The sequence below is a fragment of the Gorilla gorilla genome, chromosome 5 (genome assembly GCF_029281585.2).
Source record: "Gorilla gorilla gorilla isolate KB3781 chromosome 5, NHGRI_mGorGor1-v2.1_pri, whole genome shotgun sequence".
Lineage (NCBI taxonomy): Eukaryota > Metazoa > Chordata > Mammalia > Primates > Hominidae > Gorilla > Gorilla gorilla.
In genome coordinates this window covers 50,522,671-50,583,618 of record NC_073229.2, presented here as the reverse complement: position 1 = coordinate 50,583,618, position 60,948 = coordinate 50,522,671, and the positions used below count along the sequence as shown (strand labels likewise).

The following is a 60,948-nucleotide window of genomic DNA, read 5'->3' as shown; positions in this document are numbered from 1 at the left end:
ATTTTTTGTAGAGATGGGGTTTTGCCATGTTGCCCAGGCTGGTCTCAAACTCCTGGGCTCTAAGGATCTGCCCACCTTGACCTCCCAAAGTGTTGGGATTACAGGGGTGAGCCACTGCTCCTGGCCTAGAATATAGATAGTTTCTAAGATACTGATACTCTGGAATTTATTGGTGTTACCTTTATGGAATGATGCATGTCCTATTTGAGTAAATGTTCTGTGTGGCTTGAACTATTATATATAATTTGTGGTTTTTTGGCAACTTTTACAAAATGAATCTTATGAATCTTGTACCTCATTTTATTTCCTTCTTTGCTTTCACTATCCTATGGCCCGGAATCAATTCTTTTTTATCCATTTATAGTTGGCTGATAAATATGTGTCCTGTTAAACTGGCTCTCTGAAGAAAAACAATGCTTCTGACTTGTAGCATTGCTGATTTCTGTAGTATAAATACTTCCATCGTGGTCAATATGAAGTTACCAATAGTTAACAACTGTCTTCAAAAATCCTGAATATTTTACAGTCTACTCTTGCTAGCCAGTATAAGACAGCACACCACTTTTTTTTTTTTTAAGATATTAATGTTGTCCATTAGTTTCACTCCTTGGCTTCACTTATTTTTCTTAACCATATTTTCTCTTTGACTCAATGTTGTTTTCTTCTTTTAAAAATTGTTTTAAATTATCTCTGTAAGCTGCTGCAAACCTTTATTGGAATGAAGGGCATTAGAACAGTCATTTGGCCAATGCAGAAAAATGAAGTCTTCTAATTTTTTTTTTTTTTTTTTGAGATGGAGTTTCGCTCTTGTCGCCAAGGTGGAGTGCAGTGGTGCGATCTTGGCTCACTGCCACCTTTGCCTCCCGGGTTCAAGCGATTCTTCCTGCCTCAGCCTCCTGAGTAGCTGGGATTACAGGCACCACACCCAGCTAATTTTTGTATTTTTAGTAGAGATGGAGTTTCACCATGTTGGCCAGGCTGGTCACGAACTCCTGACCTCAGGTGAACCACCCGCCTTGGCCTCCCAAAGTGCTGGAATTACAGGCATGAGCCACCGCGCCTGGCCGAAGTCTTCTAATTTTAAAAGATCTAATCTTCATTCAGTTCTCAGTCTTTGCTGTGCCCTTAAGGCGTGTCACACGCATGTGCAGCTCAGGGGTAACCTGGTACTCCTGAGGGTTCAGACTCAGAATTAGGGAATTTCCGCCTGTACTCTCAGTTTGGAGATTCCCCTACACATTCCTGCCCGCAGGGGCCCTTTTTCTTCGTTCCTCTGGCCAGAAAGCCGGTATTTCTCTTGTTGACTCAGGGCTTGTGCTACCACGCAGTGCAGCTCTGCACCTGAGGCCTGATGTCAGGGCAGAGCTGGGAGAAAAAAGGGGAAAACATTGAAAACCCATTACCCAGGAGGGGCCCCTCTCCAAGTTTTGGCCTTCTTCACAATCCACCTGCTTTTGTTTACTTTTTGGAGTCCTTGAGTACTTGCTTTTTGTATACTGCCCAGAATTTCTACTTGTGATCAGTGGGAAAAATGGGCTATTTAAAATCTCAAATAAGTTAAATATCATGGCTAGGAACAACTCCAGGCATTTGTAATTTTAAATTTTTTTCTTTACACTCCAGGGGGATGTGATTGTTTTAGAGTTTTGAATTTGTATGTTTAGCCTGAGATCCTACTAGTATTTCTGTTGAATATGCCTGTTGACTGCCCACTTGTTAGCAAAATGGCATTGAATGTTGGAACTGTAAACTACCTTAGAAATCATTCAGCACCATCTTTTGACAGAAAAGGATATGAGAGTTCACTCCTGTCACTCAGGAAGTGCAAGGCAAAGATAGAAGCAGAATTAAATTTGTTTTAATACAGTTACTCAGCCATCTGGTAACAGTTTCCTAAGTGCCAACGAATGTATGGGGCTATTTATTGCAGATTTTAAGATGATATATGGGGATTGAGGGAATGGGAAGTTTTAGGGAGTGGTAGAGGAAGGGCATATAATAAAACTGAATCCCAGATCCCAGCCTCAGAACTTATTTTGTGACCTTGGTCAAGTGATTTAATCTTTCCAAACCTCTATGTGTCCTATAGAAGTAATAATAATATCTATATAGGGTTGGGTGCTTTTTTTGTTTGTTTTTTTCTTTTTCTTTTCTTTTTTTTTTTTCTTAAGATAGGGTCTTTCTCTGTCACCCAGGCTAGAGTGCAGTGGCACAATCACAGCTCACTGTGGCCTCAAACTCCCAGGCCTAAGTGATCCTCCCACTCAGCCTCCCAGGCAGCTGGGACTACAGGCATGCACCACCACACCCAACTAATTTTTAAATTTTTTTGTAGAGATGGGGTTCTCACTATGTAGAGATGGGGGGCTCACTTGAGCCCAGGCTGGTCACGAACTCCTGGGCTCAAGCAATCCTCTGCCTTGACCTCCCAAAGTGCTGGGATTACAGGTGTGAATACAGGGGGTTTTTTGGTTTGAATTTTAAGAGATAAAATTTATAAAACATTTAGCCAATGTCACAAATGTAGCTTCTTTTGGTTATTGTCATTATTCTTTGAAATGCACAAATGCCCCAAAATATTTAAGCATTTTTCATGTATTGCCCTTTAATATGAATGAATGCATTATGAAAGGAATTCTTTTACATGCGAGTTTGCTGATAGTCTTAGCTAATTCTCATGTGTGTAGGTGTCTTGCCTATCTGTCAGTCTTAGCCTTAAAGGAAAGAGTCCCATCACCTCACTTGCAGCCTCATGATCATGGACATAAGAATGAGAATTTTTATTGTTTGTACTACTTCAAAATCATTCAGTACATGATGACCTGTCATGTACAGAGCTCTTTATATTTCTAGTTTAGTCCCTTTTGTTTTCTCTAGGAAAGATGTTTTAGACCTGGGACAAAAGAAGAAAGAGTGTATGCTGACATCTAGGAGGGAAGCACCCACCTCCCCTAAGCTCCATCTCCCTGAGCACTCATTTCCCAATGACCATACCAGGTTTTGGTCCTAGAGAGTTTATTACAAAATAAGAAAGAGAAGTCTGGGGAAGGTTCACTCATCATAGAATTTTGGCAGTTCATTGCCCAAGATGACTCGATGGTCCACACCAGCAGCTGTAATAGTGACCAGGTAGATGACACCCCCACTTGAGCCATCCCGGCTCATGGCCAGAGCAATAGCTGCAGAGGGTTTCAAGTTGGAGAGAGGGAGAGAGAGAATGGCTTAGCTTCAAACATCTTTTTACTCCCCCTCCATCCATATGCCTACTACCGCTTTCACCTCAAAACTCATCTTCCAGAAAGGCATATTTAGTGGTGTGCTGGTAAATCAGTTTTTTTACAAAAAGGCTTCCATATGTGGCATCTGCTGATGTCCGTGGTGTAAATGCTCCCGCTATGATGAATTGCAAGTTACAAATAGCTTAACAAGCAGTTCACAAATCCTTGACTATTTAACAATCCGCTCTCATGAGTGGTCCCAAGCCAGCCTCAGCACACCTCAGCACACCACTGGTTCTTTTTTTTTTTTTTTTTTTCTCCAGACGGGGTCTCTCTCTGTCACCTAGGCTGCAGCGCAGTGGTGCAATCACCGCTCACTACAACCTTGATCTCCCCGGCTCAGATGATCTTTCCACCTCAGCCTCCTGAGTAGCTGGGACTACAGGTGTGCACCACTATGCCCAGTTCATTTTTTTTGTACTTTTTTTTATTGTTTTTTGTGGAGACAGGGTTTCACCATCTTGCCTAGGCTGGCCTCAAACTCCTGGGCTCAAGTAATCCTCCTGCCTCAGCCTCCCAAATTGTTGGCATTACAGGTGTGAGCCACTGTGCTTAACACACCACTGGTTCTCACAGTGACTGTGTATCCTCATTTGATTTACTCAGAACAGCCCTGGTTTATCCGTATTGCCCAAGAGCCCCATTGAGCTTTGCATTTGTCCTGCCTCTTTTCACTCTTAAAAGTGTACCAGGCCCGGCATTAACTTAAATGGTCACCCCTGTATTTCTTTTCCTGTTCCTCATAATCTACTTCCTTCCCATGTTTAAAAGCCCTCCCCAGGTACCCTTCCACTTGGCTGGTTACCGTCTGTGGTGAAGCGCCTGCACTCCTCGGGAGACATGCCTGGCTTATATGCTGCATCCACATAACCATAGATAAAGGTGCTGCCGGAGCCACCAATGGCAAAAGGCTGTCGAGTCAGCATTCCTCCCAGGGTTCCATATACCTGGGAGAGGGATCCTCAGGTTAAAGAATCATCAAGCCCTTCCTTCCCACTGAGACATTAAGTGGTCTCTGCACCCTGTAATGAAGCCCTGGTATCTCATATCCCCAAAGTACTATGCTTTCAGAGGTAGTGTCCTTGGAACTCATTGCTAGAATGACATAGGACTTCCATCTTCCTCTGCAGGAGAGTGGGGAAGCCCAGAGGAGAGAGTGCTTTGGGAGAAACTCACCTGACCCCCTTCACGTTGGTCCCAGCCAGCTACCATGAGATGTGCAGACAAGTCCTCTCGATATTTATAGCTGATATTTCTCACCACATTTGCAGCAGCCAAAACAAGTGGAGGTTCCTCCAGTTCTATCCTGAGGGAAATATTAGGAATAAAAGTTGATAGAATTTTAAGTCTCACTCTCCTATACTGTTACCATCATCCCTGCTAAACGACCCCTGAAAACTGTAACTGCAATAGCTCAAACTGCAGCCTCCCTCCCACATGTACAGGGGAACCAGAGTCCCACACCACCAACTGGTAAGAAGCTTTCAATTGCTCACTCTTTTGCTCAGCCCCACCCACATAACTTTCTTTTGGCTGCAAGGGCCCTGCCCTTATGGGGAAAAGCAGATAAGGTTACTTCCGTCCCAACGACCTTGATTTCTCATATGGTAACTGCCTGATATTATGGTGGGTCACAATATCACTTTCTTCCTGATTATTTATATCAGGATAGTGATTTACAGCTTTTAAACTGTGTTCACATATAGAACGTGATTCTCAAAATAACCGTCTCATGAGGTACTATATTATCTCCACTTTACAGATGCAGAAACTGACAGATTCAAGTGCCAGCAAGAGCCAAAACAAGACTCTTCCATTTCCCAGTGTCCAGCTCCTGGAACAGCACACTGTACAGGGATTCATGCAGGTTGGGGGAGCTCTAGTGGGTGGGGAGTCAGAACTCCAGAGCTTCATACCCATGGAGCTCCAGCTGGTAGGTGGCCATGTCGGCCACGGCTTGGGCATCAGCAGCTGAACCAGAGAGTGCACAGTAGATGCGCTCGTGCAGGGGGGACAGCTTGTCAAACACTCGGTTCACCACCGCCTCGCTGTCAGGAGGGAGTCAACAGTCACCAAGTTAAAACTCAGGTTTTTTTTTTTTTGAGACAGTCTCGCTCTGTCACCCAGGCTGGAGTGCAGTGGAGCAATCTTGGGCTCACTGCAAACTTCGCCTCCCTGGTTCAAGTGATTCTCCTGCCTCAGCCTCCCGAATAGCTGGGATTACAGGCACCCACCACCAAGCCCAGCTAAGGTTTGTATTTTCAGTAGAGACAAGGTCCCAACATGCTGGCCAGGCTGGTCTCGAACTCCTGACCTCAAATATCTGCCCACCTCGGCATCCCAAAGTGCTGAGATTATAGATGTGAGCCACTGCACCCAACCAGAACTCAGGAATTTTTGAGGGTGATCATTCAATGTCTCTCAAATTTATTTGACAAGAGAATAGCATGAAGTTTAATACTTGGATTAAAGCAGGAGGCAAATAATCATCTCAGATATTATTAATCACTGCAGATGTTAATCAAAATTAGGCTTATTTTTCAGGCTTAGATTTTATAACAAAGCAAAAAATGCTAAGGTAAGAAAAATATGCCTCATCAATTTTCTTTGCTATTAACAATCTTGAGAGAGTTATGTTCTATGGAACATAATGTAAGTAATATTGACCTAACCCCATATACTCATTTTGCATGTGAGGAAATTGGTTAGGAGTGGGAGAAGAGACAAAATAGTTCAATATATGGTAAATGAGAAACCAGATATCTGCTTGACAGAATCATCTTTTTGATCCCTAAGCACAGATGGAAAGAAGACCCTCAAAAATCTATCTCCTGTCCCCCTCTCAGACCCTATTCCTTTACTCATCCCTGTACACTACTGGGACAGGTCACATACACATTCAGACCCCAGATCCTCCTCCACAAATTCAGAGACCCAAGCACCCACCAAATAGCTTATCATAGTGGCTTTTGGGGAAGTTCAACTCCATTCCTCCAAAGCTCCAGTTCGCCAGTCTTCATGAATGGGTAAGGAAAGTGTGTATTTGAGGCCATTAGCTTCTTTCCAAACGCATACATCTTCACTTTTACTCACCCTGCAGACACTCGGGAATCAGAACCCATCACAACGCCCCCATCAAACTCCACTGCCATGATGGTGGTCTGCAGAGACACAGAATATGGAATGTCAGGCCAAGAACAGCCTTGATGCCCTCATGTTAGAGAAGAAGAAACATTCCCAGAGAGGCGAAGTGACTGGCTCAAAGATTACACAGTAACAGGCCAGAGCTGACTGTCAGTACAGGCTTTTATTCCCTTCATCTTTCCACTTTCTCTATTGCTTCATCCGGCTGCAGGGGAGTGCCACAGCCCAGCTGTGATACAACACAGAAAGAACTGTGTCCCTAAGTTCCAACTTGCCTAGTGGAATCCTCTCCACTGTAGAGAGGTGGAGATGAGGCTCCTACAGGTAGAAGTGAAGCAGCTCCGCAAGTGAAAATTATCTCCAACACAAGGGCTCATAGTATGTGCAGATGTGGTGTAGACCCAACACAGAGTAATTGACTGTGATCTTGGGAAACAAGGTCAGTCTATTTTTTTTTTTTTGGTCCACAATCCTCCACTCTAACCCCCCATTTCATCAGAAGTGAGCTCTTCCAATTTACTGAACATTGGAAAAAATCGAGGAGGGCAGTGGTTAGCATGGCCAGGGGCAAGGCAGGAGAGAAGCAGCAAGGAACACATATAGATGGTTGAAAATAAAAGTTTCAGTTATGGAATTTCTGATCAAGAGGTAAATACATATCTCAGCAGCCAGGGGGGTAAATTTGTACCAAGAGATAATTTGACTGAGAAGTTTAAGCTGACTTTTCCAGGTCAAGAAAAGAATCAAGAAGAAGTGAGGGAAGATAAAGCTACATTTATTCTACTATTGAGTTGGAAGGAGCCTTAAAGATCCTCGGTTCAAATGAGGAAACCAAGTCACAGAAAATGCAAACGACTTATGCAAAGTCACACAGAGTTAATAGTAGACCTGGGACTAAAATTCAGGTCTAACTCTTATCCCTTGTTTCCACTTCTACTTCCTACTTGCCACTGCTCATTTGGCAGTGAGGGGAGATTTCCCAAATTATAAGTGGTTTCACTGTGTCTTTCTTATCAGGCCGTAAGTTACTCTGGCCCCAAAGGACGCTCCTCTGAGTATGCTTTCCGATGGACCGACTTATCATGAATAGAGGGTCAAAGAACAGGGTTAACTTCAAGTTAGAGGCTATTCCTCTCTAACAAAGCCGCCCCCAAGCCACGAGTGGTGGCAGTAGTCCAGAGCAGAAGCCAGCCAGCCAGTCTTGGGGCTGCCATCTGCCCCAGGCGCCCATCCTAAGCAAAGTCCCCCCAGTGGGCACATGGGAGTGGGCAGGGAAGACACAGGGAAGGGAGTAAGGCAGCATCTGGGCCAAGGAGAGGCCTTCCTGGGTCAAGCTAGGGAAGGGCATCACTGGTTAACACCGAACCCCCATTATCAGTGCTTGGGCTAAGAGTTGCCCAGTGGCAAGTTTATCAAAAGTCTGTGTGATGAGTTGGTCCTTCTCAATAAGTGCCTATATTTCCTTCTCCCAAGTGCTGTTCTACTTCACCCAGGGCACCATTTCCTCATCTCTCTGCACCATCCCCAACCCCCCTTCTTGATTTAACCAGTCCCCACTGTCCGGGACCAGAGTGAAAGCGAAAGCTCTTTAGAGCAGCTTCCCCTTGACGCTTCCAGCTAAGAGTCAAAGCACCCCCTTTTCCACCAGCCTTGCGTGCCTGGTCCCTTCACGGACACTCTAGACGACCCCCCTCAGAAAAGAAATACTCTATGCTCATTGCGGGTTGCAAGCGCTGGCTGCTACAGGCGACCTCCCTGCGCTCCCGTTGGTCTCTGCATTCACTTCTCCGCGCGCGCTTCCAGGGTCCCCTGGCCGCCTCATCTCCTCCACCCCTCTGACAACCCTCAAGCCCAGACCCGTTACCCCGGTGTGGACTTCTGCCCGGGGTAAGTCCCCGGTTGGTGCTCCCGCCCGCAGCATCCCTGCCAGGCACCGCTCTCCTCGCCGCCTGGGGCACTGGTTTCGGACCTGGGACAGCGCGCAATGCGCAGCCGACAGCCCCGCCCCTTCGCGGCGCCGCCAGGAGGCGCCTGGGTGCTGCGGGGCTGCTTTGCGCGCGGCGCTGCTTTGCGCGCGGCGCTAACCTGTGTAGGGCAGATCTGCCCCGAGACAAGTGACGAGGCAGCCCCGCCCTGAGGCTGGGGTGGGAAAACTGGTGCAAGTGGAAAGGCAGGAGGCAGGGAGAGGCGAGAAGCGTGTGCGTGATGGAGAAAATTGGGCACCAGGGCTGCTCCCGAGATTCTCAGATCTGATTTCCACGCTTGCTCCCAAAATAGTCTGGGCAGGCCACTTTTGGAAGTAGGCGTTATCTAGTGAGCAGGCGGCCGCTTTCGATTTCGCTTTCCCCTAAATGGCTGAGCTTCTCGCCAGCGCAGCATCAGCCTGTTCCTGGGACTTTCCGAGAGCCCCGCCCTCGTTCCCTCCCTCAGCCGCCAGTAGGGGCGGACTCGGCGGTACCCAGAGCTTCAGGCCCCACCGGGGCGCGGGGAGTCCCAGGCCCGGCCGGGACCGGGACGGCGTCCGAGTGCCAATGGCTAGCTCTAGGTGCCCCGCTCCCCGCGGGTGCCGCTGCCTCCCCGGAGCTTCTCTCGCATGGCTGGGGACAGTACTGCTATTTCTCGCCGACTGGGTGCTGCTCCGGACCGCGCTGCCCCGCATATTCTCCCTGCTGGTGCCCACCGCGCTGCCGCTGCTCCGGGTCTGGGCGGTGGGCCTGAGCCGCTGGGCCGTGCTCTGGCTGGGGGCCTGCGGGGTCCTCAGGGCAACGGTTGGCTCCAAGAGCGAAAACGCAGGTGCCCAGGGCTGGCTGGCTGCTTTGGAGCCATTAGCTGCGGCACTGGGCTTGGCCCTGCCGGGACTTGCCTTGTTCCGAGAGCTGATCTCATGGGGAGCCCCCGGGTCCGCGGATAGCACCAGGCTACTGCACTGGGGAAGTCACCCTAGCGCCTTCGTCGTCAGTTATGCAGCGGCACTGCCCGCAGCAGCCCTGTGGCACAAACTCGGGAGCCTCTGGGTGCCCGGCGGTCAGGGCGGCTCTGGAAACCCTGTGCGTCGGCTTCTAGGCTGCCTGGGCTCGGAGACGCGCCGCCTCTCGCTGTTCCTGGTCCTGGTGGTCCTCTCCTCTCTTGGTAAGGGGAACGCAGGGCAAGAGGGGAGGACACAAGGGGACTGGGACAGGAATCAAAGGTAATTGTCAGTGAGGTAGAGTAGCGTGGATTCTGGGAAATGTGGAGCAGGAGAAGGACTCCTAGCGTGGGTCTTGGAACACCACTTCGGTGTAGAAGAAACGGCACTGGACTGGCGGGGGCCAGAGGTTCTGGGCTCCATTGCTGGCCGGGTCTTGATTCTTTGGGCCACGCCGGAAGCGGGGAAATCCTTTTCTCTGGGGCCGAAGGGCGGGGCATCCTCACCTCTAACAGGAGGCTTTTCTACTTCATGATCTCCAGCCTTCCTAATAAAATCCTGAAAGTTCTGGTAGAGCAACCACAGGGTAGTGAGTTCCGGGGCAGCCTATTTAGGTTCGGGATTGAGACGTCAGTGTTTCCTTTCTGCTGATGCCCTCCAGGATAATGGTGAGGGGGAGGAGGCGTGGTGGGGCCAGTCTGACTGGAACTGACCTACTTAGACTTAATATTTGTGCGTGACCTCTCTTCTCTTTCTCCAGGGGAGATGGCCATTCCATTCTTTACGGGCCGCCTCACTGACTGGATTCTACAAGATGGCTCAGCCGATACCTTCACTCGAAACTTAACTCTCATGTCCATTCTCACCATAGCCAGGTCTGGGGGCTGAAAATGGGGCACCCTGCAAATGAGGGAGTTGGAAGTTGGGGCTGCTGTCCAAAATGCACTTATATGGGGATACCTGGGACCTTCAGTCTGTTCCCTGAACACACCCTGATCCCCTTTTTTTCCGGGTTCTTTATAGTGCAGTGCTGGAGTTCGTGGGTGACGGGATCTATAACAACACCATGGGCCACGTGCACAGCCACTTGCAGGGAGAGGTGTTTGGGGCTGTCCTGCGCCAGGAGACGGAGTTTTTCCAACAGAACCAAACAGGTTTCTCCTGAAACTCTTTCATTATACGCCATGTACTGTTCATATCCTCATACATCTGCTTTGATCTCCCCCCTCCCCGCTCTCTCTCTCTCTCTCACACACATACACACATTGTTCCTTCTCATTCTTGATATACCCTCTCTCTCTGTCTCTCTCTCTGTGTCTCTGTCTCTCTGTCTCTCTCTCTCTCTCTCTCTCACACACACACACACACAATTGTTTTTCTTATTCTTGATATACCTCAGGAGCAAAATATTGTCCTCCTTACCTTAAGAAAAACCTAGAGTTTTCATCTAGCATTTTCTTATAAATCTATTCTTATGTATCCTTAGATAGAAACCATAGAATTTCAAACCTGGAAATTTTGAGCTCATAGAGACCAACTGCCTCATCTGACAGAGAAGGAAACTGAGGCCAAGACCCTAAATGCTGAAACTGCACAGTTACATATGGCTAGAGACACACTTGGGGTTAGAACCCTGGTCTCTTGAGTGCTCCACAGACTTTGGCATGCTTTCTAGCAGCACTAGAAGCTGTACAGTTACATATGGCTAGAGATAGACCTGGGGTTAGAACCCTAGTCCCAGTGAGTGCTCCACAGACTTTGGCATCTTCCTAGCAGCACCCTCCTCCTCCATCTCTGTTATGTGACCAGTTTAAGCTCTTCCTGCCTGTGTGTATAGCATGGGACATACAGGTTCTCTAGGGAACAGAAAGCTTTCAGGAAAATGGAAATTCACATGTGCATTAATGACTTTATAATTAAAATGAAGGCCAGGCCTTTCCTCTTTAACACTCATCTTCCCTGCACTGAGATTCGCAGACCTCTGCAGAACCCTAACCTTGTTTCCTGCAGCCTCCTTAGAACCCTATGTTGACACCCCTGACCCTGGCATCCTGGCTCATTGTTAGTTCCTCTCATCACTTGGAACCTGTCTGATTCACCTCACTCTCTTCTCCCCAACCCTGCAGGTAACATCACGTCTCGGGTAACAGAGGACACGTCCACCCTGAGTGATTCTCTGAGTGAGAATCTGAGCTTATTTCTGTGGTACCTGGTGCGAGGCCTATGTCTCTTGGGGATCATGCTCTGGGGATCAGTGTCCCTCACCATGGTCACCCTGGTCACCCTGCCTCTGCTTTTCCTTCTGCCCAAGAAGGTGGGAAAATGGTACCAGGTATGTTCATGGAGTTGGCCCGCTCTACACAGACCCTCATCTCCCAGACTTGGCAGACTCAGTTCCTCTCACATTGCTTTCAGTCCAACTTTCCTGGCACCCTTACTGATTCTCCATCTTCATGGAACACCCTGTCCCTGTGGTCCATGTTCCCAGGTTGCTCAACATTAACCTCCATACTCTCTGGGTCTTCTTTTCTAGCTTCTCCCCACAATCTGTCTTTAAGAATTTGATCCCCAACCCGTTCTGAGTCATTTTCCTCTTCCTCGTATTTCTTTAGCATCCAAGGGGCATAGCTGTGTCTCTTTCTCTTTTCTCCTTTTCCTCTGTCTCTTCTCACCTTTAATTTCCAAATAGGTAACTCAGGTATTAGTGTCCCTGATGGTTTGCCAACCCGTGTGACATCTCTTGTCCATGTATCCACAGTTGCTGGAAGTGCAGGTGCGGGAATCTCTGGCAAAGTCCAGCCAGGTGGCCATTGAGGCTCTGTCGGCCATGCCTACAGTTCGAAGCTTTGCCAACGAGGAGGGTGAAGCCCAGAAGTTTAGGGAAAAGCTGCAAGAAATAAAGACACTCAACCAGAAGGAGGCTGTGGCCTATGCAGTCAACTCCTGGACCACTAGTGTGAGCACCTGAAGATGAATACCCATTCCCTTGTCCTTAAGATGCCGTGACTCCATTCCCATTCCTATGACCCTGCTCCCACTCCTCCTTTACTGGGAAATGGTTGGTTCAGTATTTTCGTCCTAGCAACCTGAGGCTCAATGACTCTACTCAGTGTCCCTAGCCCCCTCCCTCTCTTTAAAGATGCTAGGTGGCTTCCTTTCAGTATGGTACATAAAATCCACCCAACCATGTGGATTGGAGAGATGCGTGTCTTCCAGTCCTAGGGCCTTCCTTTGCCTCTCAGGGGAAGTGCAGGGAGCCATAAATTCTTGCACCTGGGCCTGCTTCATGCTGGTACCTTGTAGATTTGTTAGTGAGAGTGATGGGAATAGTGGAAGCCAGGGATGAGGGACATCTGTGATGAACTGGAAAGAGAGCTACGCCAGTGATCCAAAGATCCTGGCTTGATGATGCAATTTACTTGTCTTGTGATCATGACAACAAATTTACCTTCTCTGAGACTGTTTCCTCTTTATTTATTTATTTGTTTGTTTGTTTATTTTTACTTATTATTATTATTTTTGAGCTGGAGTCTCGCTTTGTCGCCCAGGCTGGAGTGCAGTGGCGCGATCTGGGCTCACTGCAAGCTCCGCCTCCCGGGTTCACGCCATTCTCCCGCCTCAGCCTCCTGAGTAGCTGGGACTACAGGCACCCGCCAGCACGCCCGGCTAATTTTTTTTTTTTTTTTTTTTGTATTTTTAGTAGAGACGAGGTTTCTCCGTGTTAGCCAGGATGCTCTCAATCTCCTGACCTTGTGATCCGCCCACTTCGGCCTCCCAAAGTGCTGGGATTGCAGGCATGAGCCACTGCGCCCGACTGGTTGTTTCCTCATTTTTCAAAAATGGAGTGATATAACCTTCTTTATAAGGCTCTTCATGTATTAGCTGACATCACATGAATGAAAGCCTTTTGTGAAGAGTAAAACGCTCCCCAGACAAGGTGATAGTGGTGATGGTGGTGAAGATAACTGTGACTTGCATGATGTGCATTGAGTCAGACTCCATGGGGTCTCTGGTTCATTCTCCTGTCTGCCTATTGAGCCTGCCGATGTCACTTGGGAGACGGGGACTTGATATTTCCTTTAGGTTAATGACTGTGGTTCTTTGTATCCCCTCCAGATTTCTCTACCTCGGTCCCTTTTTTTGTGGTCTCTTTATAGATTTCAGGTATGCTGCTGAAAGTGGGAATCCTCTACATTGGTGGGCAGCTGGTGACCAGTGGGGCTGTAAGCAGTGGGAACCTTGTCACATTTGTTCTCTACCAGATGCAGTTCACCCAGGCTGTGGAGGTGAGGTCCCTCCACCTTCACTCCCCAGTGTGATTCCTTCCTCTGGCCCAGCACCATCTGTGTGATTTCCTTCCATTCTTTACCCTTCTTGCTTCACATAATGCTGGCAAGCAGACTACCTCACTTTCACTATTCTTACCTCCCTCTAGGTACTGCTCTCCATCTACCCCAGAGTACAGAAGGCTGTGGGCTCCTCAGAGAAAATATTTGAGTACCTGGACCGCACCCCTCGCTGCCCACCCAGTGGTCTGTTGACTCCCTTACACTTGGAGGGCCTTGTCCAGTTCCAAGATGTCTCCTTTGCCTACCCAAACCGCCCAGATGTCTTAGTGCTACAGGTACAACCTACCACTCCCTGTATTCCACTGGCCCCAACTGCAATTCTGCCATCCTAAATTTTCTTCCTGCCTTCAGCCTGCTTACTGCCAAGCATATATCCTCCCTAACCCTTTAAAGACAATGGTAGGCATCATCTGTTCCATAAATCTTCCCCAAACTCAAGAACCCAGTTTGGGCTTCCAAAGAGAATGAGAGAAGAGGTTTCGAAGAGAGTGCTCTCACGTTCCAAGGAATCGCTGCAGCAAAATCTGTCTTCGGTCTTCCATCTTTCCTTTTCCTTTGTAATTTGGAATGTGATTTTTCCCTTTCCTGGTGGTATCTGACATCAAGTGTGTGGCATAGTGGTGCTGGGTCTCTGCCCTTGTCTTTGCCACATCTTCTATCTCTACTCCTTGGGGAGACATCACCCAGAAATCTGTGCATGCGGGAGGGTAGGAGTTTCTATATTTCCCTGTTTTTCTTCTGGGGTAAGACATCATGCTATGTAACAAGGCAATGACACTGTCAAGGTTAGAGGCCTTGGTAGCCTCTTATCGTGTGCTTCTCTGGCCTCTAGGGGCTGACATTCACCCTACACCCTGGCGAGGTGACGGCGCTGGTGGGACCCAATGGGTCTGGGAAGAGCACAGTGGCTGCCCTGCTGCAGAATCTGTACCAGCCCACCGGGGGACAGCTGCTGTTGGATGGGAAGCCCCTTCCCCAATATGAGCACCGCTACCTGCACAGGCAGGTATGGAAGCAGGTGGCTTGAAGGAGGGCAGGGAGCATCAAATACGAAGAGCATTCTTACTGAGCACTCTGAAAGAGGGGTTAGGGAATGATAAGAGACCTTGGGTGGAGATGGTGGTGTAGTCAGGAGGGAGGTAGTATGATTTTGTGACATGTTCTCAATAAAGATTTTGAGTCTTCGATCTCTAGATAACCATACTCCCATGTGCCTTGTTCTATGACTCTTCATCATATTTCATCTCAGGTGGCTGCAGTGGGACAAGAGCCACAGGTATTTGGAAGAAGTCTTCAAGAAAATATTGCCTATGGCCTGACCCAGAAGCCAACTATGGAGGAAATCACGGCTGCTGCAGTAAAGTGTGGGGCCCATAGCTTCATCTCTGGACTCCCTCAGGGCTATGACACAGGTACTCTCTCCACTCATCTCACCACCCAGCCATCTTTACCTTTGCTGAAACCCCAGTAGTCCTGCCTTTATCCTTCAGTTTCTCCTTACTCATGGACATCAATTTGAAGTTGTAAGATCATGCTCCTATGGCTTCTTCATCCTGACATCCTCAGGATTCTGTTCATCTTCCCAGAATCTCCCCTATCCAGCTACAACCGTCAGATCTTGGTGTGTGTGAGTGCGTGAATGCATGAGTGTGTCTGTGTGCATGTGTGTGTATGTACATGCGTGCACACATGTGGCTATACAGTTCTCATCTTGGCCCTTTGCTCTGCAGAGGTAGGCGAGGCTGGGAGCCAGCTGTCAGGGGGTCAGCGACAGGCAGTGGCGTTGGCCCGAGCATTGATCCGGAAACCATGTGTACTTATCCTGGATGATGCCACCAGTGCCCTGGATGCAAACAGCCAGTTACAGGTGAGGCAGTCATCTTCTTAATGGCTATATCCCACCCAATCTTGCTTCTTTTATGCATCTTCTGTTAGTTTTACTAACATCATAATTATACAAACCACTCCTTGCAGTTCTCAGTTCCCAAATCCAGTTCCATTGGATGCCTCCCCAAGGAGTAGAGATAGAAGACGAGGCAAAGACACCTAGAACCAGTTAAAAGAGACTATCTACAAACTACAGACTGAATTTCTTTCTTTCTTTCCTTTTTTTAAGACAGTGTCTCACTCAGTTGCCCAGGCTGGAGCGCAGTGGCACAATCTTGGCTCACTGCAGCTTCAACCTGCTGGGCTCAAGCGACTCTCCTCTCAGCCTCCCGAGTAGCTGGGACTACAGGTGTACACCACTATGCCTGGTTGACTTTTATATTTTTAGTAGAGATGGGTTTCACCATGTTGCCCAGGCTGGCCTTGAATTCCTGAGCTCAGGTAATCTGCCCCCCTCAGCCTCCCAAAGGGCTGGGGTTATAGGTGTGAGCCACTGCGCCCAGTCCTATAGACTGAATTTCTAAAGCGAAACATAAGGAAAAGACCATCCTCATAATATTGTTTATTAAAAAAAAATTTTTTTTGTACACACAGCATCCCACTATGTTGCCCAGGCTGGCCTTGAACTCCTGGGCCCAAGTGATCCTCCCTCCTTGACCTCCTAAAGTGCTAGGATTATAGGCATGAGCCACTGGGCCCAGCCCATCCTAATCATATTAATATTAATTAAACTAGTCTGTTTACATGCACTGTCACTCATTTATTCATTAGGAATCCTTCTGAGCTAGGCATTTATCATCATTTTACAGATGACAAAATGGAGGTTAAAAGAGGTTGAATAGGCTGCTCATATAGAGGTCATATAGCTTTTGAGTGGCGCAGCCTTGACCCAAATTCAGGTCTGCCTGACTTGAATGCTCATCTCTTTACTACTAAGTTATATTTCCTTAAAATCGAATATAAAAATTCCAAGTCCATGGGTAGAGAAGAGGACTATTCAATAGTCTTTATTCTTCTGTCACGTGTTTCACCCTAGGGTTCTCATTTTTATCCTACTTTTGCACCCTTCATGTAAAACAGTCCTTAATGAAACAAAGGGTTTGCGGAGAAGTACTCAGAATGGGAAACGTTGGTGTCCTTGGGGTTGTTAGCAGAGCCAGCAGTGATCCTGTGAGGTCAGTCCCAGCCCTGGAAACACAAGTATCTCCCTGGGCTGAGGGTAGTCCCCAGCTCTGACGGTCCGATGTCTTTCCTCAGGTGGAGCAGCTCCTGTACGAAAGCCCTGAGCGGTACTCCCGCTCAGTGCTTCTCATCACCCAGCACCTCAGCCTGGTGGAGCAGGCTGACCACATCCTCTTTCTGGAAGGAGGCGCTATCCGGGAGGGGGGAACCCACCAGCAGCTCATGGAGAAAAAGGGGTGCTACTGGGCCATGGTGCAGGCTCCTGCAGATGCTCCAGAATGAAAGCCTTCTCAGACCTGCGCACTCCATCTCCCTCCCTTTTCTTCTGTCTGTGGTGGAGAACCACAGTTGCAGAGTAGGCAGCTGCCTCCAGGATGAGTTACTTGAAATTTGCCTTGAGTGTGTTACCTCCTTTCCAAGCTCCTCGTGATAATGCAGACTTCCTGGAGTACAAGCGCAGGATTTGTAATTCCTTAGTGTAACGGAGTTTAGAGCCAGGGTTGATGCTTTGGTGTGGCCAGCACTCTGAAACTGAGAAATGTTCAGAATGTACGGAAAGATGATCAGCTATTTGCAACATAACTGAAGGCATATGCTGGCCCATAAACACCCTGTAGGTTCTTGATATTTATAATAAAATTGGTGTTTTGTACTGTGGTTTCTTATGTTTCCGGCACACCAAACGGCCCACTGCCTTTTGCAGCGCACTTTTCAGCAGCGGGTGTCTCCTCTTTTATCATCCTCAATGTTTTACCCCCTAACTGCATCATCTTTTCCCTTAAGCTTTTTAATTCCTATGAGGCCCCTTCCACTTCCCCTATCCCCTTAGGCCCACCCCCAAGAATGTGCAAGACCCCAGCCACAGGGCCCATCAGGGCACTAGCGGCCGCAGCTCAGAGCCGTGGCCTCTCCGAAGTGGCAGATGGGGCGGGCGCGGCCAGAGCAAGTGCCAGGCGGGAACAGAGGGACTGGGCGCACCTCACAACTCACCACCTCGCCCGCTGGTCCTTCCTGGCTCGCCTGGCTCTGAAGCGGCACCTGGAGGGGAAACCTCAGAACAGTAGGCGGGATTGCCTAGTAAATATCTCCCATTCAAGGAGGCCCAGGTCGTGTGACGTCGACAGTTGCTGGGTAGATGAGGCCAACACAGGTTGCAAGAAGAGGCGGGGTTTAGAGGCGTGAAACTCTGCAGTGCTCAGCCAAGCAGGGAGCAACGCTAGGAAGGGCGGGCAGAAAGGGCACGCTCTTGTGGGTGACTACAGGTTAGGAGACCGTTGAACCTGGAGGGGCCCTAGGATGGACCCCGTGGAAAGATTCAGAGACCGCGCCCTCTCCCTGGCGCCGCCTTCCCCTACACGCGGCGGGTATGTTCTGTTGCAGTTGGCCCAGGACCTGTTTCCAAGACTCTGCCCCCTCGCACTTCCGTCCCTCCCGGTTTTGTAAAGTGATGCTCATAGGAACCCCCACCCCGCGTGACACTACTCCCAGCTCCTGGCTGACTTCTAGTCTTCTGGTTGAGGCTGCGCCTTTAGATGACACGACCCTACCCACCCCTGTTTCCAGCCGATGCCCGGGCCTGGAGGTACCTCTTACTGTAACCCATCGCCAAGTGGGCTTTTGAAGGCGCCTGTTCCTTTCTCGCTTTCTTCGGAAGACCCTTGACCCATCATTCCCCCGACCCCCATAAAGGGAGAGCAGAGAAGCCGGTCCCCAGTGTGATGGTCCTGGTCCAGGCACTAACTGTCCTTTTCTCGGAAAAGGCAGAAGGATGTGGAAAAGAGTCTTGTTCCCTCCCCTTCGATCTGTGGCTTTCGCTTTCACTTCCTCCTCCGAGAGCGGACAGATCTCTGGGTGCTGGGCGGTCATGGCGCTACTGGATGTATGCGGAGCCCCCGGAGGGCAGCGGCCGGAATGGGCTCTCCCGGTTGCGGGAAGCGGGCGTCGCTCGGACCCAGGACACTACAGTTTCTCTATGCGATCTCCAGAGCTCGCCTTACCCCGGGGAATGCAGGTCGGGGCAGTAGGGAAGCCCCCAGGGATGCAGGGAGGCGGGCGCTGAGGAGTGGAGGGTCGCCTGAGAGGAGGAGGCGAGAGCGGGAGCGCGGGTTACAGAGTGGGGGGCAGCCTTCAGTCCCGGAGAGCGCCAGACCCAAAGAAGAGGCCACATGGGGATGGGGCCTGAGAGGAGGAAGTGCAAGTTAGGACAAAGAGTTACAGGTGAGGTGGGGGCTCCCAAAGGAAGACAAGAGAACTTTCCTGCCCTTGTCCACACACAAATGGTGGAGCCTTTTTCATGGGGTTATCACATGATATAGGAGGTGTGTGGTGTCTTGGGAAACCTATGAAATTTGCCTGCTGGCCTCGTCTCAGCAACTCACTGTTGCGCTACTTAGAACAAGTCACTTAGTCTAGGTCCCAAGCCCCTCTTCTGTAAAGTGAGGATACTGTTACTAAACGTGTTTTGTGAGGGTTGAATGCTTTATGCATGGAAGAAACCCTTTAAGTCACTCTCAAAATTTTTTAGTAATGGTAATATGTGCTTGCTTTCATTTCTGTTGTGCTGGAAAATGGAAAAGGTTGATACTGGCATGCCTCTTCTTTTCCTTCTCCCAAGCCATTTCCTTCTAGAGATTGGTTATTAACTGTTTCATTTATTGATGGTTAGATCATTTCTGCATATCTCCTCACCCTCATACTCCCTAAAACCTTTTCCTGGAGCCTCTTACTACAGAATTTTTCATTGCCTTTCTCAACCTCTTTTCTCTTATCAGCCCACAGAATTCTTCCAGTCCCTGGGTGGGGACGGAGAAAGGAACGTTCAGATTGAGATGGCCCATGGCACCACCACGCTCGCCTTCAAGTTCCAGCATGGAGTGATTGCAGCAGTGGATTCTCGGGCCTCAGCTGGGTCCTACATTAGTGAGTGTATACGCTCCAGCAGGCAGAATCTGGGGAGCTGGGCTCTCCTTTCCACAGGAGGCCAACTCTGCAGCAAAGTGGAAGTGGATATTGATTTAGGACACACTGGGGGATCTATGGGGTCATCCCTTCTCTCCCAAAGCTCCATCTTCTTCCAGGTGCCTTACGGGTGAACAAGGTGATTGAGATTAACCCTTACCTGCTTGGCACCATGTCTGGCTGTGCAGCAGACTGTCAGTACTGGGAGCGCCTGCTGGCCAAGGAATGCAGGTAAGTGAGGCCTCTCATCTTCCTTTCTTAGCCTAGTGGTTAATCCCTGGATCTCTCAGATCATTGCTCCTTACTCTTGTCCTATGTGGTCCATCTTAGTGCTAATAGCATATTTCACAAAACAGCTTTTTGGTGATAAGACCCTTCTCCCAAATCTCAGCCTGTGCTCCACTCATAAGCCAGATAGTACGTCAGGTATTTAGCACTGACACATCCACCCTGGCGGGACAGTATCATTTACTAGGCTGCCTTTGTATGTTTCAGATACTTTAAATTCCAAATCTTTCTCTGATCTTTAGATCCTACAAAATAATTCCTTTCCAATGCTTATCTTTTTAATCATTTCCTGCCCCATCAAGTTGGAAAGAGCTAACCTCTCTTTCCTCACTCCACCTTGTCCTCACCCAGGCTGTACTATCTGCGAAATGGAGAACGTATTTCAGTGTCGGCAGCCTCCAAGCTGCTGTCCAACATGATGTGCCAGTACCGGGGCATGGGCCTCTCTATGGGCAGTATGATCTGTGGCTGGGATAAGAAGGTGGGTGCTCTCCATTCTTCATGTTCCCCCACCATGTTCCCTATGGATGACAGATCTGTTTCCCGTCATATACTCCTACTCCCTCCCTGACAAGATGCATGGCATATAGAGTGCTTGGTTATAGAACTGTTCCAGTATATCCATGGTCTATTTATTGGCCCAGATATGAATCATTGCATGTGTTTTGTAAGCTTGTCCCTTTTGTTAAACAGTTGATTTCAAGTTTGTTTTTCCTTTCTTATTTCTAAAGTTCGATGACTTTACCAAAGTGGTTTCCTAATTCCAATGTTCTTGTGGTAATATTAATTCTTTTGTTCACTTTTTATGTCTCATATTTGAACCCCCATGTTACCAACATCTTCCTCTCCAATTTCAGCCTGAAATCTTTCATCTTATAGGGTCCTGGACTCTACTACGTGGATGAACATGGGACTCGGCTCTCAGGAAATATGTTCTCCACGGGTAGTGGGAACACTTATGCCTACGGTGTCATGGACAGTGGCTATCGGCCTAATCTTAGCCCTGAAGAGGCCTATGACCTTGGCCGCAGGGCTATTGCTTATGCCACTCACAGAGACAGCTACTCTGGAGGCGTTGTCAATAGTAAGAGACCAATGCTCCCACCACCATGCCTGGGAGGAGTCGGCGGGCAGTGAGGGGGTGATTTAAGATTGAGAAACCAGCCTGGCCAACATGGCGAAACCCCGTCTCTACTAAAACTACAAAAATTAGCCGGACGTGGTGACGGGTGCCTGTAGTCCCAGCTACTTGGGAGGCTGAGGCAGGAGAATCACTTGAACCTGGGAGGTGGAGCTTGCAGTGAGCCAAGATCGCGCCACTGCATTCCAGTCTGGGCCACAGAGTGAGACTCCTTCTCAAAAGAAAAAAAAAAGAAAATGATTGAGAGACTCAAAGGAGGGAGAGTGGTAGGGAGGAAATTTTCAGAGTCAGAAGAAGGGCATTAAAGGCCCAGTCATATGGTTTTAAGCCTGCGCATGTGTCTTGTTGCTGCCTTCAACATAACATCAGTGACAGGAACTTGCTGAGGTGAAAGATGACTCCGTGTTCTTTTCTCATTTGTCCACAGTGTACCACATGAAGGAAGATGGTTGGGTGAAAGTAGAAAGTACAGATGTCAGTGACCTGCTGCACCAGTACCGGGAAGCCAATCAATAATGGTGGTGGTGGCAGCTGGGCAGGTCTCCTATGGGAGGGCTTGGCCGACTCAGGGACCTGAGCCACGTTAAGTCCCAGGAGAAGAAGAAACCTAGCCTCAGCCAAAGAGAGAGTATGGGCTCAGCAGCCAGAGGAGGCTGGTGAAGTGCATCTTCTGCGTGTTCTCTATTTGAACAAGCATTTCCCCCAGGGAAGTTTCTGGGTGCCCCACTAAGTAGAATAAAGAAAAACGGTTATAAATGCCTCTGTCTTGTGGCTGAATGGGGTTGGGCCTGTGGTTGTTGGGTGGGGCAGAAAGTAAAGAGATGCTTTTTCTGGAGAAGGGACTCAGACCCCTATCTAAGAAAAATGTGGCCTCACCACATATTTCTTCCTGGGGTTTCCTTCCACACTCATCTCTCCAAGACCTCAGGAAGGCTGCTCATTGTTGTCCATGGACACTTGTTTGCAATTTCACATAGGTTAGGGTCCTTTCCATAGAGAGACACCTGGGGACTCCTGTGTGCTCCATTGTTAACGGTGTGAGGAATGGGGAGTAGGGCACCTAGGATAACTGTTTTTGACTTTATAGAGTAGGATGAAAAAGCTTCCACTTCACCTTAATACGGTAATCATATAAACACCATACCATTTATTCCAAATAACACTTTGGAGATACTGGATATTGAATATAAAGACAGACATTAAGGGTCTAATTTCATGATGTGTCATGCTGAATTGCAAGATGGCAGGACTATAATTTTAGAGGAAGAAGAGATCAGGAGGACTCCCCTAAGTGAGGAGTGTGGGGAAAATGTAAAAGACCCAGGTTAGAAGAAAGAGACACACATCATGAGATTTTCGGAATCATGCTGGAACTATGGACCATGTCACTTTCCAGAAAATAAAGGAAACAAATGCTTGAAAGTAGGAGCATGAGCTTGAGCATGGAGCTTTTTTCATTAGAGAGAGATTCTTAAAATGCCAGAATGAATAGAGTTGTAAAAACTTTAGCGAGCCCCTACTTAAAATCCCTCCTCCCCACCACCACTATTTTAAACTTTAAGTGACTCCTTGGTAGTCACACAGATAACATTTCAAAATGGCGATCTGGAATCCAAGCGACCCTTCCTTTGGGGAATTTGTTTGTTTGTTTGTTTTTAGTTTGGGAGGTGGTTTCAATCTGAAGAGTCCTTTCTGGAATAAACGAATCTTTCTGTTGCATAGGTAGGCTCTGGGTCAGGAAGGATATTTAAAAACCTAATTACTGTTCTAAACAGTGTTAAAATAGAACAAGAACCAAAGCCCAGTACCGGGCATTTTCCTCATAGGCTGAAGGTGCGCCCAACATAATTTGGAGTACAGACTCAGAGGCACCTGAACACGCGCCAGCTCAAGGTGCTCCGGCTGAGAAGGACGGATGAAGATGAACGCTCAGGGCCTACTAAATTCAAAGTCTGTACGTGAAAATCCCCTTTGGCCTGGTGAGATTGGTTGGAACCTTCTATTTAGGAGAGCCCGGCATATTTTTTGCTCGCCTAAAACTGGAGCTTGCATGGAAGAGGGCACTTTTTTTTTTATAGACGAAGTCTCGCTCTTGTCGCCCAGGCTGGAGTGCAATGACCCGATCTCGGCTCACTGAAACCTCTGCCTCCTGAGTTCAAGTGATTCTCCTGCCTCAGCCTCCCGAGTAGCTGGGATTACAGGCGTCCGCCACCACGCCCTGGCTAATTTTTGTATTTTTAGTAGAGACAGGGGTTCACCATGTTGGCCAGGCTGGTCTCGAACTCCTGACCTCAGGCGATCCGCCCGCCTCGGCCGGCCAAAGTGCTGTGATTACAGGCGTGAGCCACCGCGCCGGACCAGAAAGAGGGCACTTCTTAATAGTAGGCTCAGAGCTTGAAGTAGTAACTTTGAGAAAATTCAGTGATTCTCCAAATACAAAGCATTCTCCAATTACAAAGCAAGGACAACAGATAAAGTTGCCCTTGAGACAACTGTATTTTACTTAATGATAAAGAAACATTTTTGCAGTTTTATATCCCAGAGTAACCGCCACTAAAGGCGAGTGAGACTCATTGCAGGCCTGTGCCGTGCGAACCAGAGTTCGGGCTCCAGTTCCGCTGTCTGCGGGTCTCGCGCGCCCCCTCCCGGCGGCCCAGCCCAGAATGAAGGCCTTGGCTGGGGAAGCGAAAGCGAAAGCTGCCCGAGCCCTGACGCCCGCCCTGGCCGAGCGTAGCTGGCGGACCAGAGCCGGTAGCGAGGTTGGGAGAGACGGAGCGGACCTCAGCGCTGAAGCAGAAGCCCCCGGAGCTGCAGTCTCCCCGCCGCGGCTGGTGAGTTGGTGCGGAGGGGAACCTGGAGCACCAACAGGAACGCAGCCCAAGTGACTACCCGCTCCACGCTCCTGCTTCCCAGTCCCTCTGCACCCGGCGATAGGAGGGAGCGGAGCCCGGACCACTTAGCTCGCCGCGGCAGGCGGGGGTGGGGGTGGGGGTCCGGGGATTTTTTTTTTTTTTAAGCACGAGGCTCCTGATGGTCATGCTTCCAGCTCTCCAGAAGGCCGAAAGCTGTCTGTCGTAGGAGGGGTGTACGGATGAGCACCGGTTACTCAGGAGAGCTCTCAGGGTTGAATAGGATAAAATGAGAAGCCGATGGACGGGTTAGGCGGAGCCGGGCGGGTAGGAGGGCAGGGACAAGGATTGGGACTCCACCCCCATGATTTCTCATCTCGTATCCGTTGACAGAGCCATGCGGCTCCCTGACCTGAGACCCTGGACCTCCCTGCTGCTGGTGGACGCGGCTTTACTGTGGCTGCTTCAGGGCCCTCTGGGGACTTTGCTTCCTCAAGGGCTGCCAGGACTATGGCTGGAGGGGACCCTGCGGCTGGGAGGGCTGTGGGGGCTGCTAAAGCTAAGAGGGCTGCTGGGATTTGTGGGGACACTGCTGCTCCCGCTCTGTCTGGCCACCCCCCTGACTGTCTCCCTGAGAGCCCTGGTCGCGGGGGCCTCACGTGCTCCCCCAGCCAGAGTCGCTTCAGCCCCTTGGAGCTGGCTGCTGGTGGGGTACGGGGCTGCGGGGCTCAGCTGGTCACTGTGGGCTGTTCTGAGCCCTCCTGGAGCCCAGGAGAAGGAGCAGGACCAGGTGAACAACAAAGTCTTGATGTGGAGGCTGCTGAAGCTCTCCAGGCCGGACCTGCCTCTCCTCGTTGCCGCCTTCTTCTTCCTTGTCCTTGCTGTTTTGGGTGAGTCAGGAGAGGACGTTGTGAGTTGGAGGTGGTAAAAGGGCCTGGGCACCAGCACATTCTTGTGTTATTTTTCATGCCTCTTTCAGGTGAGACATTAATCCCTCGCTATTCTGGTCGTGTGATTGACATCCTGGGAGGTGATTTTGACCCCCATGCCTTTGCCAGTGCCATCTTCTTCATGTGCCTCTTCTCCTTTGGCAGGTAGGTGATGGGCAGCTGGGTCCATTTGCTAGCCCCAAATCTTTATAGGGGTCTTCACTTCCCTAACTCCATTTCTAGGCCCTTTCAGGCGCAAAACACAAAAATACTTAAACTAAAATATGGTGAATGTAGTCACCATTCTGTTTCATCTATCCATTCATTTCTTCCTTCGTTCATATTCATCCAATATCTTCAAAGTTTATCTGATCTTATTATAGGAACAAGTTATGAGTGAAGGTAGTACAAAAGGAATTTAGGTCTCAGATGGAATGTCTCTCAGTTGTCTCTCAACATTCCTAGGTCCATGAAATTCCATTTCTTTCTGCCTCCTACCTCCTACCCCTAAGTCTGTCTCCAAAGTATCTCTCCAGGGTCACTCTCTCAGGATGGGTATGCTTCTCCCTCTCACTCTTCTTTCCCAGCTCATCTTGCCAATCCCTGAAGATCTTACTCTGAGGCTTATCACCTTTCTTTCCAGAATCATTACTCTTTTCCCTTCACTTGCTTTCCTTTCTCTTTCTAGACATACTCAAACAAACAAACTGTTTGATAAGGCTGGGACTGGGATGAGGTGAGCGAGGCACCTGGGGTGCAAAGTTTAAGGAGGTGTGCACTCACCTTACCCAAATCCCAGCCGGCCTGATTGTCTCTATTTTTATGGTCATACTTAATTTAGAGTACCCTCGAAAACCAATTCATTGTGCCTTCATTCCATCCTGGCTGCTTTCTGCTGAAACTACAGTCGTGCACTGCATAATGATGTTTAGGTCAATGATGGGCCACATATAAGATGGTGGACCCACAAGATTATAATACCGTATTTTTACTGTACCTTTTCTATGTTTAGATACACAAATACTTACTTCTGTGTTACAGTCGCCCACAGTGTTAGGTGCAGTCATATGTTGTACAGATTTGTAGCCTAGGAGCAATAGGCTAAACTACATGGCTTAGGTGTGCAGTAGGCTATGACATCTAGGTTTGTGTAAGTACACTCTGTGATGTTCATACAACGATGAAACCATCTAACGACACATTTCTCAGAACACATCCCTGTCATTAAAGTACAAACCCTCATTATATCATGTCTGACTATTCCAAACGCCTCTTCAATATGGTAACTAAATTTGTATTAGAAACATATATTTTGTAAAATACATGCTTTTATGCTTTATATTTTTTCCTCTAAGTGTTACTGTAGCATGTCATTGGTCTAAGAGGGATTTTCCAACTCGAAGGATGAAAGATGGGAATCACATGACTCTGGGGCTCCAGAGAATTGTGGGGGCAGGGAATTTATTACTGCAGTTCCCATGATGAAGTATCTACGATGACAGAGAAGGGCTCTGGGTGTGGGGCAGGAAGGAGACCAAGGCGGAGGAGACGCACAGAGGGACAAGCCTGAGGGACGCCGGGACAGAAGCAAGCACTGGGATACTTGTTTTCACAATATCTTTTCCCTTCTATCGTAGTCTTCTATTGTGTCTAGTACAGAGTGCACTCCATAAATACTTGTAAATTTGTACATGTTATGATTTTGTTCTCACATCTAGCTCACCATGTCTCCTCTTCTTCCTCTGTGTATTCCTTACCTCTTCTCTCTCTGTGTGTCTGTCTCTCATTTCTTTCTCTTTTGCCCCTCCTGGCATGCTTTCCCCCGACTTTGCGCTTCTCTGCACTCCTGGCTTGCTCCTCTGTTTCACCCGCTGGCTTGCTCCTTCTCTGCATCTCCCTCCCCTCTTATTCTCCTACCCCGCAGCTCACTGTCTGCAGGCTGCCGAGGAGGCTGCTTCACCTACACCATGTCTAGAATCAACTTGCGGATCCGGGAGCAGCTTTTCTCCTCCCTGCTGCGCCAGGACCTCGGTTTCTTCCAGGAGACTAAGACAGGTGGGGCCTGGAGTCCAGGTCTGAGATTCCCATGGACATCCCTTGCCCCTCAGTGACCTTCCACCCACAGCCTCTCCTCCTGCCTTCACCCGTACGCCAGGGCCTGGGGATGCTTTTCTCTTGTTTGGGACAGGGTGGAGAAGCAGCCTCCACTGTCCCTCTGCAAGTGAAGGAGGATGTTCAGAGGAGGGGGCTGTGTCAGAGGGAACGGTCAGGAGGGAGTTTCTGGGGGCCCTGCAGTACACATGGTTTCCTCTTTCCTCACCTGCTCTGTCCTTCTTAGGGGAGCTGAACTCACGGCTGAGCTCGGATACCACCCTGATGAGTAACTGGCTTCCTTTAAATGCCAATGTGCTCTTGCGAAGCCTGGTGAAAGTGGTGGGGCTGTATGGCTTCATGCTCAGCATATCGCCTCGACTCACCCTCCTTTCTCTGCTGCACATGCCCTTCACAATAGCAGCGGAGAAGGTGTACAACACCCGCCATCAGGTGAGCGTGCATGTAAGGGAACCCCAAAGGGAGAATAAAACTGACAGGTGAGGAGGCTTCCACATTTGTGGCTAGAGGATCCCCTAGAGAGAGATGTTCTCTTCTCAGCCGTTAGGGGAGAAGGTATATTGTAGTATATACTATATTTTGTTTGTCCAGCCATCCAACAATGGATATTTGACTTCAGAATGTTCATGATTCTCCAGAACTGTAAACAAAAATGTAAAGTGTATGTGAAGGTGTGGGGGAGGGAATAGGAAGGGGAGATGATAGGCGATGATAACTTTTCATTAGCTTCTCAAAGGAGTCTGTACATCCCCCGCCCCCACTGCGAAGATTAAAAATGATTTCTTAGAGGCTTTTAGGCAGGGAGATTTTCCCTTTAAAATCAGCAGAAGAAGTCTGGATGCAGCATAGGGAAAGGAGGCGTCATCAGGAAGTCCTAAGTCTGAATGTCAGCTCCACCTTCTCTTTTTCTCTTATATTGTGGTAAAACATACATAACATAAAATTTACCATTTCAACCATTTGAAGTGTACAGTTCAGTGACATTTAGGAAACCCACATTGTTATTGGGCAACCATCATCACCATCCATCTCCAGAACTTTTTTCATCTTCCTAAAATGAAACTCTGTACCCACTAAATAGTAACTGCCTACTACCCCCAACCCCTGGCCCCTGGCAACCTCCATTGTACCTTCTGTCTCCATGAATTGTGATGACTCCAGGTGCGGTACATAAGTGGAACCATACAGTATTTGTCTTTTTGTGACGGGCTTCTTTTACTTAGCGTAATGTCTTCAGGCCTCATCCATATTGTAGCATGTGTTAGAATTTCCTCCCTTTTAAGGCTGCATAATATTCTGTTGTGTGCGTATATCACATTTTGATTATCCATTCATCTGTCAATGGACATTTGCGTTGTTTCCACCTTTTGGCTGTTGTGAATTATGCTGCTGTGGACATGAGTGTACACCTGTTTGAGACCCTGCTTTTGGTTCTTTTGGGTATATACTTAGAAGTGGAGCTGCTGGATCATATGGCAATTGTATTTAACAATTTTTTGAGGAACCATGTATTAGTCCATTTTTACGCTGCTGATAAAGACATACCCAAGATTGGGCAATTTACAAAAGAAAGAGATTTATTGGACTTACAGTTCCATGTGGCTGGGAAGACCTCACAATCATGGCGGAAGGTGAAAGACACATTTCACATGGCAGCAGACAAGAGAAAAGACAGCTTGTGCAGGGGAATTCCCCTTTTTAAAACCATTATATCTCGTGAGACTTATTCAATATCACAAGAACAGCATGGGAAAGACTTGCCCTCATGATTCAATTACCTCCTACCCAGTCCCTCCCACAACACATGGGAATTCAAGATCAGATATGGGTAGGGACACAGCCAGACCGTATCAAACCACCATACAGTTTTCCATAGCGGCAGCACCATTTTAAATTCCCACCAGCAGTGCATAAGGTTTCCAATTTTTCCACATCCTCATCAACACCACTTTCTGTTGTCTTTTTTTTTTAATAGCGATTCTAATGGTGATTAGGTGATTAGGATTATCTCATTGTGGTTTTGATTTGCATTTCCCTAATGATTAGTAAATATTGAGCATCTTTTCGTGTGATTTTGGCCACTTATGTTTCTTTCTTGAAAGAATGTCTGCAAGTTCTTTGCTCATTTTCTGATTTTTTTTTGAGTTGTGGGAGTTCACTATATGTTTTGCCTATTAATTTCCTGTCAGATATATGATTCACAAATATTTTCTTGTATTTCATGGTTGCTTTTTCACTCTGTTGCTAGAGTTCTTTGATGCACAAACGTTTTAAATTCTGATGAAGTCTGATTTATCTATTTTTCGTTGCCTGTGCGTTTGGTGTTATATCCAAGAAATCACTGCCAAATCTAGTGGCATGAGGCTTTTCTTCTACATTTTCCTAGGAGTTTTATAGTGTTAGCTCTTATGTTTAGGCCTCTGATCCATTTGGAATTACATCTCCACCTTTCTTAACTATCTGTGGCTCCTTGGGAAAACTACCCTTCCTTCCTGATTCAGACACTGGGGATGGGAAAATTACCTCAAATGAAGGTTAAAAAAATTGCATGTATCTCCTATACTACCTAACACTGAGAGCTCAATAATATTTTGTTCCCTTGCTCCTTCACTCTTATTCCTTCTGGAAAGAAGAGTAAGGAAGAGGGAAAGAAACAGTTTGGTATTTTTAGGTAGACTAGGGAGCATCTCACGGGCTGGAGTAAGATGTGGGGGCCTGCTGTCCTTGCACATCAGCCCTGGTGTTTGCTGGCCCTCTTTTCCAGGCAGTGCTTCGGGAGATCCAGGATGCAGTGGCCAGGGCGGGGCAGGTGGTGCGGGAAGCCGTTGGAGGGCTGCAGACCGTTCGCAGTTTTGGGGCCGAGGAGCATGAAGTCTGTCGCTATAAAGAGGCCCTTGAACAATGTCGGCAGCTGTATTGGCGGAGAGACCTGGAATGCGCCTTGTACGTGCTCGTAAGGAGGGTAAGATGCCAGAGTGGTTGTGAAAGGAGCCCAGGAAAGGGGGAGGGCAAGGGAAGAGGAAACTACAGCTGGTTCTAGAGGCCTTTGCAGCTCAATCTCATAGAGGCAGAGAGGGGGAAAGAATGGGAAGATTCCCAGCCTCATCTCTTTCTTCTCCTCTCCCAGGTGCTGCACTTGGGGGTGCAGATGCTGATGCTGAGCTGTGGGCTGCAGCAGATGCAGGATGGGGAGCTCACCCAGGGCAGCCTGCTTTCCTTTATGATCTACCAGGAAAGCGTGGGGAGCTATGTCCAGGTGAGCGAGAAGCCAAGCCTGCTCTCCTTTTTTCCCTCTCTTTTTCTTTGTGGACTTCTGGGCCTTGGGCTTTATTTGTTCCTTTTAACAATACAATACAAAATCAAAACCCACAAGTAATTTTGCTATGGAGAATTTTAAACATATGCCAAAAATGAGACAAAATAATATTACAAACTCACATGTATACATCCTGTGCTTTAACAATGATCAACTCATGCCCAATCTTGTTGGATCTGTATCCCCAACCACTTCCCCCCACCCATATTATTCTGAAGCAAATCCAAGATATTGTATAGTTTCATCTGTAAATATTTCAGTATGTTTCTTAAAAATACAAACATCTTTAAAAGTGTATAACAACAAAGCCACTATCACACCAAAAAATTAACAGTAATTCTTAAAATTTATCAAATAGTCAATTGTCAAATTTCCACTTGTGGTATCCATGTAGAATATGTGTATGAGTGTGTTTATTATACTTTGCTTAAATCAGGATCCAGAAATGGTCCACATATTGTGACTGGTTGATACATCTTTTAAGTCTGTCTGTCTATCTATCTATTTATCCATCCATCTATCCATCCATCCACCCATCAATGCATGTATCTGTCTAAAAGTTTCCCTTGCACAGTTTATTTGTTGAAGAAATAGGTTGTTTGTCCTGTGGAGTTTCTTAGGGTCTGGATTTTGTTGACTGAATCCCTGTGGTATTATATGCTCTTCTGCCTCCGTACTTCCTGTCTATTGATAGATAAACCTAGAAGCTTGTGAGATTGAGGGGGTTTTTTTTTTTGTCTTTTTCCAGCAACAGTACTTTTTAGGTGGTGATGCATTCTTCCTCCAAGAGGCACACAATGTCTGGTTCTCTATTTGTGGCAACATCAGCCACTGATGAGCAGTACCTACATCCATGACAGAATTAGGGCTGCAAAAGGGAGATACTCTATCATTCTTCATGTATTAGCTGAAGTAGTCTATGAAGGGAGACTTCCCCTCATCTACCATTTCATTACCTGGTGGTACAGTTTGATGAGGAAAGGCAGAGTGAGCATTTAGGTCTCTTCCTACATTTACCAGTTCTCAAAAACAGCTACTTCATCCAGGGCTTTATTTAAACATTTTCCTAGACACTTGATAAACATCTTTTTTGTGTAGAGAACTGCGCTAGGCACTCTGATGGCTACAAAGGTGAGTTGGGCACAGTGCCTGCATTTAAGGAGCTCCCCGTCTAATCAAGCAAGACAGAACTGGGCACAAGTAATAGGAAGGAGTAACTGAAAAGATCTGGGGCTAGAGGCAATGCTGTATGGTAGGAGAATGGACACTGTATATCCTTTACATTGCAAATTGGAACACTGGGGTATTGGTGCCACTTTTAAATTCCATCCAAATTGTACATCTAAAGGTGGAGAATCTCTTTTGAATACGGAGGAGGAGCAGTGCAGTTGAGTGGAGTGTGTGAGGAGTCGGGAGGGTGGTTTCTGGTAGAAGTGTGTTTAATTAGCCGGCTCTCCCATTCCTGTTTTGCAGACCCTGGTATACATATATGGGGATATGCTCAGCAACGTGGGAGCTGCGGAGAAGGTTTTCTCCTACATGGACCGACAGCCAAATCTGCCTTCACCTGGCACACTTGCCCCCACCACTCTGCAGGGGGTTGTGAAATTCCAAGACGTCTCCTTTGCATATCCCAATCGCCCTGACAGGCCTGTGCTCAAGGTGCCTGAAAGAGGGAGGAAACCTGGACCCTTGCTCTCTGCTGCTAATGCATAATTGGGCATCACAGCCTATAGTTCATTTGCCTCTGAGAACCTGGTCTTGCCTCTGCTAGGAAGAGAAATGGAGGGATTTTGAGGGAGAAGGGGCAGGCCCTTAACTCTTTTTCTGGTTTTCTAGGGGCTGACATTTACCCTACGTCGTGGTGAGGTGACGGCGCTGGTGGGACCCAATGGGTCTGGGAAGAGCACAGTGGCTGCCCTGCTGCAGAATCTGTACCAGCCCACAGGCGGACAGGTGCTGCTGGATGAAAAGCCCATCTCACAGTATGAACACTGCTACCTGCACAGCCAGGTGGGTGAGGAGGGAGAAGACGGGACAGGAGAGGGGAGCATGTACAGAGAGAGGATGGGAGATCCATGGGAAGGCGCACCAGGTGTTCATTCTGAGGGAGGTAGGTGGGGAGGACAAAAGGGCCCCTGCCTTGGGGGTTTACACATAGTCCTCTGCCCCTGTCCCCGCTGCACAGGTGGTTTCAGTTGGGCAGGAGCCTGTGCTGTTCTCCGGTTCTGTGAGGAACAACATTGCTTATGGGCTGCAGAGCTGCGAAGATGATAAGGTGATGGCGGCTGCCCAGGCTGCCCACGCAGATGACTTCATCCAGGAAATGGAGCATGGAATATACACAGGTATCTTCTACAAATTGTAAGCCTGCTCCTTCAGTAAAAAAGAGAAAATCAGACTTACTCTTAGTGGTGAAGGTTGTGTCCCTGTAACTTGATGTTTGCTGTTCCTCTGCCCTTTCCTCCATTCCTACGTCTCCTTCCCCACACACTGAATTCTTCAGCCTCCCTCTTGCTCAAGAATCTTTGTTTGCAGAGAGCAATGCAGCAGTGGTGCTCCCTCCATGGGCAGCCCCGTCAGGTCCCCACCCCATGGCCCTCCGCCCACTGGGCCCTCCCCGCACTGGGCCCTCCCACCTCCCGAGGTCCTACTGGAAGTACCTGCTGTGCACTTGTCCCTCCTTGTGTGTTGTCTGTGTCACTTGTATCTGAGGAAGGGAATTTCTCTGATTTCCTCAGATGTAGGGGAGAAGGGAAGCCAGCTGGCTGCGGGACAGAAACAACGTCTGGCCATTGCCCGGGCCCTTGTACGAGACCCGCGGGTCCTCATCCTGGATGAGGCTACTAGTGCCCTAGATGTGCAGTGCGAGCAGGCCGTGAGTACCGTGAGAGGGCAGGGGACAGTGGGGCCTGGGAGGGGCATGCTGGGAGGATCAGCCTGTGCAGAATTGGTCAGAGGGAGGACGAAGGACCTACTAGTGGAAACAGTCTGTGCCTTCTTGGGGTTGGGGAATGGAATCCGGTGGTGTGAGGGCAGCCCCAGTTCCCTCCTGGGCTTCCATTCCTCCAGCTGTGGCAGTACAGCTGGGAGAGAAGGGCAGTCCAGGCCTTTATCTACTGCCCTTTCCTACCTTCTTTTATTTCACACCTTCTTTACCCTAAATCATAAGAGATGGTGCCCAGGTGGATGTGGTGTCCATCTCATTCCTGTCTTTCTGAGGCACTGTGATCACCCCTTCAGCTGCAGGACTGGAATTCCCGTGGGGATCGCACAGTGCTGGTGATTGCTCACAGGCTGCAGACAGTTCAGCGCGCCCACCAGATCCTGGTGCTCCAGGAGGGCAAGCTGCAGAAGCTTGCCCAGCTCCAGGAGGGACAGGACCTCTATTCCCGCCTGGCGCAGCAGCGGCTGATGGACTGAGGCCCCAGGGATACTGGGCCCTCTTCTCAGGGGCGTCTCCAGGACCCAGAGCTGTTCCTGCTTTGAGTTTCCCTAGAGCTGTGCGGCCAGATAGCTGTTTCTGAGTTGCAGGCATGATGGAGATTTGGACACTGTGTGCTTTTGGTGGGGTGGAGAGGTGGGGTGGGGTGGGGTGTGGTGGGGTGGAGGCTGTCTGTGTCCAGGAAACTTAATTCCCTGGTGACTAGAGCTTTGCCTGGTGATGAGGAGTATTTTGTGGCATAATACATATATTTTAAAATATTTTCCTTCTTACATGAACTGTATACATTCATATAGAAAATTTAGACAATATAAAAAAGTACAAAGAAGAAAAGTAAAAGTACCCATTGTTTCACTTCCTGGAGATAACCATAGTTGCTATTTTGCTGCCTGTCCCATCAGTCGTTTATCTGTTGTTTGAGATAGAAATTAACCAAAAATGACATAAATATTCATGAGATTGACTTCCTATATCCTTCCTTGTTCCTACCAGTGTCTGCTATTTTGAAGAAGCTAGGGTCTGGAGGGACAGAGAACAGTTCCCTGATTAACAGTATTAATAACGACATTGGTAACAGCTACCATTTATAGAGTTTTAATGTGAGTAGGAGCTATGCTAAGTGTTTTTCATGTATTATCGTTTTTAATCATTATCCCCAACCCTATGAGGTTGGTTATTATCCCCATTTTACAGATGAGGAAACTGAAGCTCAAAGAGGCTCAATGACTTTCCCAAGGTGGTTGTAGTGGTGGAGTTGGAGTTTGAACACAGGCCTGACCCTAGAGTCCACACCCTGACCCAATCAATTATATTGCATCTTGGGTCCATAAACCCTAATCCATAATCCCATCAAGAAAAGCTCTGCTGCTTTTAGCTCTAAATAATTCTGAATCTATTCTCTTCTCTCCAGTCCCGTTGTTATAGTCTTCACTCATAGACTTAAGATGATCCCATCACCAGAGAGGTTTCTCTACCATTAGCTTCCCTCTTCCGGCCATTCTTCACAAAGTCATTTTTCTAAATTCTGTGTCACATACGATGATGGCATTTCTGGAAATTCCTTCAGGTGCTCTCAAGCCCTGCTGCAGAGATCCTTTTCAGAGCACACACTGTTCCAGCCCATCTGTCTCACCCTTTCCTGTTGTATCCAGCTCCACAACAAACTTCTGCCTTCCCCAACACCTTTGTGCCTTTGCATATGGTGTTTTCTTGCCCATTTTCTGCTCTACTCGCCCCTGATTTTCAAGTTCAAGACTTAACTCAGGGTTCAGGTCTTCCAGGAGGCCTTACTTATGTCGTCAGTCTGGGGAACTCTCCATGTGCTTCTATCACTGTGCGGTTACCTCTTTCACAGCCCTTTTAAAGTTCTATCTTCCCTTTCCCACCTTTTTTGACCTTCCGCTAGACCATGAGCACCTGGGCGGAAAGCCATATATCTTATTAAGCTTTATATCTGCTACCTGGCGGAGGGCCTAATTCATAGTGGAGAATAAATAAAAAGTCCATTGAATAAATGAATAAATATCTCCTCCATCGTGCTAATCTTAATCCTCCCTGCCCACTCCCACCACTGAAAATGCAACATTGTACACATCACTGGTTGTTGGGAGGGACTTACCTTGGAAAGTGCTATTCTAGGAAAGAGAAACCTTCATATTCCCGGAAACAGCAGGTACTTTCCAGTGCTGGCAGTGAATTCCCCAGAACTGCTGTTTTGGATGTTTTCTTGCCTGGCAGCTGTTGGGAGCAGGGTGCAGTGAGGATGGGGTGAGAGTGGGCAGTTTCTTGTGCAGATTTGCCTTTCTTTCATCCTGGGGCTGACTGGCAGCTCCACACCCATCCATCTCTCAAATTTCACAGAGGGTAAAATAGGCATTTGGAGAGAAAGAACTCTGGCCTGATTCCTTTCTCTCCCACAAATGTCCTTTATTCATAAAACAGGAATAATAATTCCTGTATCTCCCAACTACATGGAAGCTGAAGCCCTCACAGAAGAAGATGAATCTGAGAAATTCTTTGATTTCCTCAGTACAGTTACACCCATGCATCATAATACTTTAAGCCTGGAAGGCATCTTAAAAATAATGCAACAGTCAAATCTAATTTTATAGAGAAACTGACATGAAATCACGCAGCTAATCATGATAAAGCTGGGTGGAAAACTTATCTTGATGGGCAGCACAGGAAGATGCAGTAGACCTTAAGATGTCCTGAAAGTTTCTTATCTCAGGGGAAACTCCCAGGTAGGCTTTATGTCAGGGACACAGAAAAATGCTCCCTGAAAGTCAAAATATTCAGGCTAGACAGACAAATTCCTGTAAGTGTGGTTTGTCTGGGAACCACAGATGTCACTAATCCTGGTTTGCTCCAGAGTTCTTTTTGTTCACTCCTACCCCCCGTCACCATTTGATCGATCTCCTTACCCTGTAATTTCCCCTTCTTGTCGCTTACCTGCAGTATCTTTCCCACCCAGGCATGCCTTATTCTTTCTAAAGGAAAGTATGAATGGAGAGGGGAAAGCTTGGGAAACTGATAGATTTCCTTGGATGCCAAAACAACTCCATAGCCTGTCTGCCCGGCCCTATGTGGAAACAGCATTGAGTTTCAAGTCCTTTATGCCTCCACCCAGGGATAGCCACTTGGAATCCACATGGCAATTGTGAAACGAGCAGGGAATGTGTAATTGTCAGAATTTTGTGGGGAAAGGACTAGGGAATAAGGAAAACAAAGATCTTCCTTGTGTTTTAGAGCTGTCAGCTAGAGGAGCACCTGCTTGAGTCTGATGCCATCTAATGGTCCCAGAAGAAACTGGGTTTTGAACCTAGAGTTCCATGGACTCTTAGGAATTATACTACTACTACTAAGCATTCACTGGTGCTTACTATGTGCTATTGCTGTGCCAAGTATCTGAAACATGTCTTCTTACCTTATTTTTCAAGATAATTCTATGTGGCAGGTATTACTATCTCAATTCTAAGAGTGAGAAAATGGAGTTTTAGAAACATTTACTAACTTGCCTGGGTCACATAGCTAAGGAAGAGGTTGACTTGCCCAGCTTTGCATAAAACTCCTCAAAAGAGTTGCCCGTACTCCCTGATTCCACTTATCTTCCTACTATCCTCTTTTTAAAATATATTATTTATTTATTTAAATAAGCAATATATTAATGTGGTTTGAAATTCAAAAGACACAAAGAAATATACAGAGGAAAGCCTCACTCTCAATCCTTCTCAAGGTTTGCTAATTCCTCTTGCATAGGCAATCCGTGCTTCCAGCTTTGTGTTTATCTTTCCAGAGAAGTTTACTGTGTATTAAGCAAATATGTATATCTTTATTCTTGCTCAGTATTTTCGCAAACAGCAGCTCTCTAAGTTCACTGTTCTGAACTTTATTTTTTAAATTAAAAATATATGGCTATGTAGTATTCTATTTTATGGAAGTTCCATATTTCATTTATCCTGTTTCCTTCTACTGATGGCTAGTTAGGTTATTGGAAGTCTTTTGCTGTTGCTAGTTAGTCTTGTATAGACATTGTAATGCACATGTGCAAAAATACAAGTATGATACAATCTTAAAGGGGAGTTGCTGAGTCCAATATATACATTATAAATATTGATAGATATTGCAAAATTGCCTTCATAGAGGCTATATTAATTTATAGTTCCAGCAGCAGCATATGAGTTTATCTGTTTCTCCATATATATATATATATATATAACCAACAGACAGTGTTAATTTTTAAAATTTTGACAATCTTCTGGGTGAAAGTAGCATTGTATTGTAGTTATCATTTGCTTTTTAATATTATCATGTAAGTAACAGAGATACTAAACCCAGAAGGATAAGGGAGCAAAAATGAGAAAAACACACATACAAACAACAATAACAAATCTGTCTAAAATATTGGAAAATCAGAAGAGAAATGAAATATGACTGTAACGATAAAAATCAGTAATAAAAATGACTATTAAATTTAAAAATAAGGCAGAGCAACCACAAATGACATGAGAATGAGGCAGACAAAGTTAAAGCACCTAAAGTATTTGTCTTGTTTGAAAGGAGGGTAGAGATATTGATTACCTTCAGATGCTGCCACATTTGGTAAACATGTTAAAAATGTAAGACTGACTTTTAACTAATATAATTAGAATTTAAAATTCCTAAATCAGTAGGGGGAAATTAAATAATACTTTAAATAAAAATGTAATTGATTTAATATAAGTGATGCAAGGAAAACAAAAGAAGCAAAGTAAGACATAGCAAATACAGAGCACCATATATTGTAACAGAAACGAATGTAAATAGCACAGTGATTACAAGTATAAATAGCTTAAATATGGGAGTTAAAGGAAAGTTCTCAGATTAGATTAACAATATCGCAAACTCCAGTTATATGCCCTTCATAAGATCACAAGAAACCTAAAAACATGAAAATGTTAAATCAAAACCAGATATAAGATACACAAAGCAAACACTAACAGAAGACAGAAAGACAGCTTATGTAATTACAGAAATATCTAAACGTATAGTTTAAAACCAAAGGCATTAGTAAAAACAAAGACAGCCATTACATAGTGATAATGAAGTCACCAGAACATTATATTACAACTGAATCAGTTGGCACCTAGCAATAAAACTACAAAACATGTAAGAAATATAGGAGAATTATAAGAAGAAATTAATTGACAAATTGAAACATATTTCTCAATGATTATAGAATAAGTGGAAAAATGAATAAGGATATCAAATAAGCCTGTTGATGTTCTTGTCTGTAACATCTAGGAGTCAAAATATATTCTTTAAAACTAATAAATCAAGTGCTCGTATTTACACATTTAAGAGTACAAAGGTAGACACACACACACACACACACACAAAGAGGAAGGGAGAGGATATGAGCTAGTTTTGTGATTGTTCATTATTTAAAACTAATAGGAATTATCTAAAGAAAGAGGGAACTAAGTGTATTATATACAAATAAACTTATCAAAGCAACCTTGAAATATACACCTTCCTTAATATCTGAAAAGGTAAAATTTTAAAAATGCACAATAAAGACATAGTGAAAGATTTTTAAAAACAAATACTCATGTAAACATTATACTTAACAGAAGTTAATATCTCTGAATTAGACTGAATCTATTTGCTGTATGAGTAATTATAAATAGGCTTCTTAACTGAACTAAATAAATGAAAATATTTTTAAATTAGATTAAGATAAAAACTATTATTTGCAATATGCAAAAGACACCTAACATAAAGCCACTCAGAAAGATGTATTCATTATTTTCAACAAATAAGATGATGGGCAAAGGCATAACAAGAGAATGCAAACAAAAAGGAAGCAGAGGTCACATTCTTCTTACCAAACAAGATGAAATTCAGACACTCCTCACCAAAAAAAAAAAAAAAAAAAAATTGAGTGTGACAAGAAGGGCGCTTTATAATGTAAAGTATAAAATTCATATGAATATATGAGACATATATTTAAGTTCTAAATACCAAATAGGTAGCTCTTATAAAGCAGAAATTAAGGTAGATACAAGGAAAATATTCAGAAATGTACTACCAATAGAACACTTTAATTCCCTTTCCCGGGACTAGACCAGTTAAGTGGACAAAAAAATAGGCTGGGCCTGGTGGTTCATGCCTGTAATCTCAGCACTTTGGTAGGCCAAGGCGGGCGGATCACCTGAGGTCAGGAGTTCGAGGGCAGCCTGGCCAACATGGTGAAACCCTGTCTCTACCAAAAATACAAAAATTAGCTGGGTGTGGTGGTGGGCGCCTGTAATCCCAGCTACTCGGGAGGGCGAGGCAGGAGAATCGCTTGAATCTGGGAGGCAAAGGTTGTAGCGAGCCAAGATCGCACCACTGCACTCCAGCCTGGGCGGCAGAGTGAGACTCTGTCTCAAAAAAAAAAAAAAAAAAAAAAAAAGTATGAACACAGAAGATAGAAGATATTACTATCAATAAAAAAATAGATATGCTGCATCTATATTGAACTTTTAAAATTGAAAATAGAGGCCGGGTGCAGTGGCTCACTCCTATAATCCCAACACTTTGGGAGGCCTAAGCAGTCGGATTGCTTGAACTCAGGAGCTCAAGACCAGTGTGGGCAACAGCGAAAACCCGTCTCTACAAAAAATACAAAAATTAGCCAGGTGTGGTGGCTCGTGCCTGTGGTTTCAACTACTTGGCTGAGGTGGGAGGATCGCTTGGGCCCAGGAGTTCAAGGCTGCAGTGAGCTATGATTGTGCCACTGCACTCCAGCCTGGGCAACAGAGTGAGGCCTTGTCTCTAAAACAAACAAACAAACAAATAAAAATTAAATGGCTCAATGGCATAGAAGAAAATTTTTTAATGAAGCAAGTATAATATTGATGTTAAACTATGACAATGCACAAAAATAAAAATTGTAGATGAATTTACTTATTATACTGACACAAAAATCCTAAATAAAACATTGCAAACAGATTCTAGCACAGATTAAAAAACACCCATTAAGATCAAGGGTTTTTTTTTTTTTTTTTTTTTCTAGAAAACCTTTTGGAAGTTCATGATATTTTGAATTTCAATGGATATTTCCTGGGAATAATGAGTTCAAATGAACGAATATGTGGAACAAAGCATCACCAACATTTATTTTTTCAGGATGAGGTGATGGACAAAACCATCACAGGGAAATTGAGGCAAATAGTACATGTAAAACAATACTTCGGGTGAGTCCACCTATCCCAAAGTCATATCAAAGAAGTGGCTGCAGATTGGAGCCCAAAGCCTTTGGTTCCTCAGTTTCCAAATGGATTCTCACTAGGTGGGATCATGAGTTTGCTTTGGACACCCCAAATTCTAACTATTTCTTTTGTTTCTTACATCCTTTCCTTCTTCCCCGGCCCCTTCCCCTCATGTTACACCTCTTGCTGGTTTGAGACGTCAATCACCACTGAGAAAGAATTAAACCAGTATTTTGAGCTGGCAAAATTCTTAGCCTAGTACAATTCCTTCAATTAAACTGTAGCTCAACAATGTGTTCTCTAAAAGTATGATTTAATTTTCTACCTAGCAACTCAGAATATTTTTCATAACTCCTCCAGGACAGTGTGGATTATGTTGATGAGTTAGGAGGAAGTAGAAGGAAGAAAATGAATTGAGATGTACGTTTTACTTCCATGTCAAAGTCACCAGAATAGCAGTTGAGGGGATATTTGTGTCAGGCAATAGGGAGAATAATAATTTTATGCCACCCTCAAAAAACAACCACACATACACCCAAATTCTCTCACTCCTCAGAGAAAGGGGAAGGAAAGAAAAGAGAGAAGCAAAATATGAGCTTGAGTGAAAAATCACAGAGGAGCCTGTAGCTATTTAGGGAGGGCTGCTGGCTGAAGTCAGGCAGGAAAAAAAGATCAAAACACCCTGCCCTATTTTTCAGGCTCGTTCAAGTAGAAGACAAAAACATAAATACGGGAGAATAGAAGAAAACCACACCTTTTTCCTCTTGTCTCCCCAGAACTGAACAGTGTCTCTGATAAGCCCAGGCCCTTCTATTGTAGACACTGACACTAAGCACAGAAAATGACTCAAAAACGCTTCTAATGGGGTGAATCTGATGCTTCAGTTTATTTGAGATGTACCAGAGGCCATTGACGAAGGAGATCCATAGCTTGCTAACTGAAGCTTATTGCTTTCTCTTCTTAGTTCCCATGCCAGGCTCTATGCCATTCCTTGCTTGTCATGTGAGACCACTGATTTCCTTTTGTTAGGTAGGATATGATTTCCTTACAGAGATCTGTCCTGGCACCAAATAGCTATGATGAAATTCCTTGGTTATTGTCCCTTTTTGTGTACCTTATCATCACCGGAATGCTAAAGCTGTAGGAATAAAGTTTCCCTGGCTTCCCAAGAAATACAGTGTGACAGAAAAAGTACAGCCTAGGGACTTACTAGTTATGTAAACTTTGGTTCATTCCATCCTTACCTCATCTGTAAAAGGGAGATCATGATAGTATCTACTGCAAAGGGTTTTGTGTGATGATTCTCTCTCTTTCTCTCTCTCTCATACACACACAAGCACACATTTATATAATGCTTAGAAAATGAACTCATAATAAGCAATTGACAAACGTTAGCTATTATTATGTAGGCAAGTCAGATTTGAGAGTCTGTGAGCCTTAGACACATTTACACAGAAGAAAGAGCAGCCCTCCTAACTTTGTGGTCCAGCGCCATATTCTCCACTTCCTCCCCATCCCCACATCCCTTGCCATTTATCAACCCCCTCTCTCCTCTAAATCTAAATACAGGCCCCCGTTTGATCCATATTGTCTAGGCCCTTCCTCTCCTCTCCACATGGCCCTTCCTTCAGCTCTGAGGGAAGCTGCAGAAGCCAGCCATGGTGCTGTCTACAAAGAAGGGGACACACACCTCTTCCACCCGCTCATGCTGTTACTGCATCTGATCATCTCCGTGCCATGTCCTTGTTCACTTAGCCTGTGTTGGGTGTTTGTCTCCATTTCCAAATGCAATAAAACATCTGGGAAAGACTAAGGTAGGTGTGGGCAGGAAGAAGGGAGGAAGTTAGACCCAGTGGCTTGAGTGCCCTCTGATGCCTCCTCATCCTCGGCTCCACACAAGCCCTCGCCAGTGTGAGCTCCACAGCCATCCACCTGGAGGAGGAGTACTCAAAACCAGGGTCAAATGTCTTGTACTCGGGGTCTACCAGTAAGCCTGTGGCCAGCCTTCCACTTCATGAATCGTCACATTTACATGAGAGATGTGGAGGGAGAGGGGTCAGCCTCCTAGCTCCTGTCCTGTAGCAGTTAAGTCAAGTCAGGCCAGGCTGTGGTAACCAAGCCAGTACCTCCTTTAAAGAACAGTTGTTTCTCATTCATACAGAGTGTGTTGTAGGTGTGAGTGATTCCCTGGGGCAGCTGCTCTTCGTGGTGACTCAGCTAATCAGACTGCTTTTCTACTGGGATTGTGCCATCTCAACACAAGGCTGTCTTGGTTGACTTGGTAGGGGAGGAGGAGAAGAGTCATGCACGAGGGGTTAAATTCTTTGACCAGGAACCTTTTGTTCACTTTCCATTGGTGAGAACGAGTCACACAGCTCCAGGAGAGTAGGAAGTCTAGTTTCTCGTTTTCCATGGGCCTAGGAATTAGAGGATGAACACTAGTGATGTCTTCCACGTCTTGCTCTCTTTTTCTTTACCTGTTATAATCTCCCATGGAGAAGAAATTATTTTTCTGATTGGTCTGATCCATGCCTCTAGCCAAGGGCATTTACTAAGGGTCATAGAACAGTAAAAGGTTGCACAATTGCATTTCACCTCTCTTTTCTGAATCCTGCTTAATTAAAACTTTAAAAACTCACTTACAGACCACTTCTTGCTCTTCTTAGTTATCAAATATATTTTCTTCCAACTCCTTTTTGACAGATCTTGCCTTGTTCTCAGCTGAGTCCCTTGCAACCATCTAAATGGAACTTCCTCATTCCCCTTTATCCCCTGCTAATCGTCCTGTCTTTATTATTTTATCTGAAGAAGTGCAACCTTCTTCCACCAAGCCTTATGCTCTCTATCTTAGTCCATTTGTGTTACTGTAACAAGATACATGAAATAGGGTAATTTATGAAGAACAGAAATTTATTTCTCACAGTTCTGGAAGCTAGAAGTTCAAGGTCATGGCCCTGGAAGATTTGATGCCTTGGCCATCGACTTGAAAAAAGTCACTGCAGTGAACTTGTGGTTACCATGATACCCTGGGTTCATTCTTAACATGCACAGTATAGGCAAATCAGGGCCGCATTTCATGCTGAAAGATGATGTGAAATGATGAGTAAACATTGCCCTTTAAATAATAATAACATAGATGGTGAATTACAATTTGCACTTTTGGTTTTATTTGCTTAAAGATAGTGTTTTACTGTCTAGGTTTTACTGAAAGAATATTTAACTAAACACTTGAGTCAAATCATTCCAGTGTAACAGTCCTCACAAGGAGGAAGGCAGAAGGGCAAAAATGCCAAGCTATTGCCTCCAGCCCTTCTATTTTTATTGATTGACTGATTGATTGATTAAGACAGGGCCTCGTTCTGTTACCCATGCTGGAGTACAGTGGTGCATTCATGGCTCACTGCAACTTTGAACTTCTGGGCTCAAGTAGTCTTCCCACCTCAGCCTCCAAAGTAACTAAGACCACAGGTGCATGCCACCATGTTTATTTCTTTAATTTTTTAAATTTTATTTGGACATGGGGGTCTCACTATGTTTTCCAGGCAGGTCTCTAACTCCTAGCCTCAAGCAATCTTCCTCCTCAGCCTCCCAAAGTGCTGGGATTACAGGCATGAGCCATCATCCCTGCTCTCTCTAGCCCTTTTTAAAGTCTCTAATCCCATTCAGGAGGCCTCTGCATTCATGACTTAATCACCGCCTAAAGGGCCCACCTTTTGATACTATCACCTTGGTGATTAAATTGCAACACTTGAATTTTGAGTGACATTCAGACCACAGCATTTTGGAGAAAATGTCCCCTTTCTTCTCTTTTTTCTCTTCAGTTTCTCTTTTCTACAGATGCCTTCCACTTCACTTGGAACCTTGTTGAAGTCTCTCCTGTCTTAAAAGTTTCTTTTCCCAAAACACGAGAACTCATTCCTTCTGTCTAACTGTAACTTTGTACTCGTTACCAACCTCTACCCATTTCTACCCCTGACTCCCCAGCCTCTGGTAACTACTAACGTACTCTTTATTTCGATGAGGCCAACTTTTTCAGATTCCACATATGAGTGAAATCACGTAATATAGTCCTTCTGTTCTTGGCTTATTTCACTTAACATAGAGCCCTCCAGGTTCACCCATGTTGTTGAAAATGACAGGATTTCATGCTTTTTTATGGCTGAATAGTATTCCATCATGTATATATATCACATACTAATTACCCTGATTTGATCACTACACAATGTATACGTGTGTTGAAACATCATGCTGTACCCCATAAATATGTACAATTATTACATGTCAATTTAAAAAACCCAAGAAAAGTATTTTTTCTTACTGTTGTTTTTTTCTAAAGTGTATCCCATTTTTTCCTTTGTTTTCACTTTCAAAATTCTTGAAAGACTGTTTTAATCTGCAGCCTTTGTTTTCTTGTTTCCAATTCATTCTTTTGAAATATGGCTTCTACCTTTAACACTCTGCTGTCCTCTTGAAGGTTATTGGTGCCCTACTAACCATAAAACACAATAATGCTCTCTTAGATTTTATCCTGGTGAGACTTTTTGCAAAATTTTATTCTTTGAGAATTCTCTTTCCATATTTTCTTTTCTTTTCTTTTTTTGTAGTCATTTTGGCTTATAGGAAATCGTACTCTCCAAATGTTCTCTATGTCTTCTATTTCTTCTCTGATAATCCCTTTACTAAATCTTCTTGAGGCATATGCTTCAGAATGCTTAATTTACATACTCTTAATTCCTTCTTAATTTACACACTGCCTGTCGGCAATGTCAACACCCAATAAGAAGAGGGAGACCTATTGGTCAGAACAGGCCAGGGAATAGAAGAATACATAATAAATGGTCTGCCCAGTTCTTCTAGGGCCCCATAATATGTCGAACATATATTTTTACTTCTTCTCCCAGCCCATTTTTAGTATACCTAAATTACTGTCAGTCATTCTGCAGGCAAACAATGGTTGAGTCGTATGACACAACTTTGTGAAAGTATCCTACCCAGTACCTGATGATGCAAAACTCTTCTATCTTGATTGGTTGTCAATCTGAGGAGTTTCCAATCCTGGGGAAGCCAGAAAAACAGCGATTTATACTCTTAATGGGTACTTTCTGACTGAATTTTATGAACCCATTCTGAAGAGGCTGACGATTTTACTATCTCATTTTTTTCCTTTCTCCAGAATGGGTTCTGGGTGGGTCCCCTGGGTGGTGGCTCTGCTAGTGAATCTGACCCGACTGGATTCCTCCATGACTCAAGGAACAGACTCTCCAGGTAAGAACAGAGCAATTGTTTTTTTTCCAGTGTGTATGCAAGAATTGGCATGGGGGAGTGATGCCTTTCTTTGTAAGTCCAGGCCACAGACCAGACTGGAAGTGGCTTTTGGTTTCAAAGAGCAGTGTTCTTCCCTTTGGCAGAAAGGTACGCCTTGCCTCTTTACATGGGATGGACTTCATATACCAGAGCCACCTATTCAAGGGGTAGGGAGGCAGGAAGAGGGAAACATTGTGTCTTGTTTAGGATCCTTATTGTGTGTATCAACCTCAGTCAGTGCCTGGGCGTGTTTAAAGCCTTGGCTTGGGTTCGAGCCTGCTGGGAAAAACAACCTGCAGTAGGCTGGGTCACAGAGGCAATCTGTGATTTTTTGGTCAGGACACGGGAAAGAAACCTCAGTTGGGGTATATGTGGACAAATGAAACTGGAAACAAAGGTTGCTCCTTCTGTCATTTATTAAGCCACTATTATATGGTCAGAATTGTACTAAACAGTTTTGAGAAGTAAGAGAAGTTGAATAGAATACATTGTCCTTGTCCTCCGGCTACCAGGTACAAGTTACTTGTCACTGTTATTTTTCTAGCACAGGTGACAGAATATGCAGCCATGAAGCAATGTGAGACCATGAAAGCACATATTAATGAGCAGAAACAGGATGTAATGTGCTAAGAACAGAATCCCCTTTGCATGTTAGTTTCATTAAATACAAAAGAGGAACAAACCTGGCCAGGAGAGATCATTATTCTTAGAGAATAGAAACCTCCCTGAGTTTATAATGTCCATTAAACAATACAACTGAAAAAAAAATCAGCACAGATGTTAAATGATGATGAAAAATTCAGATTTCCACCCTGGTTTAGACTACTAGAGGAAATAGAGAAGAGTATACATGCTGAGAAATTACAGGCTGGAACTTCATCTGAAATTAGCTACTGAGTGAGGGATAAGTGGGGTTCACCCAGGAAGGTCATTCTTATGGCTCAGTTCAGAGTTGGAGGAGGCTTCTGAACTTAGAAAGGAAAGTAAATTACAACCCAACATTAATAGCAATTATCTTTCAAGTCTTGACTTAGATGCAATTTCTTCAGGACGTCCTTCCTGACTTACCTACATTATTAACCCTATTTGAATTTCCTTTTTATTGTAGTTGTTGTTCTTAAGTGCATAGGATTGGTTTAATTTTACCCAATGAGTTCACAGCACATTGTAATTATTGGCAGTAGTACAAGACTCTCTCGTCTCTTCCTTTGCCTCTGTTCTCATTCTCTCCCCTCCCTAGAGAATCCATTCTAAACGTGTCTGGTATGTCTCTAAGTATGAGAGTGGCTTTTAGAAATATGTAGCATTATTGCTCTTTATGTGTTTTTAAAATTTAATAAATGTCATTCTCTGTTGAATCGCATTCTGTTTCTTTTCTCACTTGACACTGTGCTTTTTGAGCATACTGAGGTCAAAGGCCTCCTCTTAGATCCATGTGGTCTGACGTAATTTACCAGGCATGGGTTTTCCCAGAGGAGGGGACTGGTTCATGGTTTTGGTTTTGGTTTTCCAGAAGATTTTGTGATTCAGGCAAAGGCTGACTGTTACTTCACCAACGGGACAGAAAAGGTGCAGTTTGTGGTCAGATTCATCTTTAACTTGGAGGAGTATGTACGTTTCGACAGTCATGTGGGGATGTTTGTGGCATTGACCAAGCTGGGGCAGCCAGATGCTGAGCAGTGGAACAGCCGGCTGGATCTCTTGGAGAGGAGCAGAGAGGCCGTGGATGGGGTCTGTAGACACAACTACAGGCTGGGCGCACCCTTCACTGTGGGGAGAAAAGGTGAGCTGGAAGGTGAGGTCTGGCGGGGCTCAGGAATGTCCCCCGTGTGAACCTGGCCATGGCTCTTCTTTCTTACAAGCAATTTTCTGCTTTAGGATAAATGGTTGTCTGTGTAGATGTTCTGGCCCCAGCTGTGATATATTATCCTCACAAGTCAGCCACTGTGATCTTGGTCGCAGACCCCCAAGGTTCTCAGGGACTTCGAGGGCTATTGTACTCTCAAAGAGAAGCAGTAATCGTGCGAGTACCTCAGAAAGTCTAAATCCTCCTGACAGGCATTGACATACCCTGTTACTGATCTTGGGGGCTGAGACTTGCCTATACTTTGTGTTCACTTGGGTGATCTGGGAAAGAGATTAGACATAGTGGTAGTCCCTAAAGAACCTCCCGTCCCAGCTTGGTGGTTTTCTTTCACGGTGTCTCATTTTTCCTCCCTTCCTAGTGCAACCAGAGGTGACAGTGTACCCAGAGAGGACCCCACTCCTGCACCAGCATAATCTGCTGCACTGCTCTGTGACAGGCTTCTATCCAGGGGATATCAAGATCAGGTGGTTCCTGAATGGGCAGGAGGAGAGAGCTGGGGTCATGTCCACCGGCCCTATCAGGAATGGAGACTGGACCTTTCAGACTGTGGTGATGCTAGAAATGACTCCTGAACTTGGACATGTCTACACCTGCCTTGTCGATCACTCCAGCCTGCTGAGCCCTGTTTCTGTGGAGTGGAGTGAGAATTAGTTTCTAGTACTCTCTGGGCCTGACTCAGGACTATGCTGACTCAATACAGAGCCTGTGTCACTTCTGCGTTTATCTTGGTCACAACATGAATTATTCTTTCCCTTGATCTGGGACAGTCACAGAAACCAGAGTCCTTGGGTTAGGGTGGGAGAAAACATGGCAGATATCTATCCTCATATCTTCCAAGAAATGAGGAGATCTAATCACCTCATTATGTGCTTCCAACCCTATGAACTGGTGTCCTCTAATTGTTTGGTCTTAGTATTTAGGAGGCATTCTTCTGGGCTGTAAGAATCTGTAACCGATGGGTGGTAACTCCATGGGTGCCAACTTTGGTTTCGAAGAAACTTTTCTAAATTTATTTATTTTTCTCTAGCTAGCATTGGATTTGGTGTCTAGTACAGATTCTGGGATTCCAAGAAAGTGCTTTAAATATTGGGATATTTTTACTAATTTAAAGACCTGTTTCCCGTAGGAGCTCAGTCTGAATATTCTTGGAGAAAGATGCTGAGTGGTATTGCAGCCTTCCTACTTGGGCTAATCTTCCTTCTGGTGGGAATCGTCATCCAGCTAAGGGCTCAGAAAGGTAATGAGCCTGTGAGGAGTGCCCTGCCGCCTGTCCCAGACCTTCCGCACTCCCACCTTCCCTAACGTCAATGATCTGAGGCAAGGAAAACTGATTGTGCCTTTCAGGGATCACCGGGATAATTTTTTTCTGAAGCTAGAAATGGGATAAGCAGAGAGAGTGCTGACATTGCCAGCCATTTGTTCTTCCCTCAGGATAATCATATTGGGTCCTAATTGGGGCAATCCATTCTTTTCTCGATTTCTTTCCAGGATATGTGAGGACGCAGATGTCTGGTAATGAGGTAATGTCTCTTTTTCCTTGTCTTTGAGTGGCAGATCATTCTCCGGGCTCTTTGGCCAGAGGGAGATGACATGGGGGTAGGGAGGAGTAAGGTTGGTGCTGTCTGGATGGGACTGTCCCCTGAGTCTCTGGAACGGCTGTGGGGGGTGGTGAGGCTGCCTCCTGAGACCTTCATCACTGTTCCTCCAGGTCTCAAGAGCTGTTCTGCTCCCTCAGTCATGCTAAGGTCCTCACTGAAGCTTCTCTCTCTGGAGCCTGAAGTAGTGATGAGTAGTCTGGGCCCTGGGTGAGGTAAAGGACATTCATGAGGTCAATGTCCTGGAAATAACTCTCTTCCCTGATCCTTGGAGGAGCCTGAACTGATTCTGGAGCTCTGTGTTCTGAGATCATGCATCTCCCACCCATCTGCCCTTCTCCCTTCTACGTGTACATCATTAATCCCCATTGCCAAGGGCATTGTCCAGAAACTCCCCTAAGACCTTACTCCTTCCAGCCCCAAATCATTTACTTTTCTGTGGTCCAGCCCTACTCCTATAAGTCATGATCTCCAAAGCTTTCTGTCTTCCAACTGCAGTCTCCACAGTCTTCAGAAGACAAATGCTCAGGTAGTCACTGTTTCCTTTTCACTGTTTTTAAAAACCTTTTATTGTCAAATAAAATGGAGATACAAAAAATGTACATTTTAGTGAATTATTTAAGGAAAATCCCTGTAATCAAGTCAAGGAACAGGACTTTGCCAGCTCCAGCAGAAGTCTCTGTACGTCAGGCCAATCAAAGCCTCTCCTTCCCCTCGAAAGTGACCATATCCTGATTTTATTGTAACCTCTTTCATGTCTTTGTAGTCTAGTCCCCCAGGTATGTGTTCCTGGACGCCACAGCTTAGTTGTCTTTTACGTCTCTTATACTTCACTGGTTTCTCCCCCATCAGCCTTTCTTCCCCGTTATGATTAATCTGTTGAAAAGCTCAAGCCATTTGACCTGTAGTTTCCCACACTCTGGATTTTGCTGGCTGCGTACACATGGTGCAGTGTAACACATCCTCTGCCTTCTGTGCGTCCCGCAAAGTGGCATCTGGATGCAGAGGCTGGATCAGACTCTGGTTCAATCTTTTCCTTTGGAAAATCTATACGTGGTCTTGTGGCCTTTCACCATGAGAGACATAATTTCCAGCTGTTTCTTTTTGTGATGTTAGCAACCATTGATACTAATTGCTTAGGTCTGTTAATTTATTGGGGATTGCTAAATGGTGGTATTCTGTCATTTTTTCTTCATTTATATGCTTTATTAATGCTGCAAAGAGACAGTTCCCTTCATTTACTAGTGAAGAGACACTTCCCTCCACTTCCTAGTGGGCTACTTAGTGGTACAGTGGAAAGGCAGGATCAGTGTTTGACTCTCCTTTTATTTACCAATTTTCAAGTTAGCAAATTGGTTTCCTACTATTAATAAAACCTACAGATGTCCAATCAGGTTTTACTTTTCATTCTTTAAATCATTATAAACAGAAGGATTTAAATGTTTGATAGGTTTTACTCTATTGCAATTTTTATGCTTGTTAAAGCTTATATCCTATATTTTTGGTGAGTGAAAACTTCTTCAAGTGGCTAAAAATGAAACTGAGTTCTTTTGACACAAATTTCTTTTGATAATTTCTTTGTTATCTGGGATGACAACATGTTTCTGGTTCATCCTGTTCATTTCTTGGCCAGACCTGGAGGTAGCCATTTTTCCAGAAATCCCTGGTTTAGTTTAGTGGGAAATGACATTTAAGACTATAATCCAGCATTAGGGTGTTTTGTCCCACTGAACCCGCTGCTGGAGTCACCTCAAAAGTGGCGTCAAGGGAGTTACCACAAGGAAGTGCCTGAAACCATTCTGAGATGGTGTGGGTTAGGATTCAAAGAAAGAAGCACTAAATGCCAGGGTGATCAGTCCAAAATATTTGTTTGGGGAATTTACCTACAGAGGGCTTCAGGAGTCCTTGCAGACAGCAAGAGAAAAGGGATGTTCTGCCTAGGCACGTCTGCAGCAAGGGGGTCAGGGTATGGAGTTTATATGAAGGTTTAAGGAACCTGGCTCAGGGCTGGGACAAAGTTTCAGTGTTTAGAGCAACAATCTAGATACCTTTATCAGTGCCTGGGAGTGTTAAAGGCCTTGGCTTGGGTTCGAGCCTGCTGGGAAAAACCTGCAGTTGGCTGGGTCACAGAGGCATTCTGTGATTTTTTGGTCAGGACATGGAAAGAAAGCAGGGAGAGGGGCAGTAGGGGAGCCTAAATAGATAGGAGTGGTCATTGTGTCCAGCCTGTTCAATGGAAATAAAACATTTATACATGTATACATTTAAAAAAAATCAGTCGCCCAGGCACAGTGGCTCACACCTGTAATCCCAGCACTTTGAGAGGCCGAGGCGGGCGAATCACGAGGTCAAGAGATTGAGACCATCCTGGGCAACACGGTGAAACCCCGTCTCTACTAAAAATACAAAAATTAGCTGGGTGTGGTGGCGTGCACTTGTAGTCCCAGCTACTCGGGAGGCTGAGGCAAGAGAAGCGCTTGAACCTGGGAGGTGGAGGTTACAGTGAGCCAAGATTGTGCCACTGCACTGTGGCCTGGTGACAGAGCAATACTCCATCTTAAAAAAAAATCAGTCTTCTCTATATTACTTCTGCATCTCCTTTCTTTTACACCAAGAAGTCTGGTTTTCAAGGACACACGGACAGACACAATTAGAATGTCCATACTTATTTGCTTTTCCTGAGTTAACATAGACAGCAGTCTAAGGATAATAACACTCATACTACAACCACCAAAATGGCTACTGAAAACGGTTGAAATTCTTTTTACCTACATTCTCCGTATTACCTGTGTTCTCCCTTTTTACCTATGTTCTCCCCCGCTTTCTAGTTGAACTATGTCTATACTAGTTGATCCTGTACCATTGCATAGACTACTTGCTCCCTTGTTAGTCTTAGTTCTGTGAGTAGAGATATGTTTAATGCTCACCATCATTCCTTATGTTGATATCCCTGTCATGTGGTGGTTTTCAAGGTGTGGTCCATGGATCCCTGGGGGTCCCTGGGACCCTTCAAGGGGCCTATGAAGTCAAGCTATTTTTGTACTAATACTAAGATGTTATTTGCCTTTTTCACTGTATTATTTACATAGTGGTACAGAAATCTATGGTGGTCACGTGAAACTGTTAGTGCCTGAGCACAAATCAAGGCAGTGACACCAAGCTGTACAGGTAGGTCATGTTCTTCACTGCCATAAGCTTACAGTAAAAAAAAAAAAAAAAAAAAAAAAAAAAAGCAAAAGCCAGTGACCTTGATGAAGCAATAAAATCATTAGTTTACTAAATTTTAAACCTCAAGCACACATCTGTTTAATAGTCAGTGTAAGAACATAGGCAGCATTTCTGGTGCATACTGATGGAAAGGCAGTTGTCCTGTGGAAAAGCCATTATATAATTGCATGAGTTGTGAGTGAAGTTAAACATTTTTTTTTTTAGTGGGTCATCATTTTCCTTGAAAGAGTGACTGAAAGGCACACTGTGATTATTCAGACTTGGGTATTTGGTAGAAATTTTCTCAAAAATAAACAAAATGAGCCTATCCCATCAAAGAAAATAATATTGACAGTGGAAATTGGAATTTCAAGAGAAAATTAAAATTTTGGAAAACTTACGTGTGCCGCAGCTTCTCACTACTTAAAGATGTTTCTGTTGAGATTGGTGGTGATATTAACAAATATGGTTTTAAAAATATTGTTTAATAAAATATGTCAACATTTAAAAAATCTGCGTAAACCCATGAATCAATAATTTACAAATAATCAATGCATGATATTGCAAAGTCATGCATAGAGGAAAAGATCCATTTAAAGATAGACTAGTGAATTTTAACACAACAGAATATGAAAAGTTAATTTATAAGGTTTCAGATTCCACACTGCAACTAACCTTTAAGAATCTGCCATTTCTTGAGTTTTGGGGTCTTATCAAGGAAGAACAGTTACAATAGCTGAAATGGTTATTGAAACTTTCCTTCTTTTCCCAACTGTGTATAAGAGTGAGGCCAGATTTTCCTCTTGTACTTTAGCCAAAACAACATATTGTTACAGCTTGAATGTAGAAGAATATATAACCAAGCTAGCTTTGTTAAGCCAGACATTAAAGAGATTTTTACAAATGTAAAATAATTCCTTTTTTTTCACTATTTTTTTTGTGCTGGAGAAGACAGCTATTTTCCATAAAAGTATGTTGTTTATGTTAACATGTAATGGGTTTGTTATTGTTATTTAATAACAAATAAATTAATATAAATGTCACTTTACATAACCCATGTACACTAAAGCTTCTTGGTGTTCTCAACAATTTTACGAATAAAAAGGGATCCTGATACCAAAAGAATTATAAGCTACTGATGTAGTCATCGTGATTGTTTGAAACTATTTCTCCTAGGTGCCTCAGGAAGACTTAGGAAAGTGTCTTAGTTTGTATGAGCTGCTATAACCAACTACCAGAGACTGGATGGCTTAAAAACAGCAGAAATGTATTTTTCACAGTTCTGGAGGCTGGAGGTCTGAGATCAGCGTGTCAGCCTAGTAGGGATCTGGTGAAGGCCTGCTGGCAGCATCTTCTCACTAAGACCTCATGTGGCAGAAGGAAAGGGAGCTCTCTGGAATCTCCCTTATAAGGGCCCTAATCCCATTCATAAGGGCTGCACCCTCATGACCTAATCACCTTCCAAAGGCGTCACCTCCTGGTACTGTCACCTTGGGCGTTACGATTTCATCATATGAATTTTGGGAAGGCATATTCAGTCTACACCAGGAAGTTCTTGCACTTCATAGTCGAAAGTCAGTTTTGTGGCTATAAAAATCTTGGTTCCATTTTCCGCTCTTGAGTATCTTAAAAAGTTACTACATTTTCACATAACTGCTATCAAAAAGTCTGATGATAATCTAATTATTAATAAGTCATTGCTACTTTTGCTGAGTATCCAGATGGTATTTTCTTTTTCTTTAGTATCCACAAATTTTATTGGAATGTATCTTGGTTGGGGGGAGGGCAAGATGGCTGACTAGATGCAGCCAGGTGAAACAGTTATCAACGAGGAACCCAGATGACTGGCGTGCTCCTAACAGATGTTCAGACAGAAGGCACCTAGAGTGGACAGAGGGAAGACACAGAAGCTGGACCGAAGTGGGAGAAAGCTGGGAGCCCTACATGGGGCTACAGCACATCCAGACTCATTCCTGTCCTCCAATGGCTCCAGGAAAATGGGTGAGTTGAACTGGCAAGGAACAACCCACTGTCACTATGACCTCTGCAACCATGGCAGGAGGAGACCCATTGACCACCATGGACACTTGAGTTGGCAGGAAGAGCTGCTTAGAGAAGCCGTAGGGGCGGCAAGCCAGCGGGTGTGGAGCCTAGAGGATTCAGTGCAGGAGCATCTGCAGTGGAGCATGGCCAGGGATGCTCAACTTACTCCCATAGGAGACATTAGCCCTAGGGAAACTGTTGGTCCCGAAATCTGTAGGGTGGTCTTGCCCATCAGATGAGTCTGGTTCTATCTGAGCATCCGTTGGTCTTCTGGCCTCTCCTGGGGCCCCAGCCTGGCCACATCTGCTTGCAAAGCAGCCTCAGGTGCCCTGTGGGCCTGCACCGTAGCTTCTACACTGGCAGACCATGCCAGACCAGTAAGTGGAGAGCTCCAACGAGGAGGCCCCTATGACCAGGCACCAGCCTGCATGCTCCCTCCCCACACTGCAGCTTCCTCTGGGCCCACAGCAACTCCCCACATCATTTTGCTGGTACATGTCTGCTGGGTGGGTTTTGTTTTCCTTGCCTCACCAGCATATAGGAGTGTAATTCACCCCCCACCAATTCCCTCCTGACAGCCATTGCAGACAGAGCCTTGGTGGGCACAGAGCCAGCCAGCCCCACTCCCTCCATCATCCCACCCTGTGCTAACACTGTGCAGAGAACAGCTGATCCTCCCCCACCCTGAGTGACCACTCCTGCACAGAAAAGGCACGCAGACCTGCACCTGCCAATGCCTTGCCCCTAAACCAACACCACTTCCTGTGTGACCACACACACAGTTGCCAGCAGGGGACCCCCTTCCTTTCCTGCAGTTGCATTGCCTCTGCCACTGTGGTGGATGCCTGCAGGGAGGTGGGCACCCCGGCACCTGCTAGTACTCTGCTGCAGCTTCAACTACCACTGCTGCTGGTACACTCAAACAAGGACAGATCCTGCTGTCACTGTACTATGAAACACTTTGGCTGACACCACTCATTGGAGTGTAGTGACCAGTGGTCTGGGAGTACTTCGGACTGCACCACTCCTGCCACCTCCCCCACCCCCCGCCCATCACAGCGGATTCCTAATTCTGAGGAAACAGAGAACAAAGTCAGGGCCCCATACAAGTCCCAAAGAATTACAGCATGCAGTCCAGGAGTTGAGAGTGGAATATTGGCCAAATAAAATTGTCCAGAAATGAAGTCAGTTGGCTGAATCCACCTTATACCACAATCAAACCCTCAAAGTCATCAAATAAGATAAATAGGATAAATAAGAAAGGTTGGATGATCTTTGCTGTCCAAAGGTCAGCAGTCTCAAAGATTAAAGGAAAATAAGCCCACAAAGATGAGAAAGAATCAGGGCAAGAACCTTGACAACTCAAAAAGCCAGAGTGTCTTTTGTTCTCCAAACGACCACATCACCTCTCGAGCAAGGATTCTGAACTGGGCTGAGATGGCTGAAATGACAGATATGTAATTCAGAATAAGGATAGAAATGAAGATCATTGAGCTACAGAAGTACATTGAAACCCAATCCAAGGTAGCTAAAAATTATGATAAAACAATGCAGGAGCTGATAGATAAAATAGCCGGTATAGATAAGGACATAACCAATTTGATAGAGCTGAAAAACACACTATAAGAATTTCATAATGCAATCACAACTATTAATAGCAGAATTGACCCAGTGGAAAAAAGAATCTCCACACTTCAAGACTGGCTTTCTGAAATAAGATAGTCAGACAAGAATAGAGAAAAAAGAATGAAAAGGAAGGAACAAAACTTCTGAAAAATATGAGATTATGTAAACAGACCAAATCTATGACTCATTGGTGTTCCTGAGAGAGATGGGGAGAATGAAACCAACTTGGAAAACATATTTCAGGGTATCATCCATGAGAATGTCCCCAACCTAGCTGGAGAGGCCAACATTCAAATACAGGAAATGCAGAGAACCCCAGTAAGACACTTCACAAGAAGATCATTCCAAAGGCACATAATTATCAGATTCTCCAAGGTCGAAATGAAAGAAAAACAGTTGGCAGCTAGAGAGAAAGGCCAGGTCACCTACAATGAAAAGTCCATCAGACTAACAGTGGACCTGTCAGCAGAATCTCTACAAGCCAGAAGGGACTGGGGGCCAACATTTATTATTCTTAAAGAAAATAATTTCAACCCAGAATTTCATATCTGGCCAAACTAATCTTCAAAAGTGAAGGAGAAATAAGAACCTTTTCAGAGAAGGAAATGCTGAGGGAATTCATTACCACTAGACTTGTCTTACAAGAGCTCCTGAAGGATGCACTAAATATGGAAAGGAAAGACTTACTAGCCACTACAAAAACACACTGAAGTATACAGACCAGTGACACTATAAAGCAACCACATAAACAAGTCTGCAAAATAACCAGCTAACATCATGATGACAGGATGAAATCCACACATATCAATACTAATCTTAAACGTAAATGGGCTAGTGCCCCAATTAAAAGGCACAGAGTGATAATCTGAATAAAGAACCAAGGCCTATTAGTATGCTGTCTTCAAGAGACTCATCTCACATGCAGTGACACACATAGGGTCAAAATAAACAGATGGAGAAAAATCTACCAAGCAAATGGAAAACAGAAAAAAGCAGGGGTTGCAATACTAGTTTCGGACAAAACAGACTTTAAACCAACAAAGATCAAAAAAGACGAAGAAGGGCATTACGTAATAGTAAATGGGTCAATTCAACAAAAGATCTAAGTATTCTAAAAATATATACCTCCAAAAGAGGAGCACCCAGATTCATAAAGCAAGTTCTTAACGACCTTCAAAGAGACTTAGACTCCCACACAATGATAGTGGGAGACTTTGACACCCCACTGACAATGTTAGACAGATCATCAAGACAGAAAATTAACAAAGATACTCAGGACCTGAACTCAGCTCTGGATCAAATGAACCTGATAGACATCTTATAGAACTTTCCACCCCAAAAAGACAGAATATACGTTTTTCTCATTGTCACATGGCACATACTCTAAAATTGATCACATAATTAGAAGTAAAACACTCCTCAGCAAATGCAAAAGAACTGATCATAAGAAAAAATCTCTTGGACCACAGCACAATCAAATTAGAAACCAAGACGAAAAAGTTCACTCAAAACCGTACAATTACATGGAAATTAAATAACCTGCTCCTGAATGACTTTTGGGAAAATAATGAAATTCAGGCAGAAATCAAGAAACTCTTTGACATGAGTGAGTACAAAGATACAACACACTAGAAGCTCTGGGACACAACTAAAGCAGTGTTAAGAAGGAAATTTATAGCACTAAATGCCCACATCAAAAAGTTAGAAAGATCTCAATTTAACAACCTAACATAATAACTAAAAGAACTAGAGTATCAAGAGCCAACCAATCTCAAGGCTAGCAGAAGACAAGAAATAACCAAAATCCAGAACTGAATGGAAGGAGATTGAGACACAAAAATGATTCAAAAGATCAATGAATCCAGAAGCTGGTTTTATGAAATAATTAATGAAATAGAAGGACTTCTAGCTAGACTAATAAAGAAGAAAAGAGAGAAGATTCAAATAAACACAATTAGAAATGACAAAGGAGGTATTATCACTGACCCCACAGAAATACAGACAACCATCAGAGAATATTATGAATACTTCTATGACATAAAGTAGAAAATCTAGAAGAAATGGATAAATTCCTGGGCACATACACCCCCTAAGACTGAACTAGGAAGAAATTGAATCTATGAACAGACTAATAATGAGCTCTGAAATTGAGTCAATAGTAAATAGCCTACCAAAAAAAAAAAAAAAAAACACCAAAACCCAGGACCAAATGGATTCACAGCTGAATTCTATCAGGTGTACAAAGAAGAAATGGTACCATTCCTGCTGAAACTATTTCAAAAAATTGAGGAGGAGAGACTCCTACCTAACTCATTCTATGAAGCTAGCATCATCTAAATACCAAAACCTGGCAGAGACACAACAAAAGAAGAAAACTTCAGGCCAATATCCTTGATAAACATTGATGCAAAAAATCCTCAACAAAATACCAGCAAACCAAATCCAGCAGCACATCCAAAAGCCAATCTACCATGATCAAGAAGGCTTTATCCCTGGCATATGAGGTTTGTTCAACATATAAAAATCAGTAAATGTGATTCATCACATAAACAGAGCTAAAGACAAAACCCACATGATTATCTCAATAGATGCAGAAAAGTCTTCTGATAAAATTCAACACTCCTTCATGTTAAAAACTCTTGATAAACTAGGTATTGAAGGAACATATGTCAAAATAGTAAGAGCCATCTATAACAAACCCGCAGCCAACATCATACTGAATGGGCAAAAGCTGGAAGCATTCCCCTTGAAAACTGGCAGAAGACAAGAATGCCCCCTCTCATTACTCCTATTCAACATAGTACTGGAAGTCCTTGCCACGGCAATCAGGCAAGAGAAAAGAATAAAGAGCAGCCAAATAGGAAAAGAGGAAGTCAAAGTATTCCTGTTTGCAGATGACATGATCATATATCTAGAAAACCCTATCGTCTCAGCCCAAAAACTTCTTAAGTTGATAAACAACTTCAGCAAGGTCTCAGGATACAAAATCAGTGTGCAAAAATTACTAATATTTCTATACACCAACAACAGTCAAGCCTAGAGCAAAATCAGGAATGCAGTCCTATTCACAATTGCCCCAAACAGAATAAAATACCTAGGAATACAGCTAACCAGGGAGGTGAAAGATCTCCACAAGAAGAACTAAAAAGTACTGCTCAAAGAAATCAGAAATGACACAAACAAATGGAAAAACATTGCATGCTCATGGATAGGAAGAAACAATATCATTAAAATGGCCATACTGCCCAAAGCAATTTATAATTCAATGTTATTCCTGTTAAACTACAATTGAGATGCTTCACAGAACTAGTAAAAACTATTTTAAAATGCATATGGAATCAAAAAGGATACATAGATACAAAATAAGGACATGAAAACATGTGCAATGTCATTAGCCATTAGAGAATTACAAATTAAAACCACAATAAGATATTACTATATACCTATCATGATGGCTAAAAATAAAAAGTAGGCACAATACCAAATCCTGGTGAGGATGCAGAGAAAATAGATCACTCACATTTGGCTGCTGGGAATGTAATATAGTACAGCCACACTGGAAAATAGTTTGGCATTTTCTTTAAAAGCAAAACATGCAACCACCATACAACCCAGCAATTGCACCCCCGAGCATTTATCCCAGAGAAATGAAGACTTATATTCAGGGAAAAATCTGCACATGTATGCTCATAGCAGCTTTATTCAGACAAAAACTGGAAACAAACTGTGGTATATCCATACTAGGAAACACTACTTAGCAATAAAAACGAACAAACTGGATACAGGCAGCACAACCTGGATGAATCACCAGGGAATTATGCTGAGTGAAAAAAAAAATTGCAAAATGTTGTCTACTAAATGATTCCACTTATGTAACACTGCTGGAATGCCAAAACTATAGAAATGGAAATTAATAATTGCTGTGTTAATGAAGAAGTGTAAATGGGAGGGAAGTGGCTGTGGCTACAAAAGGGCAAAATGAGCGATATTATAGTGATCAAAGTGTTCTTTATTTTAATTATATCAATGTCAATATCCAGACTGTGATAATTTACTGTAGTTTACAAGATGTTATCCTTGGGGGAAACTGGGTAAAATGTACATGAGATATCTCTGTAACATTTCTTAAAAGTGTCTGTGAATCAACAATTATATCAAAATAAAAAGTATAATTTAATACAGCATCTTAACATTTTCAGCAAAACTAAGTGTCAAAGTATCCCCATAAACCTCAAATACAAATTGGTGAGGACAAACCACTAGTAGTTGCACGTTATTAATTTTTCCTGTTATGGATTATGCCTTTGGTGTCAAGTCTAAAAGCTTTTTGCTTAACCCTAGATCCTGAAGATTTTCTCCTGAGAGTTTTGTGACTTTATGTTTTACATATTAGACTTTGATCCATTTTTATTTCTTCCTTTGAAATCTGCACACCTTTTTTTTTTCTCGCCCATTACACTATCTAGAACTTCCAACGCCATGTTGAATAAGCATGGCGAGAGTGGACATCATTGCTTTGTTCCCGATCTTTGGGGGAAAACTTTCAGTCTTTCACCGCTGTGTTAGCTGTAAGATTTTTTGCAGATGCTCTTTATCAAGTTGAGGCAGTTCCTCTCTATTTGCATTTTCTGAGCATTTACCATGAATGGCCATTGAATTACGTATTCTAATACCTCATATATGTACATCATTAACTTGGATTACGCTTCTTTAAATAGCTGCCTTTTCTACTGGTTGTCAAATGAGCTGTATCCTTTCTATTTAATGCCTACATGAAGTTTTTAAATAT

General features: G+C 44.8%; 5 protein-coding genes and 1 long non-coding RNA gene across 10 annotated transcripts; 4 read left to right on the top strand and 2 right to left on the bottom strand.

Moving 5' to 3' along the window:
- Positions 1-2,998: 2,998 nt before the first annotated feature.
- PSMB9 (proteasome 20S subunit beta 9) lies at positions 2,999-8,533 on the bottom strand. Its single transcript, XM_004043783.5, has 6 exons — positions 8,287-8,533; positions 6,372-6,439; positions 5,195-5,326; positions 4,455-4,584; positions 4,084-4,225; positions 2,999-3,179 (listed from the first exon to the last, which is right to left on the bottom strand). The coding sequence occupies exons 1-6, from the start codon at positions 8,341-8,343 to the stop codon at positions 3,052-3,054; spliced, it is 657 nt and encodes a 218-aa protein (XP_004043831.1). The 5' UTR covers positions 8,344-8,533; the 3' UTR covers positions 2,999-3,051.
- Positions 8,450-17,397, top strand: TAP1 (transporter 1, ATP binding cassette subfamily B member). 2 transcript variants are annotated; one of them, XM_004043779.5, is made up of 11 exons: positions 8,450-9,551; positions 10,088-10,202; positions 10,351-10,481; positions 11,454-11,659; positions 12,086-12,283; positions 13,485-13,613; positions 13,763-13,951; positions 14,509-14,682; positions 14,926-15,088; positions 15,407-15,543; positions 16,821-17,397. In XM_004043779.5, exons 1-11 carry the CDS (start codon positions 8,774-8,776, stop codon positions 17,025-17,027), a joined length of 2,427 nt encoding a protein of 808 aa, XP_004043827.4. In that variant the 5' UTR covers positions 8,450-8,773; the 3' UTR covers positions 17,028-17,397. The 2 variants fall into 2 exon arrangements, with proteins under 2 accessions (XP_004043827.4, XP_055246105.1); XM_055390130.2 differs by having other exon boundaries at positions 8,569-9,551; positions 16,644-16,962.
- On the bottom strand, positions 16,111-18,520 carry LOC109027301 (uncharacterized). Of its 2 annotated transcripts, none has more exons than XR_010134244.1 (3): positions 18,332-18,520; positions 17,736-17,961; positions 16,111-17,276 (listed from the first exon to the last, which is right to left on the bottom strand). It is a non-coding gene; the product is annotated as an uncharacterized lncRNA (long non-coding RNA). The 2 variants fall into 2 exon arrangements; XR_010134243.1 differs by having other exon boundaries at positions 17,724-17,961; positions 18,332-18,462.
- On the top strand, positions 17,927-21,888 carry PSMB8 (proteasome 20S subunit beta 8). Of its 2 annotated transcripts, none has more exons than XM_019029289.4 (6): positions 17,927-18,327; positions 19,517-19,664; positions 19,823-19,934; positions 20,343-20,472; positions 20,871-21,075; positions 21,560-21,888. In XM_019029289.4, exons 1-6 carry the CDS (start codon positions 18,112-18,114, stop codon positions 21,646-21,648), a joined length of 900 nt encoding a protein of 299 aa, XP_018884834.3. In that variant the 5' UTR covers positions 17,927-18,111; the 3' UTR covers positions 21,649-21,888. The 2 variants fall into 2 exon arrangements, with proteins under 2 accessions (XP_018884834.3, XP_004043829.4); XM_004043781.4 differs by lacking the exon at positions 17,927-18,327 and adding an exon at positions 18,490-18,756.
- A 1,816-nt stretch (positions 21,889-23,704) lies between these two features.
- On the top strand, positions 23,705-34,122 carry TAP2 (transporter 2, ATP binding cassette subfamily B member). Of its 2 annotated transcripts, XM_019028651.4 has the most exons (12): positions 23,705-23,963; positions 24,375-24,871; positions 24,961-25,075; positions 26,835-26,965; positions 27,249-27,454; positions 29,787-29,984; positions 30,150-30,278; positions 31,812-32,000; positions 32,178-32,351; positions 32,527-32,686; positions 33,080-33,216; positions 33,582-34,122. In XM_019028651.4, the coding sequence occupies exons 2-12, from the start codon at positions 24,379-24,381 to the stop codon at positions 33,759-33,761; spliced, it is 2,112 nt and encodes a 703-aa protein (XP_018884196.3). In that variant the 5' UTR covers positions 23,705-23,963; positions 24,375-24,378; the 3' UTR covers positions 33,762-34,122.
- Positions 34,123-40,820: 6,698 nt separating this feature from the next.
- On the top strand, positions 40,821-53,599 carry LOC101137108 (HLA class II histocompatibility antigen, DO beta chain). Its single transcript, XM_004043784.5, has 6 exons — positions 40,821-45,782; positions 47,335-47,604; positions 48,047-48,328; positions 48,815-48,925; positions 49,177-49,208; positions 49,397-53,599. The coding sequence occupies exons 1-6, from the start codon at positions 45,692-45,694 to the stop codon at positions 49,430-49,432; spliced, it is 822 nt and encodes a 273-aa protein (XP_004043832.2). The 5' UTR covers positions 40,821-45,691; the 3' UTR covers positions 49,433-53,599.
- The last annotated feature ends 7,349 nt before the right edge of the window (positions 53,600-60,948 follow it).

Excerpts from the sequence above, each read along its gene's own strand:
- PSMB9 (XM_004043783.5), bottom strand. The coding sequence starts at position 8,343 with ATGCTGCGGGCGGGAGCACCAACCGGGGACTTACCCCGGGCAGAAGTC. Across the intron at positions 5,327-6,371 it reads GATTCCCGAGTGTCTGCAGG|CGAGGCGGTGGTGAACCGAG; the intron begins GTGAGTAAAAGT and ends CCCTCCTGACAG. Across the intron at positions 3,180-4,083 it reads CAGGCGCTTCACCACAGACG|CTATTGCTCTGGCCATGAGC; the intron begins GTAACCAGCCAA and ends AACCCTCTGCAG.
- LOC101137108 (XM_004043784.5), top strand. The coding sequence starts at position 45,692 with ATGGGTTCTGGGTGGGTCCCCTGGGTGGTGGCTCTGCTAGTGAATCTG. Across the intron at positions 47,605-48,046 it reads CTTCACTGTGGGGAGAAAAG|TGCAACCAGAGGTGACAGTG; the intron begins GTGAGCTGGAAG and ends CTCCCTTCCTAG. Across the intron at positions 48,329-48,814 it reads CCCTGTTTCTGTGGAGTGGA|GAGCTCAGTCTGAATATTCT; the intron begins GTGAGAATTAGT and ends TGTTTCCCGTAG.
- PSMB8 (XM_004043781.4), top strand. The coding sequence starts at position 18,514 with ATGTGGAAAAGAGTCTTGTTCCCTCCCCTTCGATCTGTGGCTTTCGCT. Across the intron at positions 18,757-19,516 it reads CCTTACCCCGGGGAATGCAG|CCCACAGAATTCTTCCAGTC; the intron begins GTCGGGGCAGTA and ends TTCTCTTATCAG. Across the intron at positions 19,665-19,822 it reads CTCAGCTGGGTCCTACATTA|GTGCCTTACGGGTGAACAAG; the intron begins GTGAGTGTATAC and ends ATCTTCTTCCAG.
- TAP2 (XM_019028651.4), top strand. The coding sequence starts at position 24,379 with ATGCGGCTCCCTGACCTGAGACCCTGGACCTCCCTGCTGCTGGTGGAC. Across the intron at positions 24,872-24,960 it reads CCTTGTCCTTGCTGTTTTGG|GTGAGACATTAATCCCTCGC; the intron begins GTGAGTCAGGAG and ends TGCCTCTTTCAG. Across the intron at positions 27,455-29,786 it reads TGTACAACACCCGCCATCAG|GCAGTGCTTCGGGAGATCCA; the intron begins GTGAGCGTGCAT and ends CCTCTTTTCCAG.
- TAP1 (XM_004043779.5), top strand. The coding sequence starts at position 8,774 with ATGGCTGAGCTTCTCGCCAGCGCAGCATCAGCCTGTTCCTGGGACTTT. Across the intron at positions 11,660-12,085 it reads AGGTGGGAAAATGGTACCAG|TTGCTGGAAGTGCAGGTGCG; the intron begins GTATGTTCATGG and ends ATGTATCCACAG. Across the intron at positions 12,284-13,484 it reads TCAACTCCTGGACCACTAGT|ATTTCAGGTATGCTGCTGAA; the intron begins GTGAGCACCTGA and ends GTCTCTTTATAG.